This window comes from Sinohyriopsis cumingii, chromosome 13, assembly GCF_028554795.1.
Source record: "Sinohyriopsis cumingii isolate HCF-2022 chromosome 13, ASM2855479v2, whole genome shotgun sequence".
In the NCBI taxonomy this organism is placed as follows: domain Eukaryota; kingdom Metazoa; phylum Mollusca; class Bivalvia; order Unionida; family Unionidae; genus Sinohyriopsis; species Sinohyriopsis cumingii.
This window is the reverse complement of record NC_142973.1, coordinates 34,116,814-34,188,902: the sequence shown is the minus strand read 5'-3', so window position 1 is coordinate 34,188,902 and position 72,089 is coordinate 34,116,814.

Genomic DNA, 72,089 nt, shown 5'->3' with positions numbered 1-72,089 from the left:
CCTCCCGGGTTTGGAAAACTCTACAGTTTCCCTCTTCCATCAATATATCGACCTCTGCAAAGTTTCAACGCATGGCAAATGTTTAAAACAGTACAAACGTTGTGGCCGCAAACTTTCAAATCTTGGCATTCCCATAAAGAAACCCAATTTGTACCCCTTGTCCAGTTTTGCCTGACACAGTTATAAACGGAACCTCCCTAACAATCAATCAAGTCCCTATCAGATGTATTAAAGTATTAGCATCTTTAAGCATGTCACGGATTTAACCTGTTAATTCCTCCATATCAATTTAAAATTGCTACATGTTCCAATGACATCTGCAAAATTCACCCCGTTAGAGTAGTATTAGGTAGCCGGCTAAAAGCCATAAAAAAATATCCTATTTTTAGTGGCAATATCACAAACCACTTACAAATATATAAAAACAAAAAGAAAGAAAGAAAAGAAGATATTACGTAAAAGATCAGTTAAACTGCCTAAGATATCTGATGATTATGGGAAGATTCATTACAGAGGTGACCCATAAATAAAATTAAAAAAGATAAAAATAAAAACTATCAGGTTAAATATCAAGAATTTATCAGTGATGAACTGATGATATTACTTGGGATAAATGGAGAGGATGTATAAGACAGCGTTTATGCCTTTAAAGAAAACAAATACGTGTGTGTGTGTGTGATTTGGATTTTTAACATAGATTTAATAATTTTTCAGTCATATCTCTATGAGGTCTGCAGTGTGGCAGTTCATAGTAATGTCTAGCACTGGGGCATCATGCTGCAGACATGTGGCATCATGTCCCACCCTGTCATATTACACTGACACCAGGCCGACCAGTCCTGCCACTTGCCTTGTAATGCTGAGCGTCTAGCGAGGTAGCCGTTAATACCATTTGTATGAGTCTTTTGTATGACTCGTTCGCGTTTTGAACCCACGACCTTAGCATTCGAGGCGGACGCTCTACCCGCTAGGTCATCGGAGCTGTCAATATAATTACCTCCGAATGTATGAACACATTACAGACTATCTTAAAAGACAAGTCGTTATTGCTGGCAGTCACTGGAAATAATGGAGGTTTTTCATATTGTAGCTTCTTGCTATGCTTTGATACCAGCAGAGCTGATTTTAAAGAAGAAAAAACAAAAAAAAAATTTGTATTTTGCAACTTACGAATCTCAGTACTGTCATCTTAACATCTTCATATATTTCATGCAAATATCTGTAGTAGAGTAATTAGGTTGGGTGGAATGAATTAATTTGAGCACTTTGAGAGCACGTTAGGAACTAAATTGCCCGTAATGCTCGAACTACAAAGGGTTGTATTTAACTGTGCATTTTGAAGTATTGATGTTACAATATTAGAATTGCAAAGGAACTTCAATAGCGAATGGTACAAAAAGAGTCCAGCTTGCAAGACGATATCGCCATTTTTTCTTTTTTTTCTTTCTTTTTTTGTCTAGCGATTATGCTTTTCTCGATTTCGCACTGAAAAACAAACATTTTAACCTCGTGCACACTCTTATGGTTTGAGACATGTAAAGTTAGAAATCACGAAACATGCTTTAAAACAGATGTTATCATGGAGTGGCGTAACCACTCAAATCACGCTGTACCATCTTTACTTTTACCATTATGCCATAACAGGCACGCGACCAGTAGGTGAGGACTATTCTGATAGGCGGTGATACATATGATATTTGTCCTTTAAGGCCTTTGCAAGATGATACATTTGGTGTTTGTCCTTTTAAGGCCTTTGCAAAGTAATACATTTGGTGTTTGTCCCGTTAAGACATTGGGGAGACGATACAATTTGTTTTTTCTTTTAAGGCCTTTTAGAGGTGATACATTTGGTGTTTGTCCTTTTAAGACATTGGGGAAACGATACAATTTGTTTTTCCTTTTAAGGCCTTTGCAAGGTAACACATTTGGTGTTTTTCCCTTTAAGACATTGGGGAGACGATACAATTTGTTTTTCCTTTTAAGGCCTTTTAGAGGTGATACTTTTGGTGCTTGTCCTTTTAAGGCTTTTGAGAAGTAATTTGTTTGGTGTTCTTCCTTTTAAGGCCTTTGCGAGGTGATATATTTGACGTTTGTCTTTTTAAGACTTTTGACTTTGAGCATATTGTTTGGATTATTTTAGTGCTATATTTAATTTTGGAAGAAATATATCGCAGATAGTTTTTTGAAATTTATTTCGGCATTTCTCAAACTAAATTTTGAAAAGATATAAGATGAAAGCCGTGCTAGGTATGGCTGAAAAATAATGTTCAAAACAAAATGTGTTCACCTTCCAGAAGTAGGGCATTAGCCTCTAAATTTAAAATCAAGTTTTGCTTGAAATGAAAAAAGAAAAAAAGAAAAAGATAAAATATAAAGATAAAATTAGTTCACTGACAATAACTTACAATGTTACACGGAGATAAGAATGTTTGATGCAATCAATTTTTAACACTTAAAATATGATCGAAATATATTTGCACGATGAAATATTTGAACTTCTTCAGATTGAATACAGAGTTGATAGCAGTAATTCTTAGAATTAAAACCAAGTTGATGTTAGTACTCTTTAGGATTGAATACCAAGTTGATATTGGTACTCTTTAGGATTGAATACCAAGTTGATATTTGTAGTCTTTAGGATTGAATACCAAGTTGATATTGGTAATCTTTAGGATTGAATACCAAGTTGATATTGGTACTCTTTAGGATTGAATACCAAGTTGATATTGGTACTCTTTAGGACTGAATACCAAGTTGATATTGGTATTCTTTAGGACTGAATACCAAGTTAATATTGATACTCTTTAGGATTGAATACCAAGTTTATATTGGTACTCTTTAGGAATGAATACCAAGTTGATATTGGTACTCTTTAGGATTGAATACCAAGTTAATATTGATACTCTTTAGGATTGAATACCAAGTTTATATTGGTACTCTTTAGGAATGAATACCAAGTTGATATTGGTACTCTTTTGGATTGAATACCAAGTTGATATTTGTAGTCTTTAGGATTGAATACCAGCTTGATATTGGTAATCTTTAGGATTGAATACCAAGTTGATATTGGTACTCTTTAGGATTGAATACCAAGTTGATATTGATACTCTTTAGGATTGAGTACCAAATTTATTTTGGTACTCTTTAGGATTGAATACCAACTTAAACCACGTATATTAACTTAAATTGCCTTAGTGAAATCATGTGAATTTGCTCTTATATGTGGACAACTCCAAGCCCTTCCCAGTATATATTGCTGGTTAGAGCTGTATAGCTGTCCCTTCAGAAGTAGTATAAATACTTGAGGTGCATTTCCTATAGTTACGAATCAACGCTGCATACAATTTGAAGAAGAAAAAAACCTCGACAAATTGATGTTACTCCCACTAATTAGTATAGCGTTTTTCTGAACTCACACACACACACACACACACACACACACACACACACACACACACGTAATTAAGAAGAGACTTTTTAAAAAAATAGGCCGATGTTTAATATAGGTCGGTTGCTATTACTTGTTCGGATAGTAGGAAACAATTTGCGTAACCTCGGTAGGAGTAACAAAACACCTATTGGCCAATCATATGGTGTTGTAAAAATAGTGGGTTACTTTGCCATCTACAGCGAATTAACGGTGACATTTGATCCATTTTACCTCTTGATGATTGTGTTAGGTAGTCTCCAGTCGGGCATAGGTACCATAAAATAATGTTATACCTCGGATTTTCTGAACATTTCGTGATAGTACCGCATTAATGTTAGGGACCAACAATGAAATGTTCTTTAGCAGAACCTGTTTGTTTCTCCCGCCTCTCAGTGGCTGAAAAATAGTTTGGTCTGATTTATAACAAAATAACACCATATTACATGTATATCCATATGAGTATATGAAGAAAAATTAATTAATTATCTTTAGAAAAAGAAACTAAAATATCTTATCTCAAAATAAAATCGAAGCCCCTCTCCAAAATTAAGTGAATTTTTTAGTGTCATGTACAAAATCAAGTTTAGTTTCTACCTGACCTGACTCATAGATTTTGGCTTTGCGGTAAACATGTTTATTGATCTGAGTAAGCTTTGGAAATTCCCCTTGAATTGCCAGGTCTACGTGTTGTTTAATACATTTTATATTATAATTTTAGTAATAGACTTCTGATTATAACTAAAATAACTAAGATTTTATTTTTTAAACATAATGATGCTTTCAGAAGGAATCTTTCCATTAGGTAATAGTTTTTCTTAGAAAATGCTAGTTGTGACCTGCGGTCAGGTAGAGAACTATATAATCTTGTTTTACTAGAAATTAATTATTTGTTCTGCAAGATCTTAGCAGAATCAGTTATTTTATTGTTTTGTCCAGTAATTCATTGAACAGTAACATATTTATTCAAATTATGTAATTCAAGTGATTCTTACTGGAAATACAAAGTGCTCAAAACTAACAATTCTTGGACATAGAGACTTGAAATTATAGTGAAATTTCAAATAAGGGTATTTTCTAGGATTAAATGATTGTGATCCAACAAAAGACTGTTGGCACATTAACACTACACAGGCCCCACAAACACACGAAGACTTCCAGAGTTGAATTTAATTTGGCTTTCAATTAAAGTTTATTCAGAACTTTAATCATTTAGACTTGGGTCTGTAATTCTAGGATAAATTGGGATGTAATTCGCAAAAGATTTTTTTTTTTTTTTGCATTTCAACTTTCTATTCTAGGGAAATCAATTATCAATTGAATTTTACAATGCTTGTTTCTTCCTACTCTTTTCTATTACTTGTTTTAAGACCATAAAGTCGTGATACAAGTACCTTATAGTGAGTGAAGTTGCTATGCTAGTGTTCTTTGTTTTATGTAAGTTGTAATCTAAAGCTGTAACTATAGCTGAAGGACATTGTGCTGACATTAGAGAACTTGCTAATAAAAAAGGAAGCGTTTACACCGAAGCCTACAATTCGCTATTTACACTATTGAAATTTTGATTGGGGCCAACAACCTGGCAAGATATTTATCAGAAAAGGCAAGTAAACATAAAACACACTTACTCAACAAAACAAAACTATGTGGTGGACTTGAGAAATTACGTAAAATTCAAAGCAAACAAGTGCTCTCCTAAATGGTTTAGGATGATTCTAAATCTTTCATGTACTTAACACATTAATATATTCTAGAGAATAACTACAACTTGATCTCTTTTGTTAACATAAGAAATTTTCCCGAATTTGGATTTGGGCCGAATATCGTTCACATTTGTCCATCATTGTTGCATACGTGGCATGTGCCAAACATTTAATTAAACGATCCTAGATGTAATTATATTTAGCATATTCAAAATTAATTTCTGACAAATACAGCTTTTTCTGTAAGAAGGAGATAATATCTATTGGCAATTATTCTCTCATGAAAAATGAAAACATGATGTTAATACCATTAAATCTGCAATAAGTTACTTAGGAATATCCGTACATTTCATACTGAAGGAAATTACTGAAGTACCGGCACATTGAAAAATTAATGTAGTACATACCACCGGTAACATTACCACGGTAAACCTGAATACCGGTAATACAATCTGATTAAAATCAAATCTCCACTGTCCTACGTGAAGGTCTGACAAGGACCGCTTCGGGGTCATGTTCTGGTGATGTACGTTATTACCATAATAACTAATTTTATCAGCCAGTCAGATAAAGTCTTTTATCTTTTGGAGACTGGGAAGTATGGCTGAAAAGCATCAATGTGTGCTGAATCATTTGATCCAGTTTTAGATTTCTGAGAGTTGTATTTCCATTGGATAATTTAAAGGTCACCAGAACAAGACCCCTTAGCTGTCTATGTCATGTTTAACGTAGGACACATGACGTATGATTTGAATCAGACTGACCGGTTAATGTTAGGACTCGTAGGCCTGGTGTCAGGATAATGTGATTGGGTGGGACATCCTGCTATATATCTGCGGCATGATACCCCAGTGCTAGACTTCACTATAATTTTTCACACTGCAGACATCGTAGCGATATGATTGATTTTTTTTAAAGTTACAGTAAAAATCCAAATCTCTCTCTCTCTCTCTCTCACACACACACACACACACACACACACACACATGGCTTAGACTGTTTTAATGCTGTATAATATAGTTAGCCTTGCAAAAGCTTGTAGCGGTGTTATTTGCGACACAGTGCTTCGGTTGTTTTAATCATGTACAGGGGACAGGGTCCAGTTTTTATGTACAAGTTTAATGTCGCAGTCAGAGACCAAGTATAAAAAATCATTTTAAAAAATCAAATACACAAATGAGGTCCAAAAGGTCCATATTTTTGGATACCTATATTTTAAAAAAGCATAAGAATATTATCCACTTGACCAAAGAAGTCAATGGCACTTAAAAACAGAAGTTTATGCACCCCAACCCCAAATTTCTACCTCCAATGTTCATGTCCGAAGGTCATTTTTGACACCATGTCATTCTCACAGTAAAAACACAAGCCCTTTTCCTAGATGACAATTCTGCAAAACAGTATGTACTAAACAGGCAGAGGCAGCTGAAAATAGTTGTCATTAAAGCCGTTTTTCAGATATTCTACTTGCCCCAAACCCATGTGTTTACTGCTATGAGAGGCTAGCTCTTCTTCCTAACCGACTATTGGTATTTCACTATCAACATACTGCAGAATAACTATGGAAGGCATACATGCCTGACATCAATTTCAAGAACAACACAAGCCCGAAACACCTAGTTCACAAATATAGCCGTATCTTTAAATAGTAAGCTATAAATTTATAATAGCTGAAAAAGTCACACCATAGCCTTAAGTTAAGAAATTTGCCAGGGGCCAATTTACGAAACTGGACCTTGTCACCACAGTATATATATAGTACGCATTGCAAGAGCTTAAGATGCCAACATGAAAAACGTCACCAGATCTAGGAAACCACCAAAAGTGAACAATAACGATCAAAGGATTATAAATAGTATTTACACAGGAAAAAAAAAACAAATTGGCCAGCAGCTTTGAGCAATACATAGGACCCCAACCCCACAACCCAAATTGCTACCACTGCCGGGTTCCAGAAGACATAACACATATATTCAACACCTGTCATACACTAAAGAAAGAAAGAACTAAACTAAAAATAGAGCTAAATAAGATTGGAACCCCTGAAACATACCCAGCAGTTTTAATGAATAACAACCCAAACCGCAATCTCACGTGTATAAATAAAGTTAACTTTAGACATGAATCTGGGTTACAAAACAAAATATAAAACCAAAATTACATAATTCAATTATTAACAACTAGGAGACTGGCTAACAAACCAAATGTAAGGACCAATAAGATCAGATGCCTTTGAATCGTCTTAGCGACCCGAGTAATTCGGAAAAGAAATCTATCTGATCCAAATAGTTTTAGATAGAAAATAACATCACGCAACTAGTATTCAGGCTAAGAAACTCAAATATAGGGGGGAAATAAAATCAGATGTCTTTGACCCGTCCTAGCGACTCGCGTAATTCGGCAAAGTTATCTGTCTTAATCAAATTGACTTAGCCTGAAAATGAAAATAACACCAAACAAATCTAAACAAATAAATTACAAATATGGCAACTAGGAAACAGGATAGGATGGGGGGGGGAATATATTCCTCCCCTTCAATCAAACCACTCCTTTTCCACTTTCTCTTAACAATACTTCACAAACCTAGCATGCACGCAACACCATTAATACCTCTGAGAATACTCATGAAAGAGGCGACATTAATATCTATACTACGAGAAATTCTAGGCCCCCAAAATTAGAGCATATAAGGTGGCCCAACACCCAAGACCATCAGGGCCCGCTACACAAAGTAGCAAAATTATAAACTACTTCAGGAAAGAAGGACCCCAAAGTAGCAACTATAAGGTGGTCTAAACAACAACGACCATCAAACCCAGCAGCACAAGGTAGCAAAAAAACCAAAAAAAACCCCCCAAAAACCGACAATTTAGACAAGGAAGACCCTAAAAACAGAATCATTCATATTAGGTGGTCTCAAAAGTCCAAGACCATCCACACAAGGTGGGAAACTTTAATAAAAACTGTCACCTAAGATACCTCTCCTAAGCTAAATTCTAAACTCAAAACAGCACAGTTTTTCAAAATTATGTGGGACTACAATTTAGACCAGATACCCTAAAGTCTAGGAGCACCGACCTATGATCTTGTTTTTTTGTTTTTTTTTTTTTGGGGGGGGCACCATACAGATGCCCCCCCCCCCCAGCCAAAGAATAAAAGTGTCTTTATGTTTCACTGAGTCCCCCAGATATGTTGCTTTGTTTTTTAATTTAAACAGAATTTCGATCAAAAATTTTAAATGAATTTTTGACGGGGTATTTATTTCCTAGTGTATTCTATAGGACTGTTCTTCCGAGTCGGTTTCGATCACCTGACTCGGAGTCCCTCTCCTAGTATCTTTGTTACCTTGGCTAAAGGTCGCCTACGTCCCGTGTTTGCTATGTGTGAATGTGCTATATGTTTGTTCGTGCTATGGTTGTGTTCGTGTTGGGACAGCCGTCTATATCGAATTCTTCCCCAGTTGTCCTGTGATCCTTATAACATGGATCTTCTAGATTTTGTACATATTTATATTTCCAAGTTTTTAGAATAAGAATTTTGAATTTTGGGCGAAGTAACGGTGTAATAATATTTTGAGGGAAAAAAAAAACCAACTATTGTTTTAGTGTGTGGTATGTGTGTGTCGTTCTTCGCAAATCTATATTCTGCTGAGGTCAGCTGTGTTCGAGAGAGCTCGATATTTACTTTATTTTTTTTTACTTCACTCTCTTGAACTTGGCTACATTTATTTATTTATTATGTTTCTGAAAAGGGTTGCCAAAAATTTTATTTCCTATACAGTTGAGTGACAGTATAGGTGTTAGTACAGATTGGTTTCTATTGTGTTGTATGTCTACTTTTCCATGTCGCATGTCTGTTCCTTCCTTCCTAGCTCAAAGTGAGTGTAGGTCTCTGTCCTATAATTCTCAAAGATAAAAGAAAGGTATTAGTATTCAATATACATTTGCTTAAGCAGAAATGGAGAGGTATACGTTCTACTATTATTTATCAAGAGTAGGCAGGAGTAATGTCCCATTGGGGTAACTACCGTTGGTAGTTATCATTACATATGCCTCTCACTCTAGTTTATTTTCGTATGACTATTATTTGGCCACAGGCCGTCATTGTTGTAACGATATAGTCAGTAATTTTATATAGCGTATTTTTAGTAAAATTCCCATCAAGATATAAAATGCTTTTTTGTTTATATTTATCTGTTTTGTTTATTTCAGCTATTACCTTGTCCCTATTTATTTTTGTTTTTTCACATTGTATTATCACATGGAATTTAGAAAACGAGCCTCTTTTACACAGTGGACATTTTGGCGGTACTCTGACCATGCGCCGTCTCACTGCAGCCTCTCCTGTCAACCTATGATCTTGGAGCCGCCTTTCCACACAATCCTCCCCTTCCACCGCCAGACACCGAAATCAATAGCGTGCAGAGCACGCCCTTAATACTACTGAAAATTCAGTACCAACATATGAGTGTGATGGGTCCATTACCACTCATACATACCTAAATGAAGCTAAGTAGTAGCGACTGAATAGGTCGAGTGTGTGTTGGGTCTATTCCCACTCGCCATCAAGCCCTCCATTCAGACAGTTAGGGACTAATCTTAGTCTCACTACTTGACAGTTTCAATCAAACAGTGCTCCGTGAGCACATAAAAGCCCTAGGGGAAGTGGCTTGAATTCCTTCCCTTGGAGTAATCAAACAGCCTACCGTGTAGGCATAAAACAGTGGTACATGCACGACTGTGCGAAAACCACTTAAATCTAAATTAACTAACTAACGAGCTTAAGATGCATTCATTCATTCATTCAAAGCACGGCGATCGAAACAACAAGACGTGCGGTTGTGTGTGAGTTGCAGGGTGAATTGCTTTATTTAGCAGAAGCCTGTAAAAAGAAAGATCAAAAGAAAGGAAAAGAACAAGAAGAAGCAGAACAGGAACCCCTCCAGCTATAAAGAACAAAGGAGAGACAAAGGAAGCCCTCTAACCGACGCAAAGGACAAAGGAATCTGGAACAAAGGAACAAGCCACGCCATTCAAGTACTAGGTAGAATAACAGAATCAACCTTCGGGTATTTAAAATTCTGTGCTGTTTCAACTGATCTTTATTACTATTATTATTCTTAACTATTTCTCTATATAACCTTCTTCTTTCTACATAACAATTAGCCACTCTTTGGCGCCATTATCATACAACAAGTGCTAGGTCTCATACTAGCGTACACTTGGACCGTTTCCTTGCAAACTTTCAAGCACCGGAAAAGCATTGTAAGATTCTTGGTTACTAGATAAACGCCAACTTCTAACTGCCTACCAAATTCTTCTACTGAGCAATTAAATAACAAAACATCCTCCTTCTTATCACTTTTTTCCGAAAACAGGTGCTAGGACACACACTAGCAAACACCTGGACAGGGTTCTTACATATTTTCAAGCTCAACAGAAAATCACTGTAAGATTCACGGTTAGTAGTGGAGAAACTAAGAATTCTAAATTCACACTATTCTTCACTTCCTTTTCTATAAAAACATAACACTTTTCTGGCGAACAGCTCAGAAAACAGGTACTAGGAAACACACCAGTAAACACCTGGGCAGAATCCTAGTAAGCCTGTAAGCACACACAGATCTCTACATACATTTTCTGCTACAAGAGAATACGCCACCCACCTTACTATACTATCAACTAATACACCTCTTTCTAAATTAACCAACCTAGTAGGAAATTAAAATTAAAATTAAAATAAATCTAATTAACCACAATTAAACAACTGATCAATATGTCCTAACTGAAGGCAGCATTCACCACCAGACAGAATATTTGTAGGGAACAAAACACTCTCAAAGCAAATGGTCAAATTTAAACCCCAACCATCACAGCAAACTCAGGGCACCCCCACCCCCAATTACAGTAGACGAAGTCAAAGAATACAAACCCCCAGTCCATCCAACAAGTAGTAAAACAAAAACCCTCAAATGTACAATAAGGACCCCTACCAGCCCCATGCTCCCAAATGAAACTAACAAAACCACAGCATACATGGAATCGCCGGTCAGCTTTAAAGGCCCAAATGAAACATACGAATATGAAGAGATAGATAACACTATTCCAGTGTCATGGAGCGAACTTTTAATGGAGACCCAACATCAAGCTCCCCCTGTCTAGTCAAAACATAAACAAAGAAACAACTCATCTACCACTACATACCTCGATTGAGCAAAATAAAAACAGAAAACCAAAATGACAAAATTACAATCCAACACAAAAGAAAAAACATCAGCTAAAACCCCAAAATGAGGTCATTCACAATAGCCCAAAACCTGGCCCATCAGGGATAAGTACCAAGAAGGAAACCAATTGCCAACATACCCCTAAAAATATCACCAAACCAGATCACCCTGAAATACCAAAATGTAAAAAACACCACCCCCCACTAAGGAGGAAAACAAAACTACTAACCCAATTAGACAGAGTGAAACCTCAAACCCCAAACAACAGGAAACCCCATTAAAACAAACATATATAGGAAAAGGTAAGGGTCCAGTGAAACCTAAATCTCAACCAACCCAAACCACCACCAAACATATCGGACCACAAAAAGCAGAAATAAAACAACAGCAACCTCATTACCAAAATGTGAGCCACAAATACCACTCAGTTGAGCATACCTCTATATAACTAGCAAAAGCAGCAAACTACTCAACTTAAGCACAACCAGCATTATGATAACCCTTACTAAAGCGCATCAGGGTCAATTTAAACTTATCAGACCAAAATCAAATTATATAATAATTCAATGTAGTACATTTAACCAAGTGGAAAAATTCATACAAATTGAAAATATAGGACTAATCAAAATCAAAATAGGCACCACAAATCACAAAACAGAACTAAAATCCCTACTACCCCATATGTAGCACACCCCAAGTCTCAATCAAACTCAAACTCAAATAAAGAACAGCACAAGCCAACCCCAATAACAATCTTTAAGAAAGTGTTAACACTAAAAGGCCACAACAAGGAATTAAAAAACGAAACACTATTTCAAAAATTTCAAACAAATGGTACACATGTCGTTAAAACTTACCGGCTAAAATAACCACAAAGGTCAGGATACCTCCAAAGTAGTACTAGAAGCAACCGAACCATTATCAGCATTAATCAAGCTAGGTCCATCCGGAGTGCGACACCGACTCGAACCGTATATAAACAAACACCGATTCTACACACATTGCCAACACTGGGGACACTTTGCCCTCATATCTCGCATCCAACCACGATGTCAACACTGTGGTGGTCAACAGTGGCACATATCATGCCCATAAACCCAAATGACCAAATTGCAAGGAACCACACCACCCAGAACAGCAGAATGTAGATACACAATAAAAGAAAACCTAACCATATAACTCATGAACGACAAAAACATAACGTAAAAAGCAGCAAAGAAATTAGCAAACAAGACCAATCAACCAAGTAAACAACCTGAAACCAGTAAAACCTCCAATCAATCCGAACAACCCCAGCCTAGCAGAAATACTAGCCCACAAAACACCCTCTCCATACTAAAAATAAAATACTAGCCCACAAAACACCCTCTCCATACTAAAAATAGAACCACAACATCAATAGTAACCACACAAACAGACCTCACACAGGAGAATAAAGCAACTCATAATATACCCGGAAGTAAGATGAGTACAAAACAATCAATCCAAGATACACAACTAATAACAGAAAGGATTAAGGAAATAATTAACAGTAATGAGTCACACGACCCACAAGCCATACTAATTTCCTTAATGGCCATACTCACCCAGATAGGTCACTGGGCGTCCAACGTAGTAGATAATTACAACACCCACCATGGATAACACAAGTAAAAAAATAACTCATCATCTGGCAATGCAACTGCAGGGGCGACTTAAAAATCTCCCAGAGCTACAACTTAAGCTCAATAACTTAACCAACAAACCTGACATTATCTTCCTCCAAGAAACTCACCTAACTGAAAAACAAAAACGCCTACCGAAAATAAAGGGTTACTCACCAGGAATATTTAAACACCGGCCCAGTGGTCAAAAGGGAGGCGGCCTAGCAATATATACAATAGAAACTCTAACTTATTCGGAAACATTACCAGTTCCAATTGCCCTAAATAACCACAAAAAAAAATTATAGAAACACAGTCAATATTAGTAAGTACAGGGAACATAAACATCCAAATTATAAAGATATACGATCCAGGAAGCAATAACCACCCGCTCAATTTAACCACCTTTCGACAAATTACAAACAACACTATCAACAACTTAATAATCTGTGGTGACTTCAATGCACACAGTGAATTATGGAGTGGGGAGAATAGAACATATATAAAAGAAAAAACGATAAAAGAATGGATAACTGAATGTAATCTAGACATCCTTAATGACGGGTCAAAAACAAGATTAAACCATGAGGATGGCTCCCTCTCAGCCATAGATCTCACCATAAGCACCCCTAAGCAGCAATAGTAACCATACCAAAAGGTCTTTCAAAATCATAGGCAGGAAAAAGAAAAAAGCAAACACACCTCTTTCAAGACCTAGGAACCCATGATTCGAACCTAATTAGCGAGATCACTTTACATGAATGGGATATAGCCATTGGCTCCAAAAAAAGAAATATCCCCAGGTAAAGACCAAATAGGGTATATAATACTCAAAAACCTACCAAACAATATAAGAACAGCCATTGTTAAGCTATTAAACACAATTTGGAATAATGGTCAACTACCTAATAGCTGGAAACAAGCCATATTTATTCCCATCCCTAAACCAGGCAAAGAACCCAATAACATAAATTTAAATAGACCCATCTCCCTTACCAATAATATATGTAATCTAATGGAAACCATAATCTCAAACAGATTAAAACATTACCTTGAAAACAACAACCTGTTATCTGAAAACCAATGTGGCTTTCGAAACAAGCGCTACACCATTGACAAATTATTCCGACTGGAATGGGATATTAAAAAGCATTCAACTCCATGAGAAAAAGCAACAGAAACCTCATAGCGGTTTTCCTTGATCTAGAAAAAGCTTTTGACCTAGTCTGGACTAAAGAATTGATTGCCACACAAACCACTTCGGATTTACGGGGAGATTATTTAACTGGTTTGACAACTTTCTAACAGGTCGCAAGATTATAACAAGAGTAGGCAACACCCATTCCGAAGAACTTTCACTTGAAAATGGTACCCCCAAGGGAGTGTATTCAGCCCTACGCTCTTCCATCTTATAATTAATTACCTAGACCATAACATAGCCACTACTAAAGTTTACTTATCGCAATTTGCTGACGATAGCGGAATCTGGAGGGCGGGTTACCCGCCAGCAAACCAGTTATTAAAGAATCCAACAAAGTTTAGATAAGATAGGGACATGGGCAAATAAATGGGGGTTTAAAATCTCGCATGAAAAAACAGTAGCCATCATGTTCTCCCCCAAACGAAACTATAAACTAGAGTATTTCTAGCCTTTATATTTAGGATCATTAATTAAGTATGTAAAGGTGGCAAGGTTCATAGGTATGTTTTTTGACAACCACTTAGCATGGAACCACCACATAGACCAACTTATACAAAATTTCAGCAAGGATATAAACTTACTAAGAAACCTCAAAGGAACAATATGGAGATCCAGCCAAGAAACATTGCTAACAATCCATAAATCACTTGTAAGATCAAAATTGGACTATGGTTGTCAAATTTACAAGTCAGCAAAACGGCCCCTTTTACATAAACTTGAAACTATCCAAAGGAAAGCACTAATCGTGTGGGGGCCCCGAGTGGCCGAGTGGTCTAAAGCGCTCTTCGTTACGGATCACTGCCATCTCACCTCTGTCTGCGGCGGTTCGAGTCTAAGATTCAGCCAATGTGGGCATGTGAGAAAGCTTGCCAGTAGCTTCTCGTGGGTCGGTGGTTCTTTCCGGGGTTTTCCGGGTTCTTCCTCCACCATTAATGCTGGCCGCCATGTATAGCCTATCGTGCTGAAAAATTTCGTTAAACCCCACAACAACAACAACAACTAATCGTGTGCACTGGCGCACTTCCCTCTGCGTCATTTGACGAGCTTCAAGTTCTCACTGGGGAAATGCCTCTAAATCTGAGACAAGAAATGCTCCTCAGATACTCAATTCGATTAGCCAACCATCCAGATACACACCTCACTAAAACAGCCATAAACAGATGCATTGTTACTTTCAAAAAAATTCTAGTTCCAAATATACCACCAAACCACCTGACCAAGCCCCTTGGTTGCAAACTAACCCAAGGACAAACACCAAGGCCACCGAATACGGAAACAAATTGGAACAAGAAAACAAACTAAAACACTCATCATAAATGACATTCAGACCACCTACCAAAGATTCACTAAAGTCTACACAGACGGATCCAAAATAACTGAACCACCAAGAACAACAGCTGCAATAGTTATCTCTGAATATGACATCAAAATAGGGACCAGACTACCAGACCATTGCTCTATTTACACCACAGAGTTATGGGCAATAACTGAATCACTCAAATGGATCACTGACAATAACATCCCAAAAGCTGTCATTATTAGCGACTCTCTAAGTGTAATAAACTCAATTAAAAATCTCAACACTAGATCAAGAGAGCTCTTTCTTGCCAGAGTCTACCATATGCTCAAAGAATTATCCACAAGGAACCAAATAGTAGAGTTTATTTGGGTACCATCTCATTTAGAAATCCCTGGCAATGAACAAGCAGACAAATTCGCTAAGTCAAATTAGGAGACCCCAATCCAGCCACACTCAGATATAGCTGTACAGAAGAAGCACAATCTTCGCAAAAACCTAGATTAACCAAAAATGGCAGGAACACTGGAATTCCAACACTAAAGGTAGGAAACTGCACTCAGTCCTAAAAAGAGCAGATCGATCCATCAAACCACCCAAGGGTAAAAGTGTAGACCAAAAAAATCATTAACCGCATAATGATAAGAAAAACAAGATTAGCAGGAGTTTTGGTAAATTTGTAAGCCCAAAGCCAGCAAACATAAACTGCTACAATTATCACACTGTAGAAGACCTAGATCATGTATTCAATGATTGCACTAAACTCAAGATAGCAAGAAACAACTTTCAAAGAGCTCAAAAAGAAATTGGATCCCTCTATAAATATCCAGACTTCCCATACCCAACAAATCCTAACAAACAACTAGCAAATCTTAACATATTAAAATACCTTGAAACAACAGGGCTCAAAAGTAGGTTTAACAAACCCCAAATAAACTAGTCAGGTAACCAATTAAGACGAGCGACTTTGACCCGTCTAAGTGACCTGAGTAATTTAGCAAAGAAACCCGTCTTACCTTAAAAAATACATGTACCCCCGCAATCAAATCCAAACAAACCGTTAGGTCATACAGGATGGGCGACTTTGACCCATTAAAGAGACCTGAGTAATTGAGCAAAGAAACCCACCTAACACAAACCAGCACCCCCTCCCTCAATTAAAACCCCACTTAAATCACCAAATATCCCTTTAATTACTAAAATTTTTAAAAAGTTCGTTTCTCTTTTCTTTTTTCTTACCCACTGTGTACTAACAGTTAAAAGACAGTACAGAATAATCTACATTTCTCTTTTGGCAATAATATAAGTAATTCAAAATTCAAAATTACCTTCGGACACCAACCTGGATCCAGCGGACGCCAACTGCAGAAAGACAACAGCCTTCTCCCGCACATTTCCTAGCTTGCCTCGGCCGGACACCAATTCAAGCGTGCAATGCGCGCAAAAAATGTTCCAACACAACACAAGAGTGAGCGTAGGTACAATTCCCACTCATCCAATCAAGTAGACCTGACATATTATACCTAAGTGCGTGCTGGGTCTATTGCCACTTGTGTCAGCCTTCCATTCAGCTAGCATGAAACACCATGTTTCGCTAGATGACAACTAAGTTAACAGCACTCTTTGAGGGCATAAAAGCCTGAGGGTTGAGGCACTGATTCCTTCCCTCAGGATCAGTTATCATCCTGAGGTGCAGGAATAAACCAGAAGCACATACAAACCTGTGGGCTAGCCTCTTTAATCAAATTAACTAACTAGCTTAAGATGGTCCCATACAGGACAACCAGGGCTTAGGCTATATTAATGCAATACAGTACAGAGTGGCTTGCTTTTTGTGCGCCGGGTGTTGCATATATAGAAGTAACTACACCACTCGCTGGTCGTGGGGTTTATTAACCAACAGGAAACAGACTGAATAAACCTAAAACAAAACAGAACGAATACTTAATATATAATACTACAAACGAGACGAATACGATACACGACCCGCACGCCGGTATTTTAAGATATCAGCTCAAAAACATAAATGATAATTTTAATAGACACAAAGACGAGAAGGTGTTGCTCTTCTGGACACGAGAGGAAAAGTGCTAAGGGCTGTTATTAAGTGGCATGGGATTGACGTTAGCGCCCCCATCGTGCGCTTCGTGCACCGTGATCGCTCACCCACCCACTCATTAACCACAAACACGCATCTGGATCATATTAAGTGTGGGGGAAAATAGAAAAAGCTCCATTTAATGGTAGTATTGGCTGAACGCCGATGTAAAATCAACATTTGAAAGTTATGAATACTCACTGATATTGCTTGTACAATACTCATTGATATCGTTTGTACAATAATCATTGATATTGGTTGTCGTTTGTACAATACTCACTGATATCGTTTGTACTGTATTAATTTATATCGTTTCTACAGTACTCATTGATATCGTTTGAACAATACGCATTAATATATTTTGTACAATACTCATTGATATCGTTTGTACTGTACTTGTTGATGTCGTTTTTACTGTACTCATTGATATCGTTTGAACAATACTCATTGATATGTTTTTTTAACTGTACTCATTAATATTGGTTTTTCCATTGAGTAATGATAGAATGAATAATATAGTTTAAATTTAATAACTACTGTAAGAAATGGAGTTTCAGAGTAAGGGGGACAGTTTTTATATTTTTACCTTACGTACCAAAATAAAAAATTATACTCTTTTAGAGCCATATTTTTGACAAGCATTTAAATTTATGGAAAGGTGAGGGGAACAGACAGAAATCTAAAACAGGAAATGGAGGTAATAACTTACGAATTTACAGCTTATTTAAGAGCAATTTTGAGGTAGAGAATAATTATAATTGGTTTATCAATTAAACACAGAGAGCATAATCTAAGCTTGGAAGTGGAACGGCTCCTTGCGTTTATAAACTGGTCGTTATGAGAATTTACATGTATATAAAAGAGCCTGTATAAATCGAAACGATGTTATTGAAATGAATTGCATACTCAAAATCAGTGTCTGCTGATTTATGTTATCAGCTGTTTAAAGAAGTTAACAATGTAAGGCACATTTTCATTCATTTAATAAACAAAGAAACTTTGTTATATCTTATTTTTCACATATATTATTAAATTTAAGATCAAAACAGCTGGTCCATTTTATAATGTGAGAACATTGCCTGAGAGTGTTAATACTTGTGAATATAGTTTTCGATATTTTTTATGTATTTAATTAAAGGTGTGGACATATCTTAGCAAGCGATTCTTGATTGAACTGAAGGACGTTCAGTTTAAACATCCTTTCTACAGTCGTTTTTTATATTGCAGTATGTTTCGTTTACACACACGGATACATAACAAAACAAAAAAAACCCCCAAAAACAACGGACCTTCATAAAATAAAAAGTTTTGTTTGTTTTTTCTGCTTAGATAACATATTCGTTTGGTGTCAAATATCACCCAAGAAATGCTGCGTTAATCAGTCATCGCCAACATCATTCCTAGTCAAGTAACACGTTTTATTGTATGTAATGGTATGTGGTGATTGGGGGCTGAAATGGCACTTGGGGGCATAACAGGACTAGCATTTGGGGGCATAACGGGAATTTTACATGAGAATGGCACTTGGGGTATAACGAGAATTTAACATGGAAATGGTACTTTGGGGCATAACGGAAATTTAACATGGGAATGGCACTTGGGAGCATACCGAAAATTTAACATGGGAATGGCACTTGGGGGTATAACGAGAATTTAACATGAATGAGTTTATAGGACAGAAAGGGTTATGTGGTAGAATAGTTTATGGTGCAGAAGAGTTTTTGGGGCAGAAGACCTTATAGGGTCAAACGGTATCACGTTTGGAGTTGAAAACAGACAATAGATATAAAGCACAAAGACAAAAATAATTTAATGTTGGAGTTGGAAACATAGACAATATATATACAACACAAAGACAAAAATTTGTTTCTTGTAGCAGTTAAAAACACAGACATTGCGTATACAACACAAATGTAAAATGTTTTGGCAAGAGTAGAAGAGTATATCTTTCTAGGTCAACGAGTGGTCCTGAAAAGATCTGTATTTTGGTTCTTCATTTTGTGGGAAAATCCCGTGGAACACCCTAGTATATATTTATATCCTAAACTTGTGGGGAAATCCTATGGGGAACTCTTGGTATATACGTATAGCCTTAAAACGTAACCGTGCTACAAGTGGCTGACATCAATGGCTTCATTTTCGAGATGACATCAATACTGGCCACTCTAGGAAATTATTGGATTTTCTATGTTAAGTGTGTCGATTGAGTTAACATGTGGTGGTCTCTGTAGGAAACAAAATGGTTAATGGCGATATAAAGTGTTTATGGGTAAAAATAACTGCTTAAGGAACAAACACTGACAAACAAACTCATACAAACGATCCAAAACGCATTATTGTAAACTTCACACACCAACTATCAAACCAAACGGGGAAGGATTAAAAAACAAACTGCATATAATCTCAAGCATACTATCCATTACACCACAAAAATACTATCCATCATACCACCTATACCGTCCCAAACCACAAGCACACGCTATCTATGATGGCTGGTGTTAGCTTAGAGTTTTGAAAACCAAATACAGTCTCACCAATCTACTATCCATCACACCTCAAAAATACTCTCCGCCATACCATCCATACCATACAATACCCCATAAACACACTATCCAAAATACTTTGTGTTAGCTAAGAGTGTAAGAAGAAGATGAAATCTAACAACAATGCCATCCAAATCCCCTTAGGCATTCTATGAAATCTCATATACATACAATCTCACACCAACCTACAATCAATCAAACAAAAATACTATCCATCACAACATCTATACCATCCCAAATCTCACAACATACAATCACACACCACCTATACCATCCAACACCCGATACACACACTATGCAAACTCCTTGTGCAAGCTTAAAGTTTTATTAATAAAATCCATCTCACATAACTACTACCCTTCACACCATCTATGCCATCTTGAACTTCTATACATACACTATCCACAACGCCTTGTGTTAGCGTAGAATGTAAGAGAAGGAAATGAACTCTCACAAGCATGCAATTACACACCACAATACAATTATCCATCTCACCACCTATATCATTCAACAATCCATGAACACTATCCAAAATACATCGAACCCTCATTCAATTGTGTGAGTGTGAGTTGATAATAAATCAAGTAATTTTTCAGGGTAATGTTAGGTTAGTAGGGTCTGGTATGCAAAGTCTGACGATCTAGGCCGACTTCGATTATAGAGATACTGACGTGTTGAAACTCGAAAGGATTTTTATCGATATCTCTGTCGAGTGCTGCATTGCTGATGATGCCGATGATTAAACGTTCGGGTAATTGTCCTTGGAAAAGACAATCTTCGATCTTGGGTCAGTATCGAGCATCAATGATGAAGGTTTTCACTTTTACTCGTCGTACTGGATACGTGGCAGTCGTTCCGCCGAAAGAATGACCAATGAAGTTTCTCATTTTAGGGTAAAACTCCGACACGGTGCAATGATAGTCTGGCTGATGGTTTTGTGCTCGTTCGCATTGTCCATCAAATGAAAAACGGTACTGCTTCGATTCAGTCTCAGACGGATATACACTCCGTTTAACAAAATATTTGTCTTGGAACCACATGCCCAAATGCAAACGATCCATCAGTTCTAAAATGTTCCCTTGTTTGATTTTGTTTCGACGATCGTTGAATCCGACATTGTGAGGATCGTCATCTACTGTGGCCGCCGTGTTTTTGAACTTCTCCAACGTGTCAGGTACGTCGAAAGATTTTCTAGGTACGCTTCAGTAAGGGTAAATATCCATGCTGGAGCTGACGAGTTTGTTATTCAAGTACAAAGTCAATTTGATGAACAAAAAAGCATACAACTGTTGACGGGAGCTACTCTTGAACCTCCGGCTGGATTGGCGTTGTCAATTTTCAGAACTGTGAATTTCAAGTACAGATGACTGTCATTTTGATCGATGTACTCTTCGTTCTGTCCTTTGATTTCAAATTCGATATGGTCTGAGGTCGTCAAAGACGAGACGAAACGAAATTTTTACCACTGGGAGTTTTACATCCTGATCATGTTAGATAGCAGGTCTGAGTATATCTCCTGAATCACGTCCAAGTTGTTGAGCGGCTGTTCGGTACACATGATACATGGCGTACAAGCCGATAGAGAATCGTCTTTAAAAATGTAGTTACACCGTGAGTTTTCCTTTCGAGAATAGATTATTTTGTTCAAAATCTCCTATTATCCCAATGTTGTCGAAATGCACCTTACTGACATACAAATAGTGAGGATGTACAAATTCACGGTGAAAGTGATAGGTGTTTCCACCTTTCTCGTAAGCAGACTACACTTTGAAATGAATTACTCCCAGTAACGGCAAGGCTGTGTCTCCCACAACGTTGTTTTCACCACATAGAAGGACAGATGGATCAAATTCAGTTCTTTGCTCATTTCCACAAGGTAACGAAAATACGTGTAAAATCGCTCTTTCTTGATGATGTCTTTGAAATTCGGGGATATTTTGGTGTCGCCATCCATAATACGCAAAGAACTGCAAAAAAGAAAACGTTCTGAACAACGTTCAGGATTCCGACGTTAAACCTCTCTTATTTCCAATAACGTCATGGACTTGCAATGGCCTTCTACCAAAGCGACTTCCAAATGCACTTCGTAATCCATTTGGATGGCCAGAAGCAATCTGACCGTGAAACAGGCCATCGTTTTGTTGGGAGACATTCACGGAAGTGTCACTGGGTAAAGGTAAGTAAAACTGGTTATTAATAATTCAATAGTTCTGCTCTTCGAGGAGTAACTCGATGTCAAAGGAGTTTCTAATGGTTCCAAAAGAGGGCCGTTGCTGTTGTAATTATGAGGTAAGTGATGCTGCACGCAAGGCTCCCGTAGTAACTGCAATATTTTAGGGAAGAATTGGATAGAAGGTAACATATGCAGCTTCTTGGTAAAATGGTCCACAATAGTTTGTATCATTGCTGCAAACTCAAATTGGCAATGATGGCATCTATGACACAATGCACCAGAAAGAGTTGTCCATACCACATCCACAGAAATTGATTTGGAGATCTTGAAAAATAGAAAACTGAGAAGGAGCGGTCGCTGCTGATGTGTTGAACAGCATGATAATCATTTTTTTAAAATAGCCAATGGCTTGCAGAAAGGCAAACCAAGAATCAAAACTCGGGTGATATCCTTTCCAGGGCACTTTCAATTCCTCCACACGGCGTTTGCCTACTCTACTGGTTCTTCGATCGAGAACGTTTTTGATGTCGTACACAACTTCTTTTTTGTGATTCGTTGTAACTCGGAGAAGTAGAAAGTTCATTTTAACACTTCACCGTTCATGTCTTCCAATTTACTGGCGTCCAGTCACCCGAAACTATTTGGTGGTCCATTTCGGTAAATATTTCCACGTATGATCTTTTAAAGCGCGCTGAAAACGTTAGATGACGCTGACTTAGGTTTCGGGAAAGTTTAGTTCAGAAATTCGGTGCCTGTATCATTTTGTCATAGGATAGGTAACGACCACTTTTTTACAACAAGAGTTTTAAGGCTCGCACTAACTAGTCAAATCACGACCCAGGCAGATTTAGAAAGACGTCGATGACACAACATAAATATTTGTAGCTGAAATTTTATCGATCCAAACTTGAGATATCTGCTAAATCAGCTTGTCATCGATGGTCGATGCCTTCCTTTTGGTTTGACATCTGGAAAATGATCGTCAAATTGGTTTGTGTAAAGTGTTAGTCGCTTGTTCTTGTAACCATTGTCGTACCTGGGGTTTTTGTTTGCTTTTCAAATTTTTTGTCAGTACGATATGATTTTCGAGCTCCTCCGTAACCCGCAGGATGGGCAGGACTATAATAAATGCTACCAAAAGATTTTCCATCTGGGTTCTTCAATAAGCCGAACACTGTTCACTGATACTACTTTTTGTTTCATGGGACTTGTCTGGCGTGCAACAGGAGTAAGAGCCGCGGATGGTGGCAAAGAGTTTTTTCTCTTTCTCTTTTTTCATTTCTGACTTCTATTCTATTTTTTTTGCGTTCTGCCGAAGAAGGGATCGTCGTCATCTTTTGAACCCAGACTCTGAGTTCTTCTCGTTGAGGAGTTGGGGAAAGAGTAAAAAAATAGCTCGGTCACTGGGGGTGGTGATTGGCTTTTCATCATGGCTTTAAATCTTTCAGGATTGGATAAGTGTTTCGGTTAAAGCTTCCTGGTGACTTGGCCGTACCGTTCTGATTTTTCCGTTTCTGACAAATCGGTGCTGTTCATCAACGATGGTAAATCTTGTTGTATCTGTGACATCTCTGTGAAATTAGGATGGGAGGTAAATGAGATATATATGGTTCTTGCCAACGATGAAATTCCATCCATCGTTTGCAGGGCACTAAATTAAGCTTTCGTCCTTACAGGTGTGACGTATAGCCGGTAAAGTTTTTTTTAATATCTTCTTCCTCCTCCTTATACTTGATACAATTTCTCCAATAAATTCTCAAAACATAGGAGCAGCAACTCTTTCTAACATAGGTTCTATTAGCATGGGTATAATTCCTCCGCGTTGCACCAGTATCTTTTTCTTTTGACTCATGGGTTTTTTCTTTTTGACCATTTGGAAAAGAATGGTCCTATATTATCCTAAGCGTTCTTTCTGATGCATGGAAAAAGGTATCTTTCCTTTCATGACATTCAAATATCATTCACACACTGTATCGATAATTTATTTAGGGGATGCTTGGATCAATTATTTTAGTATGGGTGGCTGAGTCTTTGTCTATGCCGACACGTCCCAATGTTTGGCCAAACCAGGAGGCAGTCCCTTTCTACCCCGTATTCGGTGGAGGTGAAGTTGTGAACTTCTGGGGGTGACATCTTTTTTCTTTCAGAAGCAAAAAAAGCACCGAAGCAAATCGCCTAGCACACGTCTTTGTTATGCTGGAATTCGTCAACACGAGTGGTCGGTATGTCGTATCATCTTCATGATGGACAGCACTCGACGTTGAGGTGTTTAAAATTGACTAATTTGTGACAGTTTTGTTTGCATAAATCCTGTAACATTTGTAACATTCCCGATCTCTCTTGGACTATGATCTTGAGGAAGGTTACCTTTTTAGCCGCTGTAGAAGTTCCCTTAGAAACGGGTTTCGATTTTTTCATCAAATTGGGAAAGACGCGTACTATATCGAGCTTGGTTGGCAGCCTGAGCAACGGTGAAGTCAAATAAACTAGAGACAAAGTCACCAAGGGACGTGGTTTGGGGGAGTAGGGTTGCGTACGAGCAGCAGTGCCTCTCTTTCTGATAGAAAGTGCTGTTTTCTTCTTATAACCTTTCTTTTTTGTGGTTTTTCTTTTTCTTGACATGCCACTCTTCTTCTTCTTGTGACGTTTCTGGGGAGAGGATTTTGTCTTAGGGTTTACTTTTGCATTTGGATTCCAGTTTAAGAGGGAATGAATGATGACACATCCAAGAAAGATTGTGCCTACAGGTGTCAAGCTGATTTTTTTTGGGTCTAAATATCGATTCTAGAATCTGCCGGTTGTAGCAAGACCACATTATGTTTGTCAAAAAAGCGTTTGATGAGGAATGTGAATATTGCTTTGAATTAATTAAAGTGCTGTCACAGTCGTAAGACTTCTTTGAGATTGGCTTCTAACACATTGACACGCACTTGTGGATTTTGTCGCGAATGATGTCATAAAGGGCGAGAATCATTAGACTGGAAGATGAAATTGAAAGGAAGTCATGTTGAAGATTCTGAAACGGAGGTATTTATAATTTTTCTTTTTTTCATACGGATAATAAAATATAAATGACCATTCCTCCTTCTTGGCACATGTCATAAAACAGATGGTTATGAAATCGTAAATAATTGGGTGTGGTGTCGTTTTTAATGGACAAGTAAATAGGCATGATTTGTTTCAGTGGCATTGACGTACGCATGATACAGCCTAGGGATTCCTAATTATTTGTCTAGCACTTGCACTTGAGCATTGAGCCTGATGGTACGATGGGCTCTACTTTGCTGAAGCAAATTTTGGATAATGTAAATGACACTGGTATACTTTGTGTGTAAACAAAATTTAAATTTCTTCTTTGTCTTCTCATAACACTTCGTCAGGACCAGATGTGTTTGACTCGTGTCCGACACGATCCGTCGTCTCCGTGAGGAATGCCTTCCACAATGACGATGGATTCCCCTTGAACTTTTTGAAAGAGTCTGTAAGCCGATTACCCCACTATTTGATGTTTTGTTATGGACGGTCGATCAAATGGGTTTTGTGCTCAATCAAACGTAGGACAAATTTTTTCATTTTTGCCTGAGCCACTCAGTCCAGCAATCAACACATTAAAGGGATCTCGAAGATACACAGCCTCCCAACATAGACGACCTATTTTGTCGTCAATGACTTTGAGAGCGAAGGAAGAGTTATACGAGGAAGATGTAGCTATCGCGAAAGTTTATAGAAGTTTGAGAATCACTGAGTCAAGACAAGAGATTTTATACTCTTTAGGACAAGTTTATCGAGTGTTCCAAGTCGCCATTTGACATCAAATCCAAGAGCACGTAAAAGACAAATAGTTTAGTACATAGCTAAAATGAAACGCAAAATGATAAAATTGGAATTCGAATAAGTCACTGTACAACATTGTCATGAATGTGTTGTGCCCTTATAATCTCTAGGGATACGATTTAATATTCTTTGTGTCTCTACACCATGTACAGTCTCTAATGTTTCCTCCTAGAATGATCCTTCATTCGTGTTGATGTCAACAACGGTATTTCTGTCCTGAATTTGGTGTTCTTCTGTGTCGGCTTCTTCTGACACTGTTGCTAAAACGGGTGTGAATGTTATGTTCACTTTCGGTTTTAAGTCAATTAAATTTCTTATATCAATTACACAAATCTTTGGCATAGTCATCCACGTTATGCGTTCAAGCATCGAAACCAAACCTTTTCCAGTCACGTACGTGTTTCCAATGTTCTTGTAACATACAAACTGAGCACGCATCTTCGTAAGCATTGAAAGTCGATGGAGCGTCAAGAATCTTTTCTTCAGACAGAATTAAAGAAGTGTCAATATGAACACTCAACGCTTTTAACAGAATGTGTCTTTCGTGCACATTAAGGTTACAGTGGTCACGATATCTTTGCAGGGACTGTTCATAAATATATAGTTAAAACAGATCATAATGTCATTGCAGGAACGTTTCGCATATATAAAAAGGTCAAGATGCCTTTGCAGGAAATAGTCACAAGGAATCCGCTGATAAACGAAATCCCAGAAATCTAGTCAATAACATATAGCTACACATTTCAAAGGAAACAGTTCCTGTCAACGGTTTTGGTAATCATCCCAAGGTCTGAATATGGTCATTTACTTCATCTAACGTAATCTGTTGTAATGCTACTGAAATGTCGTGGCATGGTGGAAAGCTGTTATACCCATATTAGCAAACTTTGAATGTCCTTAGGTATTCACACTCGTGTAGCGGAGTTGAAGGCATCGATGTAAAGAACAATATCTGACCGCTGTCGATGAGGGTAACATTCATGAGTGGCAATGAAATCTTCAATTGAAACTGTCTAAAGATGGATACTCTGAGGAACAACGTCTTGATCAACATAAATCTAATTTCTTTGTTCACTTTATTCATTTGCCTCGTATTATTTTCTTGACACAAAAGCTCTACAGTCGCAAATTGAACTTTTAATCTTGCAATTTCGATCCAAATTTCCTTGCAGATCTTCTCTTGCAATTCTGTTGGCTATCCTAGAAAATTACTTTTAAAATTCGGCTTAAATACTAAACTCCAAGGAGTAAATGTTGAACTTTTGACCCCTGATCAATCTTGTTTCTGAAACAACATTCTAATCAAAAGGTGCGTAAATACTTACATTACTTGAGTTCGACCAAAGGAAGGTAGTGACAGTGCGAATTCCATCGAGCATGTTCTATGTAAGCTGAGTCTTTCTGCTCCCACTCCTGAAGTGAAACACTTGACTTTATCTTCTTCTCCCAAGTAGTTAAATCCCTCTCTCGCTAATTGTTCAAGTGTAGGTCCTCCCTTATATTTAGGCCACTTTCCCTTGAACGTTTGAAATCGACTTTCAAAGTAACAGTAGCCAGGAAAAGCCAGGGGCAAACGTGTATTCTTCTTTGACGGGTGATATCCGGAGTGATTTACATATGCATGGATGAGCTCCGTAGTGTGGTGCAGTCTCCTTCGATGGTTGGATGAGGATAATGAAGGCGATCAATGTAAATGCAACTGTCCTTGTCAAAGTAAAGGCTACGATCTCCTAACTGGGATAATGCCTGGTACAATTTGGAGCAAACATGGACTGTGACTGAGGAGGCAATGATGATTTTTCAAAATTCGTCAGCAAGTACAAACTTTAATTGTACTTCCTAATTCACTAGGAAAAAATCTTTTTGAACGACGTCCACGTGTTTCCTAAAAAAAAAACAACAAATTGTGGTCATAAATAATGTCATAGTAGTGGCAGGGATCTGCCAAGAACGCCATATTGGATAAATGCGGTCGTTGTGCCATTTTGATCTCAACAAGCAGTTCAGCACGACGTTGGCAAAAGAATGTGTTCCTTCGTTTTTTCGACGTGGTCTTTAGTGACTCATTCGATGGAAGTACCCCTCTTTGAATTTGTCGTTTGCCTTCGAGAGTCTGGCACCACGAGGGATAGCTACTGGTTTCTTGTTTATTATTCAAGAAAGCATCGACGTAGCCCGAGAAAATGCTTTTCTGGATGTCATTTTCCTTTTACTACATTGCTGTGTTGGAAAAATCGTACAATTCGGACACTTTTAATTCCTGATATCCCAGATACAGAACGCGAAACAATTCCATACAAACTCATGTTCCTGGCAAAGTGTGTCTTCCTGGGTGTGTTGACAATGTCGGTCTCGGTTACAGGTTTTGGCACAGGTACGTTACAAAGGAAACATAAGTTAAATTTGGCAATGGTAGGGTTAGGCGTGATGGTACAAGTGGGTGGGAGGTAATACTTTGCTTTTGATTGAGCCGTCGTATTACAAATATTTGTCACGTCAATGTGTTTGTCAACATTTAAACTTGTCCATTTGGAAAGTGACAATATTTGAACACCCAAGGATAGAGTGTACAAACGTCCAATTATTTCATTGCCTCTACTTTCTCCTCTCTCTGCTTGTGCAACAAGCATACGACATTCGTTCGTCCTCCATATAAACTGTCGCGTGGATCTAGAGGTTCATTCTGTTGTAACTTTCGACGATTCGTTTAAGCTCGGATAGATTTGCAAACGTCGATTGTACTCGTCCTCCTCCATTAAACCACTTAGTATAACTCTTAATTTAACTTTATGCATCGTTGTTAAGTTTTCTCGTACACTTTTTCCACGGAAAGCAGAAAATACGTCAGTCTGACCATCTATCATTACTGTTTGTAAAAAATGTGACTTGAACATTCACACATGCACACAGTGACAACATTGAATGATGTTTTAAAGGGATTTTGGATAGTGTGCATTGACATAAATCATATAAGTAGTATGACGGATATTATTTTTGTGGTGTGTGATTGTTTGTAAATGAGATTTCATTTCCTTCTCTTACTTCTAAGAATGCTAATACAAGGCATTTTGAATAGTTTATGCACTGTGTGTTGGGTATTGTAGTTAGTGCGATGGATATTATTTTAGTGAGATTTATCTTGTTTTTAAAATTCGAACACGAGTATGTTTGGATAGCATGTGTATGGGGTTTTGGATGGTATAGGTGGTGTGATGAATATTATATGTGCGTTTGATGGATAGTAGTTATGTCAGATCTGATTTTGTTTTTTAACCTCTAAGCTAACGTAATGTGTGTGTGTGTGTATGGTATGCTGGACGGTATAGATGGTGTGATGGATAGTATTTTTGTTGGATTTCCATTCCTTCTGTTAAACTCTAAGCAAACACGATATATTTAGAATAGTGTTTATGGCATTTTGGATTATATATAATGCACTTGAGAGTATTTTTGTTGAAATACTTCTTATTCTCTTACAAGCAATTCTAAGACAAGATACTTAGGAAAGTGTGTAATGCTGAATTGCATAGGTGGTGTGATGAATATTATTTTTGTGAGATTTATCTTGTTTTTAAAATTCGAACACGAGTATTTTTGGATAGCATGTGTATGGGGTTTTGGATGGTATAGGTGGTGTGATGAATATCATTTTTGTGCTGTGATGGATAGCAGGTTTGTGAGATAGGATTTTGCTTTCAAAACGCCAAGCTAAAACAAGCCGATTTGGATAGTATGTTCTTGGGGATTTTGATGGTATAGGGGTGGGATGGAAAGTATATTTTGGTGTAATGGTTAGTATATTTCTTAGAGTAGATTGTTTTTCATCCCTTCCCTGTTTGGTATGATAGTGTGTGGAAGCCTACAAGAGTCATTTTGGGTTGTGTGAATGTGTTTGTTTGTTTATATATTTGTCCCTTAAACAGTTTTTGTCCCAATAAACTCTTTTTGTCACCATAAATCATTTTGTCCCTATAGTGTTACGACTCTGTGGTCTTGGACAAAGTAACAGAAAGAGTAACAGCCAACAAGATTTGCGAAATTAAACACATGCTTTATTTCCATTGAATTGAGGGAGAAAATGTTAAAAAGGAACTTCTGGTATTGGAAATTAATTCCCAATAATCCTAGAACTACTAACAAAAGTCCTAAAGAATAATGTTCTAAAATAACTCCAGCGCTGAAAGTGTTGACGTGACTGTGATGGCTCTTATAGTAATGATGTGCCAACAGCATTTTGTTGAATCACAATAATACAATCCAAGAATATGTCGTTATTTGAAATTTTATCATAAATTCAAGTTTCAATTTCCAGAATTATATTATTTAAGGTTAGCACTATGTATTTCTAGTGAATAAATAAATTCCAGTCCAAACGAAATACTAGACTGAACAATAAGACTGACCCACACTTCACATGACATTTCAAGAATAATTACTTTTTCAGTAAGCAAGATTTTATATTTCTCTACCTTGAACTAGGTCTCAATTAGAATTTCAACAAAAAAAATCAACTATTAACTATGGAAAATTACATTCTAGACGGTTCCAACAGATAACAAGATAACATTTTAGCTTTAGTTAGAGGATGTGTTACTAAAGTTAGAACAAACAATATGGCAAACACAATGCCATTGATTCAAACCAAACTAATAATCGTAATATTTATCCTTCAGTCAGAAAAAAACTAAACAATATTGTTTCCAAAACTGTCATAGGTTTTGTACAAGTTCAGCTATACAACTTCAGATTACCTAAAGCATATAATGAAATAAAAAATGTCAAAATAACAACAATCAATGCAAATGAATTATATGTAACAATAGTGTTCCAGGCATGCTAACTCTATGGACACATTTAACATGAAATTTCATATATTTACCTGGAGTGACACTTATTGAGATTAACCCAAACACCATTACGATGTCATCGCCCCACTGAGGTCAGCTCTTCTAACACTGTAACTTTTTCATGCTATACACATAAACTAGGGTTGATCTGACAATTGTCCCCACAAGTTTAGAATGTATACGGGGTTTTCCATAGGATGTTCCCAAACGTTATATATATATATATATATATATATATATATATATATATATATATATATATATATATATATATATATATATATATATATATATATATAAATGTTTGTCGTTCTATTATAGTATTATATATCTATCTATTTATCTATCTACCTATCAATCTATTTACCTATATATATATATATATATATATATATATATATATATATATATATATATATATATCTGTCTGTCTGTTTTCTATCTATCTATCTATTTATCTGTCTATCTACCTATCAGCCTATTTACCTATCTATCTATCTACCTACCTACCTCTCTATGCATCTATGTATCTATCTATCTATCTATGTAAATATATATATATGGTTTTCCATAAGATTTGCCCACAAGAGAAGAATCGGAACAGACCTTTTCAGGACCTCTCACTTGCCTAGAATAGATATGCTCTCCTACTGGTGCCAAAACAAATTATTTATATATATATATATATATATATATATATATATATATATATATATATATATATATATATATATATATATATATATATATATATATAGTCTAGGTTTTTAACTCTACCAACAAAATATGTTTGTCGTTATATCATAGTATGATATATCTATCTATCTATCTATCTATCTATCTATCTCTCTCTCTCTCTCTCTCTCTCTCTATCTATCTACCTACCTATCAATCTATTTACCTATCTATCTATCTATCTATCTACCTACCTACCTCTCTATGTATTATCTATCTATCTATCTATCTATCTATCTGTCTGTCTGTTTTCTATCTATCTATCTATCTATCTATCTATCTGTCTATGTAAATATCCATCCATATAATCATGACTCGATGGTCTTAAACAAAGTAACACATTGTCCGTAAAGCAAACCAAGCGTTGTAAATTTCAATTTATTTCCATAGAATACAAAAGTGGAAATGTAAACTAAGAATATTGCTAATTAAATCTCAAATAATCCTAGAATTACCAACAGTTGTCCTAAAGATTAAAGTTCTAAATCCAGTGCTGAAATTGTAGATGTGCCTCTGAATGTCTGTGTCGTGGCGATATGCCAATACTCTTTTATTGAATCACAATAGCTGATACCCAAATACGTCTTCATTTGAATTGCACTATAAATCCAATGCTCGATTTCCAAGAATATTAATTTTGAGATAACTTGAATGAATACGATAATGCAATTAATTTCTGCTTCCGATGTTATCGCAGGAATAATTGTTCCTGTAAACAAGATTTTACACCTTTCTACCTCACTGGGGTCACAATTAACATTTTTGAAGAAAAAGCCTCGTTGGGAAACACATAATGTAACCACATTACTTGGATTTTCTTGTCTCGGTCCTAAACCCAAAATAGATTCTATATAGATCAGATGTAGTCATGCTCATTAAACGTTGAAAAGTGCAAGGCGAACCTTTCATCCGAAAAGGTATCATTTGACTAAGATAAAGTCGATTTGGATTTACGAATGCCGAAATTTCGTTAAACGTTTCCGACGGTGGAATTTGCCAGAATCCTTTGAAAGGGTCAAAGTTGGTGACATATTTTAAATTTCCAATTTTATCTTCGATTCTTGGCAATAGAAATGAGTCTGTTGTGGTCATACTATTCACTTGTCTATATTCAGTACATCTGCCAAAAGTTTTATCCGGTACAGAAATGTATGGTGAGTTCCAGTCGCTTTTACTCAGTTCTATGAAGTCATTCTCTGGAAAATAATGATTTTCTTTATTCAAACATTTCTGGTTGAAAGTGTTCATCCTGTGTGGATGCTGTTTCACAGGTGTAGAATCCACTGTTTCAACGTGATGGTAGATTGTATTTGTTCGTGTTTGATCCTCGGAAAACATTGCTCATATTCAAGTTTTAATTTATTCTTTTCATGTTGCAGCGAATGTGAACATTTCTGGTCCAGATAATTCATAATATCTAAATTCTGAGGATTGGTTACTCCAAAGTCTCTACTGTCCGATTGCTTTCCTATCGCTTAAATCCTCAATGATTGGGACAGGTACAACTAAACTGATTGGCTATCTCTATCAACATACTCCTTTAAGATATTTATATGTCAAAGTTGTTTTTGTTTTCGAATCACAGGAACATTAATAATAAAACTGAATCATTCGCTCTCGTTTCAACTGTGTGAGGACCATAGTATTTTGCATAAGAGGATTTTGAGGTTAGGGAAAGGGATATAGAACTATATCACCAGGCTGAAAACTCCACTCACTTGTATTTTTGTCGCACAAACATTTCATTTTTGACTAAATAGAGTGCATATTAGTTCTTGAAATCTCACAAGCTTTTGACAACTTGTATTTAAAATTGGAAACATAATCGAGAAGATTAAGTTATGTATCATCCTGTTGAAAGAAGTTTCACTTTTAACAACTTCATTGGTCCATGCACATTATGTCGAAAAACTACTTCAATGGGCCAGATCATGAAGATTCTTCAACCGATTTCTTAACAGCAAACAACAGTAAAGAACACCTTCGTCCCAATCATTCCCAGTATCAAAACAATATGACGAAATCACATTCCTCAAAGCTTGATGAATTCTTTCTAAAGCCCCTTGCCGTTAAAGGTGATAGGCAGAAGACTTTAATTGTTGGATGTCTAATTCATGCATAACTTGCTGGAAAATTCCAGACATTAAATTTGATCCTTGATAAGATTGAACAGATTAGTGAAGGCCAGCTGAGTACAAATCCTTTTCAAAGCGTTCACAGTTGTTTTAGTTTCAATATTCCTCAAAGGAATAGCCTCTTGGAATTTGTGGATGTGCACATTATTGACAACAATTATTAATTGCCCAGCTTGCTATTAGGTAAGGTACCGAGTCAATCGACCATTATTCTACTAAAATGGTTCATCAAATGCAAGACTTTGTTGCAGGTGAGACTTAGGTATCTCCTGACTGGGTTTTCCTACCATTGGACAAATTTGACAAGATTTAAATTATTTACAAACGTTATTTTTAATTTTCGGTCAATGCAAATAACATAATATCTTGTGATAAGTCTTATTGATACCTAAATGACAAGCCAAGGGTGTTCCATGGGTTTAAGTAAGAATTTCCTGTCTATACAACTTTGTAACTACGTTTTGATAGCTCACTATCCAATCGTCACCAGCAGATACCTCAGGTGATTTCCATTTTCTCATAAGGATCCCATTTTAAGAAAATAACAAAGACGAACTCTTTGGATTCAGGTTCGCTTATAGGGCTCTGTAACTATCATGAAATCTCAGGATGATTTTCCTGTTCGACGCCAAGTGAGTGTAGTTTCTCACCCTGCTTAGTATAAAGCGAGTCAGCGGTTAAATGTGGATCACTGTGATCAATACCTTTTTATTGATCCAAACGAGGAGTGAAAGTGACCTCAACAAATGCCTGACCAATACGTGTATCACTAAAGGAATTATTTTCTGATCAAAATCATTCTCAAGAGCTTTCTTTGCCATAGCCCTGGTAACTGCACAATCTGGGTATATATCAGGTATTTCATTTTCAATAGGATCAACGTTCTGATCCAAACAAGGTATGTCAGCTACAATTGAACTGACCATAACCTAATATCCAGCTAGGTCATTGCTAGTAATAACTGAATACCCTAGATCGGTGAAGACGACACCATTCTGACCGTCTTGGGTCCTGGGACTAAATCTGTTTACACATTTAAACAGTGGAGAGGAACATTTACAAAGCCGCCTTCTGCTTCCTGGATAAGAACACTCACATTAGAAGCAGACTTCCCAGAAAAAGGAAAAGGACCTGATATTAAAAATATCTGAGAAGCTCCTGTGTCCCTGAAACGTTTAATAAGGATATGATTGGCAGAATTGCCCATGAGTGATATAAACCCTTCGCCTTGAATGGTTCATCAGACTGATTTTGTTTGCCCCTACAAATATAGTGGTTTCAATTCACAACCATGACATTGACATTTAAGAAATAAGAGCAATTGTAATAGATATCTCTTGATTCTTTTGCTTATTGTTCAATTTGTATCAATCAGAAATATCGTGTTTTTTCTCCGTGCAATATGTACACTTAGGAAGAGATAAAGATTTCTGATCAACCGTATCAGAAACTTGATTTCTAAAAAATGTGCCAGGTTGAAATTTGTAAAGTCTCGTATTGAACTGAATACTTTTTTTACCAGAAGACTGCTGAGTGGAAGACTTAGTGACAAAAGAATCTTTATGAATTATGAATTAATGCATACTTGTCAGCTGTACGAGCAGCATTTGCTAAATTTTCGACTTTTTGCTCATCAAAGTAAGTCTTAATGTCATTATGGACGCAGTTGTTGAAATCTTCAACTAATATGTGTTGTCTGAAATTTTAGTAATCTTGGCCAACGTTCTTTTCTAAGAACCACATATCAAATAATTGCTATTTTTCTCTTGACAATTCGACATGAGTTTATGCAGCTTTCTTTTCATAGTTCATAAACTTTTGTGGATAATCCAAAGATACGAAATTGTAACCCTTTAAGATTATTCTTTAACCAGATCATAATCTGCATTTTGCTGTACTAAGCGGGAAGTGTAGATGTCACGAGCTTTGCTAAAAAAGTGTACTTTGTAATAACAGACACAATGTTCTCTTGGCCATTTCAAATTTTCAGCAATTTGTTTTAAAAATGAGGAAAATATTTATCTACTTCTTTTTCTTTATAAAGGGGTGCGAACCATATATTCTTAGTAACACAAAATACTAAACAAGCATGTAAATTAGGGATGTACTTGTCACTTGCCAATTGCAGTTCTTTTATTAATCTAAAGTGACATTCCCTTTCTTCTTTTTCTTTTTCTCTCTGCATCTGTATTTCTCTCGCATCTTTTTCATTTCACATTCGTATTTGAATTAGTCTATCTTCTCTTTCTCTGTCTCTCTCATTTCTCTATCAGTAATTGCATTTCTCTCTCTCTCTCTCCTATTTAGCTCATTGCATTTTATCTACTTTTTCTCTTTATCGTATTGCATTTGTCTTTCTTCTTAACTTTATTTCATTCTTGTATTTTTAATTTCAATTCCATAATTCTTAAGTTAGAGCCTGATGGAGACTCACTAAACAAATCCAAAAAAATCTTTATCAAAAATATTCTTTCTTACCAAATATTGGTCCAAAATATTTGTTATATCTTGCTTCGATAAAGAAGCCATCGCCTCAGAAAGATTATATTTTCTAGCACGCTAAAGCAATTCATCCTTTTTTAATACGTCTAACCGTTCCCGTGTAGGATTCGAGATAAAGTTCTCAGCTTTAGGTCACATTGTGAAAACTAGTTAGCTTCACTAAAAACATACGTGAAATAATAACAGGGACTTAGAAAATTACAAACCTAGGTGAATTTAAATTTTACTAACAAAGTTTTCTGAAATATTTTAGAGAAATTCTTATCTCAAGGACGAGCCTCCAATTTTCTTTTACGACTCTAAGGTCTTAACTTTAGTAATACGAGAGAGCGAAAACCAAATAGTTTTGTAAAGCATAAGAAATAATGTGTTTCCCTTGAATACACAATGAAAATGTGAAAATAGCATAGTAGGTCGGTGTCGACTTGGTCCCTCTGGAATATTCACACTTCGCTGCCATTATTCTCTCTCTCTCTCTCTCTCTCTCTCTCTCTCTCTCTCTCTCTCTCTCCAGCCTCTTATTGGTCATCCACTGTTATTCCAGTTGTTTACTTTAATCCCAGACGTGGAAACTATTTTCCTTGCTTTAAGTTCGCTTCTCTTTTCCATTTAGCGAAATCAAGTCGTTACGCCCCTGTGTATATGCCTATGAAAAAGTGTCCCTTGGGCAATCGCTACGAGAGGGTACGTCCTTTTCTTGCAATAAAATTTAGACTGCCTGTTTTGCTGAGTAAGGAATTTTTAAAACACTAGACTTTGCCTGGGAAACCCCAGACATTTAGCTTGTCCAATCAGAATAAAGCATTATATAACTGCCATTATTAACATACGCCCCTACAAAGTTTGAAAGTTTTACAATTTTTCTCGCTTCACTCCGATCTCTGCAAAGTTTCAACTGATGAAAATATGTTAGGAAGTGCAAACGTTTTTCTGCAGCGTTTCAGCTCTTGATAATTTGTTAAATGAAGCCAGAGCGTTACCCCCTGCCCAGTTTTGCCTTGATTTCCCTAGAATACAAAGTGAAAAGTAAAGATAACTTACGGAAATACGAATTGAATCCCAAATAATCCTAGACTTACTGACACATGTCCTGAAGATTCAAGTTCTGAATAAATTTTAGGGGTAATCCTAAATAAATCTAACGCTGGAAGTGTTGATTTTCTTGTAGTGGTCTGTGCAGTGGCGATGTGACAATATTCTTTGTTTTTAATTATAATAATATAATGCAAAAAATATATCCTTTTTTGAATTTCACTATAAATCCAAGAATATTAGTTTTGAATCCTTGGTATTTCCAGAGAAGAATGACTTGAATAAAAAAATTACAGCTCAAATGAAATACTGAACTCAACAATAAAACTGATTTCTGCATCAGATGTTATCGCAGAAATAAATGATTTTTCCCGCAAAAAGAGATCTTATGCTCCTCTACCAGGCATGGGTTACAATTAGCATTTTCTAAATAAAATTATTACCTAGTGGAAAATTTCATTCTGGAGAGTTCCAAATGTTTACAAGATATAATCTTAGTTATAAATAGAAAGTGTGGTACTAAAATAATAACAAAGAACATGGTACACACAATGTCCTTGACTCATAAATATGCTTACTTTTATTAATAATTATCATAATATGAAACCTATATTAATAGAAGAATTATTAGCTATTATTAGTTGTTTACAGAAATGAAAATCCAATGACTTTGGTCAGTAGAAAATGAATTTGATTTTGGATAAGGTCAGCTAAAAAATTAGAAAACCCATTGTATATAATGAATTAAAAAGTATTAAAAAAAACTAACACACCATCCATATTAAATATACATAACACTATGTTTTCAACTTCAACCACAAAATAAATTTGATATTTTTGTTGTATATGAACTATGTTTTGAACTCAAAACTTAAATCCCTTTGACCCTTTAAACCCAGCCCCATAAACCTTTCTGCCCCATAAACCCTTGAACACCATAAATTCTACTTACCCCATCAATATTGCAGCCCTTTCAACGGATTCCCATGTTAAATTAACATTATGCTCCCAAGTGCCATTGCCGTTTTTACGTACCCATCAAAGTGTGATTAATCTAGTCAAGTGTTTGATAATTTTTATTTATGTATTATCACTATAGACTTTTGTAGCCTTTAGTAGCTATATTTTTTTATATAGATAATTCACGTATTTTCTCACTAGGACCTTGACTCGTCGTATAGATGATTCATGCATTATCTCTTTGGACTTCATTCGCTGTCTGGGTGACAATGTATTATCACTAGCGACTTTAATCGCTGTATATATGAGTAATGTATTATAGTAGACTTTAGTCACTGTCTGGGTGACATGTATTATCATTAGCGACTGTAATCGCTGTATATATGATTAATGGATTATCAGTAGAGTCTTTACTCGCTGTCTGGGTGACATGTATTATCACTAGCGACATTAATCGCTGTACATATGATGAATGTATTATCAGTAGAGTCTTTGCTCGTTGTATATATGATTAATGTATTATCAGTAGGGACATTACTCGCTGTCTGGGTGACATGTATTATCATTAGCGACTTTAATCGCTGTATATATGATTAATGTATTATTTGTAGAGACTTCACTGGCTGTCTGGGTGACATGTATTATCAGTAGAGACTTTAATTGCTGTACATATGATGAATGTATTATCAGTAGAGACTTCACTCGCTGTCTGGGTGGCTCACATATTATCGCTAGCGACTTTAATCGCTGTATATATGAATCATTAATGTATTATCAGTAGCGACTTTACACTTTGTATATATGATTAATGTATTATCAGCAGAGACTTACTCGCTGTCTAGGCTCAAGTATTATCACTAGTGACTATGTTCGCTGGATACACGATTCATCTGTTATCACTATATCCTATATCTCTGGATATATAGTTCATGTTTTATCACTAGAGCTTTTACTCGATGTATATCTTTATAGATTATTCATGCAATATCGCTTTAGCCTTTACTCGCTGTCTAGGTGATTTGTGTATTAGTACTACAATATTTACTCGCTGTCTAGGTGATTTGTGTATTATTATTATTACAGCCTTTACTCGCTTACTAAGGGATTTGTGTATCAGTACTACAACCTTTACTCGCTGTGTAGATGATTTCTGTATTATTATTGCAGCCATTATTCGCTATCTAGGTGATTTATGTATTAGTACTACAACCTTTACTCTCTGTCCAGATGATTTCTGTATTAGTACAACAACCTTTACTCGCCGTCCATGTGATTTGGGTATTATTACTAGTGCATTTACGTGCTGTCTGGGTGTTTTGTGTATTAGTGCTATTACCTTCACTCGATGTCTAGGTGATTCGTGTATCATTGCTAGAGCATTTACATGCTCTCTGGGTGATATGTGTATTAGTACTACAACCTTTACTCGCTGTCAAGGTGATTTGTGTATTAGTACTACAACCTTTATTCGCTGTCTAGGTGATTTGTGTATTGGTACTACAACCTTAACTCGCTGTCTATGTGATTTGTGTATTAACACTACAACCTTTACTCTCTGTCTAGGTGATTTGTGTATTAGTACTGCAACCTTTACTTGCTGTCTGGGTGATTCGTGTATCATCATTACAGCCTTTACTAACTGTCTAGGTGATTCGTGTATCATTACTAGTGCATTTACGTGCTGTCTGGGTGATTTGTGTATTCGTACTACATCATTTACTCGCTGTCTAGGTTATTTATGTATCATTATTACAGCCTTTACTCGCTGTCTAGGTGATTCGTGTATCATTATTACATCCTTTACTCGCTATCTCGGTGATTTGTGTATTAGAACTACAACCTTTAATCGCTGTGTAGGTGATTTGTGTATTAGTACTACAACCTTTGCTCGCTCTCTATGCGACTCGTGTATCATCATTACAGCCTTTACTCGCTGTCGAGCTGATTTGTGTATTAGTACTACAACATTTACTCACTGTCCATGTGATTTGTGTATTATTATTACAGCCTTTACTCGCTGTTTAGGTGATTTGTGCATTATTATTATAGCATTTGCTCGCTGTCTGGGTGATTTGTGTATTAGTACTACAGCCTTTGCTCACTCTCTGGGTGATTTGTGTATCATTACTAGAAAATTTACGTGCTGTCTGCATCATCTGTTTATTAGTACTACAACCCTTACTTGCTGTCTGGGTGATTTGTATATTAGTACTACAACCTTTACTCGCTGTCTGGGTGATTTGTGTATTAGAACAACAACCTTTACTCGATGTGTAAATGATCTGTGTAATATCATTACAGCCATTGCTCGATGTCTAGGTGATTTCTGTAATAGTAATACAACCTTTACTCGCTGTCCAGGTGATTCGTGTGTTAGTACTACAACCTTTACTCTCTGTATAGGTGATTTATGTATTATTACTACAACCTTTACTCGCTGTCTGGGTGATTTGTGTATTAGAACAACAACCTTTACTCGATGTGTAAGTGATCTGTGTAATATCATTACAGCCCTTACTCGCTGTCTAGGTGATTTGTTTAATAGTAATACAACCTTTACTCGCTGTCCATGTGATTCGTGTGTTAGTACTACAACATTTCCTCTCTGTATAGGTGCTTTTTGTATTAGTACTACATCCTTTAATCGCTGTCTAGGTGATTTGTGTATTCGTACAACAACCTTTAGTCGCTGTCCAGCTGATTTGTGTATTATTATTACAACCTTTACTCACTGTCTTGGTGATTCATGTATCATTACTAGAGCTTTTACGTGCTCTCTGGGTGATTTGTGTATTAGTACTACAACCTTTACTCGCTGTCTGGGTGATTTGTTTATTAGTACTACAACCTTTACTCACTGTCTAGGTGATATGTGTATTAATACTATAACCTTTACTCGCTAAATAGGTGATTCGTGTATCATCATTACAGCCTTTACTCGCTGTCGAGGTGATTTGTGTATTAGTACTGGAACCTTTACTCACTGTCCAGGTGATTTTTGTATTATTAGTACAGCCTTTACTCGCTGTCCAGGTGATTTGTGTATCATTATTATAGCATTTACTCGCTGTCTGGGTGATTTGTGTATTAGTACTACAGCCGTTGCTCACTGTCTGGGTGATTTGTGTATCATTACTAGAGCATTTAAGTGCTGTCTGGGTCATCTGTGTATCAGTACTACAACCTGTACTCGTAGTCAGGGTGATTTGTGTATTAGTACTACAATCTTTACTCGCTGTCTGTGTGATTTGTGTATTAGTACTACAACCTTTACTCGCTGTCTTTGTGATTTGTGTATTATTTTTACAGCCTTTACTCGCTGTCTAGGTGATTTGTTTATTAGTACTGCAACCTTTACTCGCTGTCTAGGTGATTTGTGTTATTATTACAGCTTTTACTCGCTCTATAGGTGAATAGTGTATTAGTACTAAAATCTGTACTCGCTGCCTGGGTGATTTCTGTTTTATTACTGCAACCTTTACTCGCTGTCTAGGTGATTGCTTTATTAGTACTACAAGTTTTACTCGCTTTCTAGGTGATTTGTTTATTAGTACTACAACCTTTACTCGCTGTCTAGGTGATTTGTGTATTAGTACTACAACCTTTACTCGCTGTCTAGGTGATTCGTGTATCATTACTAGTGCATTTACGTGCTGTCTAGATGATTTGTGTATTAGTACTACATCCTTTACTCGCTGTCTGGGTGATTTGTGTATTAGTACTACATCCTTTACTCGCTGTCTGGGTGATTTGTGTATCAGTACTACATCCTTTACTCGCTGTCTATGTGATTTGTGTATTAGTATCACAACATTTGCTCTCTGTCTAGGTGATTTGTGTATTAATACTACAACCTTTACTCGCTGTCTAGGTGATTTTTGTATTAGTACGACAACCATTACTTGCTGTCCAGGTGATTTGTGTATTTTTATTACAGCCTTTACTCACTGTCTATGTGATTTGTGAATCATTACAACAGCCTTTACTCTCTCTCTAGGCGATTCGTGTATTATCACTAGAGCCTTTACTCGCTGTATGGGTGATTCAATTTAGTATCGGTTTAGCCTGTGCTCGCTGTATGGATGATTCATGTATTATGAATATCTTTTTCTGTCTATATAAATTATGCACATATTATGGCTAAAGCTTTTATTTGCTGTATATCATTTTATATAATTCCTGTATTATCTCAATATAGCCTTTACTGGCCGTATATATTACTCATGTTATTATCACTTTAGCCTTTATTAGCTGTATAGGTGATTAATGTATTTTCACTAGAGCCTCTGCTCTCTGTATTCATGTATTTTCACCAGAGCCTCTGCTCGCTGTATTCATGTATTTTCACCAGAGCCTTTACACGCCTTATAGACGATGTGTATGGCTAGAGCTTGAACTGTTTTGCCGATTCATGTATTATTATTAGCTGTATTATTATTAGCTCTTCGCTAAATTGCCGATTCATGTATTATCACTAGACCCTTTACCAACTGTATATATTTTATTGCTGATTCATCTATTATCACTATAGCCTACACATACTGTATAGATTTATTGATTCATATATCACGTGGTGGCTTAGTACCAACTGATGATGGTTATTGTGGTCTATCGGTTGATGGACCACGGCATTATAGCCCGGATTGAACAAATATTTTTTAAAAAATGAAATAAATGGATGGAATAGAGCAGAGGTATATAAAAAATATAACAATTTAATTCATTAGACAATCGAAAATAAATTGTCAAGACCAATTGAAAGATACACTTCTACTAGAAAAATAAAATAATACAAAGTTATAAAAATGAAATTAGCAGTTCAGATTACATAATTACGGCAAATTTCATCATGAATTTCGATGATCATTTCGAGCTTTAATTGTCTGCATAACCTGATGACTGGTTGCATGTCCCTCTCCAGCCTCCACTCAGCTAGTAGGTAGGGGTAGGCTTGACCCATATGGCATCCTTACACGTCAGTGCATTTATTTGCCTATCTCTCTCTCTCTCTCTCTCTCTCTCTCTCTCCAGCCTCTTACTAGCTGTCCATGATTATTCAAGTCGTTTACTCTAATCTTCGTCATGGAATCCTTAATTTCAGACTTGAAAGCTGTTTCCTTGTTCTGAGATTCGCACTCTTTTCCTTTAGGAGAATCGTCTCTTTACACCCCTGGTTACGTGTCTTACAAAAAGTCTATCAACCACACGTCTCTTCATACTGTTACATATTATGACTAGTGATTTTACTCGCTGTATTCTTTAGATGATTCGTGTAGTATCTCTAGAAATGTTACTCGTTGATGACTAGTGCTTTGCTCGCTGTATTTCTGCATAGATGAGTCATCAATTATTTCCAGAGCCTCTACACTTTAAAGCTGACTCAATAAGACCACTAGATTGTTTACTCTCCATATAGATGATTCATGTTTTATGTATTTAAAGTGGGTTTGTTTTGTTAGTTAGGTTTTTTCTGTTTTTATCTCATTACATGCTGTTGGTTATGTAAAATTTTAATTTTGTAACTGTCCTTGTCCAAAATCAGGTTCATTTTCTATCTGACCTAAATCAATGATTTTTAAATTCTGTAAACAACTAACATATATTTTCTCAATTAGTATGGCTTTGACATTAGGATCATTATTAGTAAACATTAAGTCAAGGACATTGTGTTTTCCATGTTTTTATTATAATGTTTACAACAAAATCATCCAATTATAACTAAGATTTTATCTTGTAAACATTTGGAACCTTCCAGAATGAAAATGTTCATTAGGTAACAGATTTTATTTAGAAAATATTATTTGTGAACTGAAATCATGTAGTGGACTATATAATAATGTTCCTGGAAAATTTATTTATTCAAGCTCTTAGATCTGAGCAGAATCAGTTGTATTATTGTTGCGTCCAGTATTTCATTTGGGCTGGAATTTATTGATTCAAATTATTGAATTCACGTTCTTCTTTGGATATACAAAGGATATATTCTTGGATTGTATTATTGTGATTAAACAAATGACTGTTGGTACGTCACTACGACATAGGCTACCACGGATTAATCAACTCTTCCAACTTGGGATTTATTTCAGAATACCACTAAAGGTTTTTCAGAACTTAAAGGTTTAGGACTTTGGTTAAAAATTATATGATTCTTTGGGATTTAATTCGCAATACCGTATGTTCCTTTTATATTTTTCACTTTGTATTGTAGGGAAATAAATTATTTATTGAATTTTACAAAACTTGATGGTTCTCGCTCTTTTCTATTACTTATTTGAAGACCACAAAGTTGTAATAATTATCACTATATCATTTATTCGGTGTATATATATTTATAGATGAATCATCTATTATCGCTGGAGTCTACTCTCTGTAAATTTATATACATGACGCAAGAGTTATAATTAGACACTGCTTTGCAATAGTCTTTACTAGCTGTGTAGATGTTTCCTGTATTATCACAAAGCCTCTAATCACCGTATAAATGATTCACAGATATCACTAGAGCCTTTGCTCAATGTATATGTGTCTATTAATAGATAATTCATATATTATCACTAGATCCTTTAGTGGCTACATAGATGGTTCATGTATTATCTCTGGAGTTTCATATATTATCCATGAAGATGTACTAGCTGTAAGGATTATTTATGGATTATCGCTAGAGTTTTACTCGCTGTGTATATGATACATTAATTAGCGCTGGAGTCTTTACTCGGTATATAGATGATTCATAGATTATCACTAGAGCCTGTAATCATTATTTTTGTCTTTATAGATGATTCGTATATTATCAAACTTTACTCGCAGTATAGAGCATTTTCAGATACTATTTTTAGCTGGCCAAACCTATCCCAGAGCCGCATCCGGTACGGTCATGCGCATTTGACGTAGGGCAACTCGACTGACCTACACTTCTTACATGAATAGAACATTTGTCATTTTAGATCGCCACAAAAAGTAGTAAACAAAACTATGCCAGCCCACAAGTATAAGAGTTGAACTGTACGTTTTCATCAAGTATTTTTAACAATAAATGATTGTCTATTGCTTTATGTTACTGTATCGTGACTCTCATGTTAACTCCGCCCCCCCCCCCCACCATTATGACTGCATGGTAATGAATAATCCGAAAATAAACAAGTTAACTTGTCTAATTAGCAGCAAACAACTAACACCAAAGGCAGCACGTCACATATTAAGCTGATTCCTCAAAGATTTGCCATTTAGTTAATAAATTAAATGGGAACGAATGTGAATCCCAAAACTGCTTATGATACATTGGATTGGCTGAGGAATTTACTCTCTCTCTCTCTCTCTCTCTCTCTCTCTCTCTCTCTCTCTCTCTCTCTCTCCTTAGTTTGCTAACTCCTTGAACAAATATGGATAATAATGATGAGTTATCCTGCAATGCATCTGCAACGGCCAGTTGCTTCAGTACTATCAGCTATGTGTAACTTGTGTGGCTTCTCGGATTGGGATTGGAATCTGATTACGTTGGCATTGATAATGCTGTTTTCACCTGCATGCATCCATCCACTATGAAATTAATTATATGCAACAAAGAGATTTGTAAGTCATCATGGTTTCGCGAGTATATAGTCTTGAAGAGTCATCTAAATACACGTAGATTTGTACAATTTGTAATTCTGGTCACATAGGAAAATCGTCCACATACCCTTTTCCTTTCAGAAATGGATAATCTAACTTTGTAATTTCTATCCAGAACCGCGGAAAGGGTAGGACAAATTCCAGGGGACCACAACAGCCAGGGGGCTCACCGTTGTTTCAATTTGTGATTCACTGGGGCCTGCTGGATAATTTTTCCTAGGGCCCATAAATCCTGTCCGCTATTCTGGTCCTCTCTGATGCTTTTTGTGCTCATATCTACTTTTCTGTTTTAGGCAGATTACTGAACTATTCACTCATAATTTTTAAACACACTATTTCTGTGTAGGGTTTACATATGTCAAACCTTTACAAATTTGTTTGAAACTTTCTTCACAAACATATACTATGTTAATGACAATCGCTGAAAAGTTGCCCTACGTTGATTGCGCATGCGTTAAATATTGGAGTGGAAAACCCCAAATTCAACTTCGTGAAAAGGTCTATAGATGACTCATGGAGTACGCTATGAGTATATGCTCTTAAAATAAGTAACAGAAAAGAGCCAAAGGCAACAGGCTTTGCAAAATTCAACAAATAATTTATTTCCCTAGAATGCGAAGTAAAAATGAGAAAAAAGAACTTACGGTACTGCGAATTAAATCCCAAATTAATCAAAGAATTACAGGCACAAATCCTAATAATTTAAAGTCCTGAATAAAATTCAGTACAAATCCAGAATAAATCCGACAACTGACGGCGATGATACGTCTGTAGTAGCTTCTAGAGTGTTGAAGTGCCAACATTCTTTTGTTGAATCACAGTAATATAATTCCAGGTTTTAATTCTCTATAAATTCAAGCGAATGCCTCTATCCAAGAATTGTATCACAGCACTTTTGAATTTCCAGATAAAATAATCACTTGAATTTAATAATTTGAAGAAATCAATTTTCCAGCTCAAAAATTAACTACTGGACACGGCACATAATACAATTTAAAAGTGCTAGGTCTTACAGCACAACTGAAAAAATAATCTCAGTTACAAGATTATATAATTCTCTACTTGACCTCATGTCACAATTAACATTTTCTAAAATAAAACAATTACTTAATGGAAAATAACCTTCTAGAATTATCCTAATGTTTACAAAATAAAAACCATAACCTGGATTATGTAAAATACATGAAGGAAATTCCAAAACATAGACCTAGACCCATATAAACATATCTGCTTCTGTTAATAATAATTCATATTTTAATCCCATACACATACAGAATAATTTATCTATGTATTAGTTGTTTACATAGAATAAAATGTTGAAAAAGTCCATTCGGGTGAAGCAGAAAATGAACTCAATTTTGGACAAGGTGAAGTCCAACATACAATATTACATTACAATAGCACGTCATGAAATCAAATTTTTTAAAAAAATAAAAAAACCTAACAAACAAACCAAATTAAATATACATAACAAGTATAACTAGAGCCTTTACTTACTGTATGCATGACTCGTAAAGTATAACTACAGCGTTTACTCGCTGTATAGAAAATTAATGGATTATCACTAGAACTTGACTCGCTGTATATCTTTTAATATGATAGCTGCATCGTCAGTTTACCCTTTACGCACCTTATAGATGATTCGTGTATTATTACCAGAACCTCGACGCGTTCCACATTTTTAAAAATGATTTAAGAATCTTTAGAATTTCTTTCCATGTGATTGAAAGTCAAGAAGTGAACTCGCATAGACAAAGATGATCTAAAACACTTATGTTAAAACATAAAATAACTCGAAATGTACAATGTTCAGCCTAATGTTTTCAAAAATAGGATCCTTCGATGTTTCTAAAAGTTAAATGACCTATATAATGCTGGGTTATATAATGTTGAATGTGAAAACTGCATTTATTGAAGTCTTAATCAGACAACATTCATAGGATAGTCTTAATCAGACAACATTTTCAGGGTAGTATTAATCAACGGCTGTTATGTATATTTGCATTATGTGTATTATCATTCATGATTATATGTTCTTAGAATTATTTAGTTAGTAGTAATTTTAAATACTAAATTTCTTATTAATTGGGGCCCCTAGTGGCCGAGTGGTCTAAAGCGCTCACCGTTACAGATCACTACCACCTCACCTCTGTCTGTGTCGGTTACAATTTCCGGCTCGACCAATGTGTGTACGTGAGAAAGCTTGTCAATAGCTTCTTCTGGGTCGATGGTTCTTCCCAGGGTTTTCCCGGGTTCTTCCTCCACCATTTATACAGGCCGCCATGTATAGCTTTTCTTTGTGCAAAAAAATGTTGTTGAACCCCATAACAACAAAATTTGTATCAATAGTAATTTCGTACTTTAAAGACGAGTCATGTACAGTGTGTAAATTGTTTTATTCATGGGTTGCAAGGTTGAGTAGTACTATAAATGCACGTAAACATCACGTGATCCTTCAAGGACATGAGTTTTCGTAAAAGGCCGGGATGAGCCAGAATTAAAACAGCTGATCTGTTTTTCTAAAGAGTTTTTCGAAACAAAAAGATGGTGGATTCAAAGTCTCGTATTAAATTTATCTATATTGCCTGTAAGCATTCTATATAAGATTATTAATATTTAGAATCTGGCATTGTTAGTAGTACTATTAGTCTTGGAAGAGTGATTCACTGAGAGGATATTGTTCATTTAATTTAATTATTCGTTGGAATTATAGTGGTCTAACATTAAAATAAAGACTATTTGGATATAGATTAGATTTACAGAATTACTGTGAAACATTCAAAGACACTTGGATTTATACCTCTATTGGAATCAATATTAATTCATTCAAATACAATTTGGGATTATATCATAGTAATTTCTTTTGTACTGTTGACACATCAGTACATTACTGGCTATCATTGTCAGGATAGTCGTAATCAAAGACGATTGTCATGGTAGTCTTAAACAGACACCATTGGTAGGATAGTCTTAATCAGACATCATTATTAGGGTAGTCTTAATACGACAACATTGTTAGGATAGTCTTAATCAGACAAAATTGTCAGGGTATACGTAATCAGACAACATTATTAGGATAGTCTTAATCAGACAAAATCATTAGGGTGTTATTAATATAACAAATTGCCAGGGTATTCTTAATCAGACCCCATTGGTAGTGTAGTCTTAATCATATAAAATTGTTAGGATCGTCTTAATGAAGCAATATTGTTTGGGTTGTCTTAATTAGACTATACTGAAAGGGTAGTTTTAATCAAAGAACAGTGTTAGCAGACTGCTTTTTCATATTAAAAATACAAAAATACATTGAACTCGAAGGTACACGATTAAAGATTTGTTTGTATATGAGCGGTATTTTAATTTTAGACTTGAAACATCCTTTCATATTTAGTATTTTGTATACAAACTATCCCAGCCTCCTTTTATCTTTAGTATTTCATATCCAACCCATCATACGTTTATCCTTAATATTTTATATTTTGCTTGTCTCAGCAGATTATATACTAATTATTCCCCGACTAGAGCGACACCAATCGTGTCATCTCTACAGAGTTTAATCAAATTACAAGGAACAACTAGCAGTGACTGATTTTTACTTAAGAAATTTTACAGGTAGATAAATGTTATATATTCCTTATAGGCTTAAGCTTCTTCTCGGCGGACAATCATGTCTTGAGACCGACAGAATAACTCATGTCTCTTGACAAATGAAAGATTCATTGCCTTGGGCTGCAGCAAAAAATAAACATTTAGTTGTAAAATTTACATAAGTTAAAGTTATTGTGCTCATTTTTGAATAAATTTGCTATAACAAATTCAGTATGATTAATTAAACAACGACAATTTTAATGAATGATTCTGTATACTTTCTTGACGAAAACCTTTTACAATGATATCAAAGATAACATTACGTTCTATGACATGACTTCAAAGATAACATTACCTTCTATGAAATGATATCAAAGATAACATTACGTTCTATGACAATGATATCAAAGATAACATTGCGTTCTATGACAATGATATCAAAGATAACATTATGTTCTATGACAATGATATCAAAGATAACATTACGTTCTATGACAATGATATCACAGATAACATTATGTTCTATGACAATGATATCAAAGATAACATTACGTTCTATGACAATGATATCAAGGATAGCATCATGTTCTGTGACACAAGTGACTATAAAAAGGAAAACATATTTCGTTTATCACACATGAATAAGTAACTTTCTGAACTTTTTAGGAATGACCTGAACGGTGTTTTCATAAATAAGTTTGTGAGTTTATGTCAAAATATTATTCCGTGCTGATCAAGATGGAAAGAATATTTGTAAAAAGAATCAAAATATGTGAAGAGAATAATTTTAAATTGGATAATATTAGCAGGAAATGAATGTACTCAGGTCATGACATACAATCATATGATGTGCAGCATTAAAAAGTGACAACACATAGCATTGTCTTTGTGTTACAACACAAGCAAAATAACTCATTGACACATAAGCGTGCAACAAAACACAATTCGTGTTTTCAGCACAATCACTCCGAGGTGAGCGGAAGCACGTGTGCTAATCATGACGAAGGCACAGCAAAGTTAACCAATGTTGTCAGTACTCCATAGACAAAAAGATACTCAAGTCTCATAAAAAGTTTGTTTCTTTCTCAAAGTATGTAAAATTTCTACCTTTATGTCATCGAGAAAAAAAAAAGTTTTTTAAAAACAGCTTCCATTTCATGTTTGTCATCTCTGTAAAAACGCGTATACTCTTTAAAATCTTTGAGCAAAGAGTTCTACTTTTGAGCAGTGGGATAGAAACTTTTTATCAGTAAAAACTGATTTGATTTGGTTAAATACATTCTTTTGTCAACGTCAAGCTTATTGCAGTCATCATAAAATATAGGTTTCCTGAGAAACATCAATCAATAATTCGATACATTCGTCTTATTTATGCTGCGGATCTATCAGAATCTATCAGAATTACCACCTTCTCGTTTTTCAGTAACCACTTTCTATTCTAAGTCATGTACAGGAAAATCATAAGCAGGATAACAATGTACTTAAAAAAGATCAAATATTCACTTTCTCTCAGGTTCAGTGCAACGGTTATCTTATTAATCACTTCACACATTATTATGTTTTGAAATCTTCAAATACATTTATGGGGGCATTGAACAGTTCTTTTCCGTAATTCTTTCAAACTCTTTTGTTTTAATCAATTCCGTTTGGATCAAATAACTTGAACAGATAGTTCCTTAGTGTAAATGCAAGACTGGTCACTCTTCCAATACTTACTCCTGTTACTGCCATTTTCGTAAATCGCTATACATCCATGTACTAGTTTTGTTTTCCATGTAGTGTCCTTTCTTTTATTATCTACCTCCTTTCGGTTTAAACTGTGTTTAATTGTATCATCTGATCTAAAATTATTTTTATTTTTTCAGTTTGACTATCTATCTCTGCTCTACTGACTGTCTGCATATATCGCTAAACTCATGAAATATTTCGATAACCTTTTTGAAGAAAGCTCAGATCAATACAATCAATGTTTGTGCCATCGTTTATGATGAAAACAAGTATTGAAGGTCTGCCTACAGAGACTGGTCTGGTAATTTTCAATTTTGAATTTTAATGGGGACACACACAAATATGATAGGTTTAGTGATTTTTGATGATCTTATGTTATTCTAGATTTAATATTATCCTATGATTAAAAAAATGAAGCATCGAACCGATGGTGATCGGAAATGCCTTTTGTCTGATCGTTTCTGCAAAGCTATACGATACATGCGAGAACACAATTATTTTTAATATTTGTGCAAACAGTGAAACCATGTTGATCCTGACGTACAAGTGGGCTAATCGATCAATCATATTCGATATGTCTTTGTCCTAACCTTTTTCCTTTTCCTATTTCCCAAGCGCTTGTTAGGAGCTTAGAACTGATTTTGGATTTTTTTTATCGCAGGTGCAGGGCCTCCAAACCTATGTTTCATTACGTTCTTCCTTATTGCCAATGCCATGGTTCTTCCTGAAGACCTTGCTTATGGATGGATAGAGCATAAGGACGTGGGTTAGCAGCTCACATTTCTTGCAGATCCATCGGTAATTTGTCTAACTCGAATCTGTGTAACCATCAGTTTATTTGGGAAGACTTGGTTGAAGTGTCTTAAGATATTCTACTGCCCAGACCAGACACATAATGGAATTGCTTGATTCACATTTAATTATATCTCGTTGCCATTACAGTAGGCAATCTTGTGTGTGTGTGTGTGTGTGATGGAATCCATTATCAAAACTTAGAATAAAATTGGTATTTGCAAAGGCCACTTTTAATCTCTCCCCCAAAACTCCCCATTCCCCTCCCTCCGCTACCGATTTCTGTACGATTCATTTCGTCACCTTACAAGTATATTATTACGAAAAGAATAGATATCCGTGAGCAAGCCAGTAGAAATACAAATATACAATCTGTAATGCTATTAAACAATACTGATTTTGTAATGTTTCCTTGTTTAACACTTAACCAATATAGACTTGCTCCTCATTAAATGCGAAACTTCACTGCATCAAATCCTTTTTCTTAAGTGGGAGAATTTTCATAAAGTTTATTACATTTATGCTATATTTTTATACTTTTCTTGAAAGTTGAAAACTGGAGCAAAAATAGACCTTTCAAGAGCCGTTTATCACTACCAATTCGTGAATATTGATGCAGTGTTGTGGTTCAAGAATAATAACTACCCAGAGACTAGTGATATTTCGTCTTAAGATTTACTTCCCTTTGGTTTTCGTCCTACTGGCTCCCGGATTATATATCTGTACCATATTCGATTTTAACTACTTTCAAGGAGGAAACTAATTTTATCGGATCAAATAATCCTATATGAATAATTTTCCTTGTGCCCTGCCTATGCTGTCAATAGTAATTATATGGAAGGAATGGGGTTCATACGAGAATTAATATTATGCCATAGGTTAAAATGTAGGAGACAACACTGGGTCATACGAGTAATCCTAAGTTAAAATGGTCTATAGGTTTAACATGAGGATGGTATTGTGGGATCAAAAGTATTTATGGGTCAAATTTCTGTATAGGGTGAAAAGGTTAATTTTTATCTACAGTCCAATACACCATTATGAAATTCAGCATCCACATTTGTATTACTAATCCGGACGCACACTACATATACAATCCAGCACCCGCTTTTTGACTACTATCCAGTCTCACCCCAGTAAGTATAATATGAGGGCGATGAAAACATTTTATGATTTGTCCATGGTCTCTCTGCTCTTTTCCATATAATATAAGGGAATGCGGTGACTACGTTGCCATGAGTCCACACCATAGGAAGAAAATTATGTCTGCAAAACTGTCTTATCTGGAAAAGCTTTGAGAAGCCCATGGAAAAAGTTTATAGTGCGTTCAATAACCCCTTTATGCTATACTACCTTTTAAACCCAAATTAATGATAGACGTGATCCCACAGAGCTGTTACACAAATCTAAGAGAATAGCCAGCAGATTATAATAATGTATAATATACTGATTTCACATAAAACTCAAGTGATTTTGCAATTAGACAATGAAATCTTGCTTATATAGCATGGCGTGGAGAGAAGGCATCCTATCTATAATATGTCCGAAGCAAATAAGCAAGGAGATTTCAGACACATCCTGCGACATAATTGGTTTTGTCGAGGATTTGTATGGATTGATATCTGACCTGATATAGAAACAAGCAGCGACTCAGTATCAGCATATTTGATAAATGGTTCATGTCACACAGGATACGTTCACAAGTTGTGACACATTATTTTTCTCTGACATGATAACTCTCACGACGTTGGCACAGTCTACCGTGATCTCTAAAACGGCCTTCGTTCCAAACACCGTGGAAACACTTTCCGCAATAGTACTTTTCTCACTTGTGCTCTTTGTAAAACGCTTATTCATCAAACCAGCATTTGTTTTAAAAATCCAGCCCATAGTATCCATCTTTGGTGTCGTCATATCAGTAAAGAAAGGTCACTTCGCTGGTGACGAATTCTGCAGTGGATGGATGCTTTCTCTCTAGCTTACACCAAAAGTGTTTACTCAGATATTACGTAGTTTCTGAAACTTTAGCACGTGATTTACCTGCTCAGGAAAATGTATCCTAGAGACATTCAGTATATCTTGACACGCGACTTAATTAGGATTTTGTTCTACAGGATAGAGTGCAGATAATACATTCCACATGCAACATTTCGTGTCATTATTTGTAAGGGGAATGCATATTTGACTCGCCTTATAACTCCAAATAAGGAAGACCACGCAGTGGATTGTATTTTGACCTGCTGACTACTCATCTTGATAAGCTAAGGAGAATCCAGCCAGATACAAACTTGGCAGTAAGATCCAGGTGAAATTTCTTATCAACATTTTTGTGTAATTTCATCATAGCTTCTTGAAACAGTATTTCTGGCTCCTCTAAGTTGATGTATATGTTATAAACAATATACATAATGGCAGAAACAATGTTCTGGCTTAGTATATATATATATATATATATATATATATATATATATATATATATATATATATATATATATATATATATATATATATATATATATACAAGACGAAGATAAAACATTGTTTCTGACATTATTTAAATATGCAAATTGAACAACTGCCGGTTGCTCAGGACAAAGCATTTTTTTTGTTTCCGCACTCAGCACATATTGATTTTACCAAGGATTATTATTTTTGTTTTAGATAAAGTTTCTTCAAGGTTCTCTGTATTCTTGCATGACAGGCACTACAATGCTGTCATTATTTGTTAATTTTAGACAAAACGTACGACCACACGACCTTATTGTTTGCGAACTTATTCAATACGAACTTATAATTAGCCAAAGTTGGCAGCGTGCTGAATTCGAGTAATATATGTTAGACAGATTTTGGATGGCATCGTGATCTGATTAAGTTGTTGTTGTTGTTGTAGGGTTTAACGCCATTTTTCAGCACACGATAGGCTATACATGGCGGCCAGTATTAATGGTGGAGGAAGAACCCGGGAAAACCCCGGAAAGAACCACCGACCCACGAGAAGCTACTGGCAAGCTTTCTCACATATCCACATTGGCTGAATCCGAGACTCGAACCCATGGAGTCTGATTAAGCAAATGCTGACAATATGCTGAGCCATCAACATTCTGAATTTTAATTATTGCGTGATATTGTAATAAATCTGGAACATGCGCCATTTTTTTATACACCTCGTCATTTTAAGGATTTATTAGATTTTCGTGATTACTTGTTTGATTACGGGAATTCGGTGTTGGGGAAATATTTATTTGTCCGAATAATTTGCCAGTTACTTGGAGCAAATGTCAAAGAGCGCAGTGTTGATGAAATTTCAGGATGGCATGGTTTAATTTGCCAAGTAGTCCCTATTAAAATCTAATGATGTGGACTGATTGTGCATTTCCTGGTGAAGTATTTGTGTTTGTGTGCGATCTGGATTTTTAACGTAGCTTTAAAAATTTTCAGTCATATCGCTACGATGTCTGCAGTGTTGCAGTTCATATTGGCATGATGTCCCACCCTGTCACGCTATTCTGACACAAGGCTGTCCAGTCATAGCACTAACCTCTTAATGCTGAGCACCTAGCGAGGCAGCTGTTAGCACCGTTTTTATAAGTCTTTGGGATGACTCAGCCCGGTTTCGAAGCCACGACCTCCCCCATTCAAGGCGGACGATCTAACCCAGGGGTGTCAAACTCAATCGCTCAGCGGGCCAAAACTCAAATCACACGTAAGGTTGCGGGCCGAACAGGATAAACATTCAATAAGCGGAAAATTAAACCTTTTTTAAACATTAATATAAATTAAAACAGAAAAAAGTTTTAATAATAAAAAATCATTGGCATACCCATTTTCGCTCTTATGCCAATTTGTCAGAGCTGGATGTTTGGCAAGGCTGCTAATTAGGGAATTTGATTTGCCCGTTATATCGCAGGGCCATTAAAAAATATTTTTGCCTAAAATTCTCTCTCGGGCCGGATATAATTGTACGCCGGGCCTGATGTGGCCCGCGGGCCTTGAGTTTGACACATGTGATCTAACCACTAGGCCAATGGAGCGGTCGAAATATTTGTGTTATTTGTACAATGGAATAAGTGAGAAGGGACTGTTCCCATATCTGGAGACACATTTTATTGTTGAGATGATGGTAAATAGGGTGTAGATCTGCAGGCAAAATGAGGCTTAAAATCATAATTTGACTGACCTAGGATAGAGTAGGAATAGTAGTTCGTTGTATTTGGTGTTTTAGTTGCATATTTTCAAAGCGTGAAATGTTGGCGCTATGTTATGGAAATGTAATAAGGAGAAACCATGCAGTTGTAAGGTTGGCAGGCAATAGTGAGTCTGTGATGCAGATATGTAGCTGTGATATTTGTGGTCATGCATTTATTACAGGAAATTTTTTTCTTTGCTCGGTTCGTTGGAATTTTCAGTAGACAAAGATTGTTGTCGATAAATCATTGGAAAGAACGGGACAACAATTGACCTCTTGCAGGATTCACGCTAGGCTTGAATTCACTCGATAAAGAGACCACTTTGGCTTGTTACAATATATATTGTTAGAAAGCATCAAGCTGAAGCAGACCAAATGAGTCACAATGTTCTGCATTGCTTCTATCTGACTTTACTGACCCTGGTGACATATTTTGTTCCGTCAAAGTAATTTTCTATGTTGATGACCCAGCTCCCGTCGCGCATGATTTAGTTTTGGGAACGTATCCTTGGAGAATACGCAGGGAAATATATATATATATATATATATATATATATATATATATATATATATATATATATATATATATATATATATATATATATATATATATATATATATATATATATATCCTTGGGAGCTTTCTTAATTTCGATGTCAAAGAGAGAGAGAGAGATACTTGTGTAGAATATTGAGATAAAACAATAAAGATAGTTGGATTTCTTCCAAGTTCGCTGCTAATCACTGCCTTTTGTGTGAACCCGATATTGCACCAAATTTATAGCGATCCCATTGCGAACAAAATTGTTGGGCCGCATGAAGCAAGTAGAGATAATATTGCAGCAAAAAATACCCCGCGCAAAATATTTGCTTCGTATAAAACATTAATGGATTAATAAACATAGGCGAACTTCGGTTGGAATAAATTCTGCTTCAGAACAGCAGAAACAAAACAACTTCAGGAAGAAGTGCTTGCTATACGTTATTAACATTTAATGGTAACTGCAGCATTGCTCGTATCCTTGTACAAAAACATATTAGACGCTTTGCTTCTACTGTGGTATCACTCATGGAAATGAAAGTAGTGTGCTTGCTGTAGTCCGATTTTGCAGTATGTGCAACTGTTAGATTATTAAGTTGATATCGCGCCCTCCTAAATTAGCTCTAGCCGTTGTTTGCCTCAAATTAGCAGATGGAGCAGCAGTCGTTTGCAAAGATCCTGACTTCAAGAACGGCTCTATGAGGCAAGTTAACGTCTCTATCTCTCGTATCAATAAATATGTACCAACATTATTCATCCGATGCGAGTCCTTATCCGAGTTCATCATGGACAATTTACGTCACATGGGTTTGTGTAACGTGTACGTCGATTGTTCTTGTAACCATTGTCACACATCAGATAAACTGACACTTTTACACGATATTACTTTGGAACTCCTCCGTAACATGCAATATTTGTAGTGATGTAGTATTGTAAGCAACATCTGTTTCCATGATCGGGTTACATGTATGTTAAATGCAATGGGACACTATCGGTTCGGATAGAGCGTAGCAGAGACTGCCTAATGTCAACTTAAAATCGACAAAATCTATGCACCCTTTGCCGCGGACCTGTCACATGTTTTAGAAAGAGTGAGAGATAGAGAGAAAGAGAGAGAAAGAGAAAGAAAGAGAGAGAGATTGTCAATGCGTTCGTTTGACCACAACAAGTGAGACATCCTTATGAGTAGTTAAGTGGGATACATTAGCGACAATGGGAATTAGCATTACAGACCCCCTTGGGAACGATTAGCGACAATGGAAATTTAACATGGAGAAAAATCGTGGGTCAGATTAGCGACAAGGGGAATTAACATGGGGAATAAATCGTGGGTCACTCTAGCGACAAGGGGAATTTAACATGGAACTATAGTGTGGGTCTGTCTAGCGACAAGGGGAAATTAACATGGGGAATAGAGTTTAGGATTTTTTTTTTTAAAAAAAAGTTTTTTTTTAAATTTAAATTTAAATTTAAAAAAAGGGGTAGGCAATTGAAAGGCTATCTCTTTTCGAGAAATATGGCTGGCCCTGAAAAGGGCCTTTGGGTTTTCTTCTTCTTCTTCTAATTTCTTCTTTTTCTCCACCAAGTTCTTATTTTATCTCCTACACTCTTCTTCTCTTTCTTTTTTTTCTTCTCCTCCTCTTCTTTCTTCTTCTCTTCCTCCTCTTCTTTCTTCCTCTTTTCATTTTCTTCTTCTTTTTCAATTTTTTCGTTCCATTTGCGTATTCTTATTCTTTCCTCTTCATCCTCCTTCTCCTCCTTTATCTCTTTCATTACACCACTAATCTTGTCCTTTGCTTTTCTTAAGTTATTAATTTCCATCTTTACACGATGGGGACTATAGGAATAATGGTCTTCAACGAGTCTTATTAGCATCTGTTCCATTATTCCTAAGTTGTCTAAAACGTCTTGCAAGGTTTGTATTTTGTCCATTTGGTTAGAAGCCATCTTCTTTGTAGAATGGTTCCAACGACGAACGTGGTGGGTTCTTATACTGAAAGCGCGGACGTGAAGGAAAACATCTCCTAAAACATAAAATTGATATTACCTAGATCATGACCAAAGAAACAGCAGCGCGCGGACGTGAAGGAAAACATCCCCCTACTTTTCTCATTTCATATAATAAAACCCAAACTATACTCTCCACATACGCTAAGAAACAATAAACAAAATCCATAATCTACTATCCACACAATCGTACGTGATCTGTTACAAAACCCAAACTATACTCTCCACATACGCTAAGAAACAATAAACAAAATCCATAATCTACTATCCACACAATCGTACGTGATCGGTTACAAAACCCAAACTATACTCTCCACATACGCTAAGAAACAATAAACAAAATCCATAATCTACTATCCACACAATCGTACGTGAGCGGTTACAAAACCCAAACTATACTCTCCACATACGCTAAGAAACAATAAACAAAATCCATAATCTACTATCCACACAATCGTACGTGAGCGGTTACAAAACCCAAACTATACTCTCCACATACGCTAAGAAACAATAAACAAAATCCATAATCTACTATCCACACAATCGTACGTGAGCAGTTACAAACACAAACACACAAACACATACCCTCGCACTATGAAAAAAGAGTTAGTGTTTATAATCACACTACTCTACCTACCTACACACACACACACACACACACATTGGCAAATCGATAGTCATTTTTTTTTCTAGAGTATTGGGTAGCCCTTAAAAGGGCTGTTTTTTTTTTGAACTCCAGATGCACCTATCTAATGGTTGCACCTTCCTGGCCTGACGCCACACACGCATCTTCTTCCCCAGTCTCCTTTCACCTTTCTTCTGGGGAGCGCAGAGGGAGGATGATTCGCTTCAACACCCCAATCCTCTGTTTCGGGAATATTGTACGACATCCTCTCTTCTAGTTTCTTTTCCTCCTCTTCCCTCTGTCTTCTCTCCTCCTCTTCGTTCTTCATTCTTTCCTCTTCTACTATAGCCTCCGCGGCCAGTTCATTTAACAGGCGCCTGACATATTCCAGATGTATCTGGAGTAAAAGAAGTTTGCTTATTCTGTTATTCATTCTTGTGTTGATCAATCAACAAGGGTAGCTAGACTGCCCAGCGAGTTTCAATTTATAGTGAAAGCGCGGACGTGATGGAAAACATCCCCCAAAACATAAAATTGATCTTACCTAGATCATAACCAAAAAACAACAACGCGCCGACCTAAAAGAAACACTCACTCACTTTTTTATGCTACCCATCACTATTTTAATTTTTTTTTATAAATCACTTCAATAGACTATCCACATACGCAAAGCAATCCAATCTAACCCCAAATTTACACCTCAAACACCAAAAAAAGACATCATTTTAATCTACTATCCATACCAACTTACTTAAGCACTTACAAACACAAACACACAAACACATACCCTCACATTTTTAAAAAAAGAGTTAGTGTTTATTTTCACACTACTCTACCTACACACATTGGCAAATCGATCGTTATTTCTTTTCTAGAGTATTGGGGTAGCCCTGAAAAGGGCTGTTTTTTTTTTTTTGTTTGCTATGGCATTCTTTTTTAGTTTCTAAGAATGCGATGTCCTCTGAGGATAGACTTTCTGGCGATAGGTCTGCTTCTTCGAAAAGAGAAGAAGAACTCTTTGGTGTCGATACGACAATCGACAAAACCTCTGTCAGCTTCAGGTTGCTGCTGCTGTTGTTGTTGTTGCTGCTGTTGCTGCTGTCTCTGAAGTCTGAACTTCTCTGTCCATTCTTCTTTTTCCCTGTTCATTTCTTCTCTGAAGAGCTCTTCTATCAGGTCTTCAGTGATTTTTAACATTCTCACATTCTCTATTTCTTCTGGCTTCGGTATCAGACTGTGTCTGACCCTATGCAAATTCACGTAGGCTTCGTTGAGCTTAGCTAGTTTGGAGCACATCTTCGTAGGAGGATGAGTCGACAATGGATGGTTAGACTGGAAACAACCCCGGTTCTTAAAGTCAAAGCGCGGACGTGAAGGAAAACATCCCCCACACGGTTTTTGAGTCACAACGTTTAGTGAGTGTCATGAGAGGGATAGTAAGAAATGAAAGAGCATCAATCCAACATTCTTATAGCTAAACAAAAGACAAAGGCATTTTTTTCAAAACACAACATTTTTTATTCAAAAATCACTTAACACTAAACAACAACTCTAACATTTTTAACAATAATCCAACACTATAACATCATACAATTTTTTCAAAACACAACATTTTTTATTCAAAAATCACTTAACACTAAACAACAACTCTAACATTTTTAACAATAATCCAACACTATAACATCAAACAATTTTTTCAAAACACAACATTTTTTATTCAAAAATCACTTAACACTAAACAACAACAACTCTAACATTTTTTAACAATAATCCAACACTAAAAGTTTCTCCACTAGGTAAAGAGGGATAACAGTCTTCCATGGTTTCTAGTAATCTAGGATGACTTCTCTCAAACTGTTGATTTCTATGGTATTATCGAATTCTGCATACAGGATGACGTTCACCGTTTCATCAGGGTCTCGGTCTTTAAACTGAATTTCCACACGAATCTGGCCGGATTTTATAGGGTGGAAATGTCCTTCGTTGCTGCCTTGGTCTGGAATGAAATCGAAAGCCCACAAAGCGTAGCCTCCTGCATAATCCTCGTACGTAATACCGTGACTGGTATTGGTTCCTAACTGTCCGGTGGCTTCGTACAGGGACAAGTACGATCTCAAGTAATTCTTCTTGGTAAAGTCAGGTTCGAAAGGTCGGGTACACAAGGTCTTGCCATCGCGACTGACTTCAATTTTGGACACGCCAAAGTGTTGAAAGTAGAAAGGATTTTTTTCGGCAGCTCCGTTGAAGGCTGTATTCTCGACGATACCAACGATCAAACGTTTGGGTAACTGTCCTTGGAACAGATGATCTTCGATCATGGATCGCTGTCCCTTGGGAATGGTGAAGGTTTTCACTTCCACGCGTCGTATGGGATACTTGGCGGTCGTTCTGCTCAACGTCTGACTGATGTCGTTTCCCACTTTAGGTAACACTTCCACACGGCGTACGTAGAGTCTGGCTTCTTGGATTTTGGTTTTGTAACCGTCACTATCAGCCAATAAGTGGAAAGCGGCACTGCTACGATTCAGTCTCAAGCGGACATCCACCCCGTTCAGCAAATACTTTTCTTGCAACCACATGTCCAAATGCAAACGATCCATCAGTTCTAAACTTGTGTCAGCTCCCGTGATTCTCTTTCTTCGTTCTAGAAATCCATCATTGTTGTCTTTCTTTTCATCAGTTTCCATTATTTCAAACTTGGTAGGTTCGTCAGCTTCCCATACCACACAGGCATTGAGATGAGTGTTCTTGGCATCTATTCCGTACGTCAAGAGATTTTCCAGGTAGGCACGATAAGGGTAAGTATCCATGCTGCTACTGACCAGTTTGTTATTCAAGTACAAGTCCACTCCACTGAACAAGGAATGCATGAAATTGTTGACGGGAGCTACTGCTTCATCGTCTATAGCACCTCCAGTCTTATCTAGAATTTTGACTTTCAGGTACAAGTAACTGCTATTCAGATCGATGTAATCTTCGGGCTGTCCTTTGATTTCAAACTCGATAGGAGCGGAATCGATCAGTGAGGAGACGGGGTGAAATTCCACCCACTGGGATTCTTGCATCGTCATCATCGTGGGGGGGCATGGCAAACAGGTCCAGTTCCGTCTTGGAACAAGCGCAAGATTCTCGGTGCATCATTTTTTTTTTTTGTCTCTTTTCTCAATAATCGAAAACGTCTAAGTCTCGAACGGTTCTTCTTTCCTTGGCCTTTCTCGCTTGAAGTCTGGTGAAAGGGTGTTTTCTTCGTCGTCTCTTTCTGCCTTGTCCTTGCTGAATGCCTGACTCGGTAGCGTGCAGGGCATTTATAGGTGTCTCTCGTTGGCCTAAAATGTCTTTGCCCGTTTGCAGCAAGACATTTTTGCCTGCCCTCATGAAGGCTTCTTTAGGGTTTTGTTTGTCGATGATGACATTTTGGAGAAATTCTTTGCCTTGCGTCAGTGCCGCATCTTTCAAGGCGTGCAATCCGCGTGTCACCATCGGTTTCAACACCGGGGCCACCGAACGAAAGGCCGATTTTAACATGTCTCCTAAGCCGTGTCCTCGCTGTCGAGCAACCCCTCGGTACACTGGATACATGACTTACTTACGAGTCGTGAGAGAACCGTTTTCGAAAATGGAGTTTCACCGTGACTTTTCCTTTGGTGAATGGAATATTTTGTCCCAGATCTCCTTTTATAGCAATGTTGACCGTGTCCAAATACGACTTACTGACAGGCAAATAGTGAGGATGGACAAATTCGCGGTGGACGTGGTAAGTGTTTCCACCTTCCTCGTCAGTGTTCGTGGCAGAATCCACTTTGAAAGGAATGACACGCAGTAACGGTACGGAGGTGTGTCCCACCACGTTGTACATCACCACATCGGAATACACGAACATCAAATTCAGTCCTTGGTTCAGGGCACGAAATAACTTGCTAAAAGACTCGTTGTCGTAAACGATGGGTAATTCGTTTTTCTTGAGCATGGCCTTTCTCATGTCCATGTCTCCGCCCAACATGTCAAACAATTCAGGACAAAATAAAATGGACATGATTTTACTTCGTTCAAATTTCATCAAGAAGCGACGAGCTGTTTTGTGGTACTCCATGGTGACACTTTTGTTGACATGCTCCAAAGCTTTCAGAAACACGACATTAAACCTGGAGGCTATGGTGCTGACCAAATGTTGACCACTAAAATAATAGCCTGGGGGAATGAACAAGTGATAGGTGGTGTACTTTTGTGTACGGGTTTTCTTGTCATATTTGACATTGCTATCCATCCACTGTTGCATTTGCTCGTCATGAACTTCCACATCAAAAAAATTTTGATTGGGAAGGACATTGAGGACTTGGGTCGGGTGAATGATTTCTACTAAAGCCACTTCCCAATGGGCTTCGTGATCTAACTGGATGGCCTGAGGTAATTTGGCCGTGTAACAGCACAACGTGTTCTTGGGAAACACCTCCATGGAACTGTCACTGGGTAAAGTTAAGTAAAATTGGCTTTGGTGACTCATAATTCCAGAGTTCTGTGGCTGTCCGCGGGGTTAGTGGACGTCAGAGGCGTGTCTCCGTCTAAAATGGGGTTCTGGTTGTGGTTGAAGTGGTGACTGGCACTGGCACTGGACACAAGGTTCCCGGGGTTCCCGTTCGAGGTGAATTTCAGGGAGGGATTAGGAAGCAGGTAACCGATGCAACTGCTCAATAAAATGGTCCACAACTGTTTGTCTCCTTGTTGCAAACTCAAATTGGCGATGGCTGCCCCGATGACACAATACACCATGAAGATTTGGCAGAAAAAGACGATTTGCGTTTTAGGCACACGTTCTCCACACCACACCCACAAGGGTTGTTTTTGTAAATCTTGCACAGAAGAACTAGGTGAAGGAGGAGTGGTCGACGTAGCTGCGTCTGTGTGAAAAGGCATGATGGTCACTTCTTTTTATAGTCGATGACTTGCGAAGCGTCGATCCAAGAATCGAAACTGGGTGGATATCCTTTCCAACGTACTTTGACTTCTTTGACACGTCGTTTGCCCACTTTACGGGTTCTGCGTTCGAGAATGCTTTCGATGTCGTACACGTCGTCTTCTTTTTTGGTGACACGTTGTAACTCGGGCAAATAAAACGTTCCTTTGAGCACTTCTCCGTTCATGTCTTCCAATTTATAGACGGCAGGATGACGGCCATGCACTCGTCCAGTGACGCGAAACAATTCGGTCGTCCAGTTAGGTAAGTAACCTTTGTCGAAAGTGCGTTTGGTTTTGCCAATGCGCACCCAATCTCCTACGGCCAACATTCCACTTTTCTTGGGGACAGCCCTCGTCGGGTACGTACCAAACAGACGCTCAAACACCAACACTTCGTTGTCGGGAGTCACGTCTTGCGGGGCACGTCCGATGCTTCGATGGTAAGATTGGTTGTACGCTTGCACCAGGTGCGGTAAGATGTCGATGTACTTCAGAGTGTGGTGATGCGTAAAATATTTCCACATGCGTTCTTTCAAAGTGCGTTGAAGACGTTCCACGATGCTGGCTTTGGTTTCGGGATTCTCGGTGGTAAAAAAATGAATGTCACGTTTCTTTAATTCTTTTTGGAAAGCTTGGTTCAGAAATTCGGTGCCTTTGTCCGTTTGCCATCGAAGAGGGTGACGACCGCTTTGTTTCAACACTCGTTGCAGGGCTCGCACTAACTCGCTGCTCGATTTGGAAGTCAAGGGCACGACCCAGGCAAATTTGGAAAAGACGTCGATGACACAAAACAAATATTTGTAGCCACGATTGTAGCTGGCCAAATGAGAGACATCGGCTAAATCGGCTTGCCATTGATGATCGATGCCTTCCACTCGGGTGCGACTTCTGGCAAACTTGCGTCGAATGGGTTTGTGTAAAGTGTAGGTAGCTTGTTCTTGTAACCATCGTTGCACTTGAGGTAAACGGAGACTTTTCAGTCGCGTTTTGGCAGTACGATACAATTTTTGAACTCCTGCGTAACCTGCAGGATGGGAGGGATCGTAGTAAATGCTGGCTAAGATTTTTTCCATTTTTTTGTGTTGGTTGGTGTGTTAATAAGGCACCCACTCTTGGGGGATGCTACTCTTTTTCTCTTGGGGTATTTTCTTGGATTGCAATGCTTTGCGTGTGCGACCGGCAATAGGTGTTGAAGAGGAGGAGGATGTCTGAGCGGGGGATATCGGTTCTTGTTTCACTTCTGTCTTCACTTCTGTCTTCACTTTCTTTTTCTCTTGTGATGAAGAAGGGGTGGCCATCATCTTTTTAATCCATCCAATTCTGGAGGTAGGTGGTGTTGTTAACTTGCGTACTTTTTCTGGTGGAGTTTGAAACCCTTCTTCTTCTTCTTCTTTTCCTTTTTCTGTCTTGGTCACTGGTACTGGTACTGGTACTGGTGATGGTGCTGGACTTTTCATCAAGGTCTTAAAATCTTTCAGAGTGGGTAGAGCTGTTTCGTTTAAAGCTTTCTGGTGAAAGAGTTGCAGTCGTTGCAAGAGTTGACCGTACTTTTGCGATTTTTCTGTTTCGGACAAATCTTGATGCGATCCATCAAGGACTGCAATTCGTGTTGTAACTGGGACATCTCGCTCAAATTGGGATTGGGAGGTAAATGCGGGGTGTGTTGTTCTTGCCACCGATGGTATTCCATCCATCGTTTGTAAGGCACTAAAGCTAGTTTTCGTCCTTCCATGGGGTTGTCAGGGGTCGATTCTGAGATCTTGGGACTTCCGAGGGCCTTTTTATCTTGCTCCCACCAGTCCTCCCAACATGGTTCCCAAGACTCCTTTCAGTATGGGGCCTAACAAGAGAGGTAAAATGCCTCCACGTTGCACTAACATCTGCTTTTTTTGACGAATGGGAATTTTCTTTCGAACCATTTGGCGAAGAACGTGACGATGTTTGCCTAAGCATTGTTTCTGGTGTTTGGACAAAGGGATCGTGCCTTTCAAAACGTTCAAACAACATTCGCACACGGTATCGATGACCTCTTTGGAGGCTGTTTGAATGAGTCTTTTTTGGAGGGGTGGAGAAGCTTTGGACAGGACAGATAACATGTCCCCATGTTTGGCTAAACGTGGTGGTAGTCCTTTCCTTTTCTTTCCTTGGGGTTTTCTGGAGGGTGACATCTTTGAGTCTTCAGGAGCACCAAAAAAAACACTGATACCCTACTTGGTCACAGGCCTTTTTTATACTGATTGTCTTTACGGCGTATCAGTTTGAGGACAGGCATGACACGTCGTGCAGGGGTACTCAACGGACTAAATCGAGCCAGTTCTTGCTTGGACAAATCCAGTAAACTTTGTAACATGTCCGATCTTTCATGGACTTTGATTTTGGGAGAAGGTACTTTGTGAGCAGCAGCCACTGCCACTAAATTGGAGGGTCCTGCCACTGGGGAAGTTCTTTTTGGGGTCATCAACGGAGAAGTTCTTGGTGTGATCAACGTCTCCAAGTACTCTTTAGTTCCTGGTGTCATCAACGGAGAAGTGGATAAACGTGAGGCTGCCGGAGACACAGTCACCGACGTGGCAGATCGTGGTTTGCGAGTGTAAGGTTGCGTCCTGGCTGAAGTGCCTCTCTTGCGACTAGTTTTCTTCTGTGGACTTTTCTTTTTCTGCGGACTTTTTCTCTGTTTCTTTTTCTGGGGGCTTCTTTTCTTTTTCCGGGGTGGTGTCTGGTCAGAGGAGGGTCCTGCCACTGGAGAAGTTCTCCTTGGGGACCTGGTCTTTTTCTTCTTGGGGCTTCGTTGGACTTTTGTCTTGGGTATAACTTTGGGGGCATTAGGATCCCATCTTAAGAGTGAGCGAATGATGACCCCTCCTAGAGTACCGCTCCCTCCAGGTTTCAAAATGATTTGTTTTTTGGTTTGAGTGTCGATGCGGGGATCGGCCAGTTGGACCAAAGCGACTTTGTTTCGATCAAAAAAGCGTTTGGTTTGATGAGGAATCTGAATGATTCCTTGGAGTAATTGACGTGCCGTCACCGTGAACCATCGTAAGACTTCTTTGAGACTAGCTTCTAAGACACGAGCTCGTGTTTGTGGATCTTTTTCTCGACTGATGCCATACAAGGCACGAATCAATTTGACGGGAAGATGCGACTGAAGGGACGTCATGTTCGCACTGAGAGTGAGACAGACGAAAAAGGGTCTGAGGTTTTTATAGATTTTTTTATGGGGAGTGAAATGAAGTCGAGGACGGAGACGTGTACAGGACAGGCCCTCCGTCTTGGCACCAGTGGTGAAACAAGTGGGTACGAAATCGCAAATCCTCGGGAGTCGTAGGTTTCAAATCGACGAGTAAATAGGCGTGTGGCGTTTGAGTGGCATCGTCGTACGCCTGAGTCAGCCAAGGCGTTCCTAACTGTTTGGCTAAGACTTGCACTTGCGATTTATCTCGAGGGCTTTTAAACAAGACCACGTAATGCGCATTGAGACTGATGGTGCGATGGGCTTTACTTTGTTGAAACAAATTTTGGGTGATGTAAACGACACTGGCATTACGGTGATGCCCTTTACGCGTAAACCACAGTTTAATTTCTTCTTCGTCTTCTCCTAACATGTCGTCGAAAATGACCAAATGGGTTTGACGGGAGTCAGAGACGATGCCGTCGTCTTCTTTAGGAATGCCTTCCACAAACACGATGGAATCGCCTTGACTTTCTCGCAAGAGGTTGTACGCCGATTGCCACTCTTTGTAACACCACACGATCCGTTGAGGTGGCCGATCGATCAAATGATGTTTATGTTCGATCAAACGTTTGACGAATTCGGTTTTGCCTGAACCGCTAGGTCCAGCAATGAGCATGTTAAAAGGATGGCGAGGATACAAAGCCTCCCAACTGGCACGATCTAAGTGTTCGTCGATGACTTTGACAGTAGAGGAAGAGGGAGCAGAGACAGCAGAGGTAGCCATGGTGTGAGAAATGTCACTTGTGACACGAAAACAAACAAGACAAGAGTTTATATACTTTTTCAGAACACGTTTATTGAATGTTTCAAACATGAATACGAAAGACAAAAATACATAAAAGCCAAAGGCTTAAGTACAAGAATAAAAGGCACATGATAACCATGAACGTGGAATAAACACAAGTGTCTGTACAACAACCACATGTTTTGGGTAAAGTTCTAACCAGTTCTATAGTAGGAGTAAGGTCACACAAGTGTCCTCCCGAAAGGGTCTTTCAGGCCTGTCCACGACAGTCCTGTCCTGGGTGACGGGTTCTTCTGGCACCGTCACTAACACAGGTTGAAAAGTAACTTTTTTCCTTGAATAACTCTCGTGCATACTGGTTCACCTCTTGGGTCCAAGCCAAACCAATCTGGTTTCTTCTTCTTCGTCAACGACATGGTAAGTTACTTCAATGAACAATGAACTATCGATCTTGCCTAGGGTTCCTTTTTATATACAGACCAATACCGACGTGACCGTACGGCAACGTAAAGTGATTGGGAAGTCGCACTCGCTTCTGGTATACAATTTGATAGACTTTTTCCAAGGGTCGACTGACGATGTGGTGAGTGGGTAAACGTACAATCTTGTTCGGTTGATAGGTGGTCACTTTAAAGTTTCCATCCTCTCCCGATTGCAAGGCTTCTTTCAATACCCCAAAGTTGACCACTCGACTGGTACGATGATTCAGAGTCAGTCCTTTCACTTTGCACGTCGTGTGCACTTCTCCTTGTTTGTCCAGGTATTCGTAGCCGTAATTTTTGGGGCCGCCACTGACGAAACTTAGAATCTTGTCGTCGGGATGCTCGTCTGTCCAGGCTCCTAAACGGTCTCCTTCGATGTCAGGGTGATGTTGAATCGGGTGATGGATGTAAATGCAACTGTCCGTGTCAAAGTACAGGACGCGTTCTTCTAACAGTTCTAAAGCTTCGTACAATTTTAAGCGAGCATGAGCTGTCACGTAAGCTGCAATGATGACATTTCCAAAAGGGTCGTCTTGTACAAAGTCCAGATCTTCTTCGTAATTGACCAAGATCAAATCCTCTCGAACGACGTCCACGTGTTTCGTGTATTTGGTTTTGTCGTGAATCATCTGGAAGTAGCGGGAAGGTTCTGTCAAATATTCCGTCTTGGGTAAACACGGTCGTTGTGCCATTTTACCCCACAAGCAATTTAACATCACTTTGGCAAACGATCGCCTGCCTTCGTTTTTTTCGATGTGGTCTAAAGAGATGCCTTCTTGTTCGTAGTATTTCTCTTTGAATTGTATTTGGTCTTCGGGAGTGTGACACCAGGAAGGATAGTCGCTGGCTTCTTGTTTCAGTTTCAAAAAGGCATCCACGTAGTCTGCGAAAATGCCTTTCTGAGTAGGGTCACCCTTGTGGTACTGTTGTGTCTTGGGAAAGTGGCAAATTTCGTACACTTCTAACAGTTGGTATCCCATGTCCAGAGCTTTGAACAATTCCACGCTAACCCAGGTTCCCGTCAAGGCACGTTCTTCCTGGCTGTGATGGCAAGGTTGGTCCTGGTTGCACGTTTCGGCACAAGTACGGCACAAGGGAAACATCAGTTTGCCTTGACAATGGTGAGGTAAGACGGGATGGTATAGGTTCGTGGGAGGCAAAACTTTACACTTGATCAAGCCTTCGTATTGTCGAATGTTTTTCAGGTCGATGTGTTCCGTCAGCAATTGCGGGTGCCCTACGGGAAAGCGACAATATTTGCAAACGTAGGGATACAGCGAACACACGTCCTAGTATTTGATTTCTTCTCCTTTCTCTTCGTCGGCTTGGTACAGCAAACAGGTGGCATTGGTCCTTCCTCCGTACAAACTATCCCTCGGGTTCAACGGGTCCATGAACTGGTAACTTTCCACGAGGCGTTTAAACTCGAGATCGGTTTTCAAACGGTGATCGTACTCGTGTTCCCACATTTCCACCACTTGGTATCCTTGCTGTTCTAACTTTAGGCGTCGCTGACAAGTGTCCTGGTACAAGTCTTCCATGGTTCGTTGCAAAAACTGATTTTTAGTGTCACGGTCAAGGTAACAGACGGGACATCCGTGAAATAAGCAACCGTTAAACTCGTACACGATCTTGGGGTTTTCTAAGTCCCAGCCATCGACCGAATACGTTCCGATGGTCTTTTCGCCTCCTCCGTTGCGGGCATGCTGAATCCATTTGTCTTCCTTGTCGCACAAGTAATGTAACCAGCGTAGGGCTTTGACCGAGTATTGACGTTTGACATAGTGGGTCGTTTGAGGACTGATGACAGCTACGGTGTTTTCAGGCATGAATCGTTGCCGGTACACTAAGGAACACGCTTTGGCAATGGTGCAAGCTTCTTTCAAAGGATCGACCCCTCCGTGTTCCATGAACAGTTCTCGAAATTTTCCACAGCAACGTCGTAAAATGTCCACGTCGGAACGACAATACTTTAGCATTTCTTCCTGAAAGTCGAAAGGGTCCGAGGCGTGAGCCTGGTACCAAGCGTAGAAAGCTTTTCGTTGTTCGGTACGCATGTTGTCGGGGTCGTAATAGTGAGCCTCAGGCAAATGGGGTAGAACGGCGTGTTGATTGGCTTCCGTATTGAAAAAGTGTGGAAAGTACCCTTTAGCCATTTCTGTCATTCCAAACGTTTTAGGCATTCGGCTCAAAGGCATGGCCAAGTAACTCATCGAATCTTTAAACTGCACTTGTCCCACTTGCATGAAAATGATTTTGGCTCCGTTCAAAATCACTTTAGGACGTTCGGTGCCTTGTTCCGTATAGTATCTGAGAAGAAACTGTCCATCGTATCCGGAGAAATTGTGAGCCATCACCGTGGCATGACGATGACAATCTCCGTAACGTTCGATGTCCTCTTGGCTCCACGTCTTGTCGATGGGGTCTAAGACCCATCGGGCAAAATCGGCGAGCGTGTTCGGTCCCCGAAAGATTTTTTCACGTCCTCCAGGAATCTTGCTGCAGTGAGGGCAATGACTGAAGATAGGTTCTTGAATGCACTTCCCGCACGCTCGATGAGCCACGCAAAAATTAGGAATGTGAATGCCGGCCTCTTGCATGCATTCGAAATCGGAAAAGATGAAATTGCCTTTCTTCTTGTGACCGTCCTCTTTCTCTGGTGGGGGTTGGTATTTTTGCACGTAGTATTGATGTTCCAAGTCCACGATGTGGTGACAAATGTGACATTTTTTCTTTCCTGAACATACGTGTGCCTTGGCATTATTGGTACGTATGCCTTGTCCACACGTAGGGCACAATCTCAGCAGTTGACAAGCACATTTCTGCTGTGAACCTTGCGTCTTCAAATGTTGTTGGTAACAGGTAGGGCTGACAAACGTGCGCAGACAAGTTGAACAAGGCACTGGTCCTTCGCTCAGACATAGTGGAGAGGCCAAACATCCTGGGCATTTCATTCCACAATGCTTGTGTTGCTCTCGATTGTTATAACCATAGTCACATTTCTCACAATAATAACCGTATCCCAGGAATCCAGTAATACTGGTAATGGTATCGAAATGTTCATCGTGATAATAGACATGAATGTATTTTCCGTCCTTAAATTCTTGGCCTCGAAACAACAGAGTTCCACGCATTTCTTGAGGGTGCACTTTCAAGGTGTAGCGTGGAGCTAGGGCATCTTGCAATTTTTGCATCTCAGGAATGCCACAGGGTGTGTCTTTGGACAGTCCGGCTTGTTGTAACAGG